The sequence below is a fragment of the Salvelinus alpinus genome, chromosome 31 (genome assembly GCF_045679555.1).
Source record: "Salvelinus alpinus chromosome 31, SLU_Salpinus.1, whole genome shotgun sequence".
NCBI lineage: Eukaryota > Metazoa > Chordata > Actinopteri > Salmoniformes > Salmonidae > Salvelinus > Salvelinus alpinus.
Genome location: NC_092116.1, coordinates 40,920,740 through 40,981,320, shown reverse-complemented (window position 1 = coordinate 40,981,320; position 60,581 = coordinate 40,920,740). Strand labels below are relative to the sequence as shown.

At 45.9% G+C, this 60,581-nt stretch overlaps 2 protein-coding genes across 2 annotated transcripts; both read left to right on the top strand.

Moving 5' to 3' along the window:
* Positions 1–6,811: 6,811 nt before the first annotated feature.
* LOC139561050 (TSC22 domain family protein 4-like) lies at positions 6,812–34,642 on the top strand. The gene is made up of 6 exons (XM_071377849.1): positions 6,812–7,243; positions 7,387–7,498; positions 20,691–21,389; positions 21,549–21,697; positions 30,188–30,239; positions 34,426–34,642. The coding sequence occupies exons 3-6, from the start codon at positions 20,691–20,693 to the stop codon at positions 34,558–34,560; spliced, it is 1,035 nt and encodes a 344-aa protein (XP_071233950.1). The 5' UTR covers positions 6,812–7,243; positions 7,387–7,498; the 3' UTR covers positions 34,561–34,642.
* A 9,476-nt stretch (positions 34,643–44,118) lies between these two features.
* On the top strand, positions 44,119–58,133 carry LOC139561324 (eukaryotic translation initiation factor 4E type 2-like). Its single transcript, XM_071378342.1, has 8 exons — positions 44,119–44,473; positions 47,342–47,426; positions 49,452–49,586; positions 50,204–50,308; positions 53,460–53,508; positions 54,185–54,288; positions 56,902–57,038; positions 57,187–58,133. Exons 1-8 carry the CDS (start codon positions 44,457–44,459, stop codon positions 57,224–57,226), a joined length of 672 nt encoding a protein of 223 aa, XP_071234443.1. The 5' UTR covers positions 44,119–44,456; the 3' UTR covers positions 57,227–58,133.
* Positions 58,134–60,581: the final 2,448 nt, after the last annotated feature.

Genomic DNA, 60,581 nt, shown 5'->3' with positions numbered 1-60,581 from the left:
AATTTAGACTTTTTCCACATGAACCTAGTTGAAGCAACGCTCTCAGGTTTAATTCCCAGAATTATACAGGTTTGATTTATCATTAAAATAGATCAATGAGTAAAGCACATTAAAAGTAAACCCCAGTACTGACTGAAGTCCCCCCTCCAGCGGGAATCCCATGTGGCTTTGGCCTTCGGGAGAAGTGAACCTAGTGGTGAATGTACCCTAACATTTAAACTACTGGTTACTTTTGTGATAATCCAGACATAACCAAGATATCATCGTCTCATTCAATTTAATAAATTAAATTGTCAAATATACCTTTCTAGGTTCTTCCAATTAAAACTTTGCCATAGTAACTGAGATGAACCAACGCTCTCAGATTAATTTAAAGTTTAATTCCCAGAAAGCCTATCCAGATAGGATTAATCATTATCATTGATTGATTAATTCAATTTGCTTTTGCAAATTCATTCACGTCCAACTCCCACAGTACTGGTACAGTACTGATGGCTCATTAACGTCTATAAATACTGCCCCTGCAGCCATAAGAAGTTAATCACGTAATAATAATTACAGAGATTTTTTTTTATAAATAAGTCTTCAGTTTTAATGATGCCAAAAGACACGACACTCAATAACATCTGCGAAACACGTGTTTGTGACCGATAAAATGTTATTTTATTTGGTAATACTTTCATTTCATTACGCCGATTGATGATTCCTCGGGATATGAAGTTCAATTTTAGGAGACTCCAGACTGGAGGCTTGATCCTGTGATCAAGGTTATTTATGTTGCTGTTCCTTATCTGTGATTGGCTATCCATAGTGTCACGCCCTGACCATAGATTGCTTTGTATGTTTCTATGTTTTGTTTGGTCAGGGTGTGATGTGGATGGGCATTCTATGTTGTATGTCTAGGTTGTCTATTTCTGTATTTGGCCTGGTGTGGTTCCCAATCAGAGGCAGCGGTCTATCGTTGTCTCTGATTGGCAGCTATATTTAGGTAGCCTGTTTTCCGTTGTGGGTTGTGGGTGATTGTTTTCTGTTTAGTGTCTGTTCACCTGGCAGAACTGTTTCATTTTCGTTTTTTCCTCGTTGTTGTTTTGTGTAGTGTTCAGTTTTAATTAAATATGACGAACACTAACCACGCTGCATTTTGGTCCTCTTCTCCTTCCACCAACGAGAATCGTTACACAGAGACAACCATTCCATTCAGGATATATTGTTCTTATCTGTTATTGGCTGTCCAGAGACAACCATTCCATTCAGGATATATTGTTCTAATCTGTGATTGGCTGTCCAGAGACAACCATTCCATTCAGGATATATTGTTCTAATCTGTGATTGGCTGTCCAGAGACAACCCTTCCATTCAGGATATATTGTTCTAATCTGTGATTGGCTGTCCAGAGACAACCATTCCATTCAGGATATATTGTTCTAATCTGTGATTGGCTGTCCAGAGACAACCATTCCATTCAGGATATATTGTTCTAATCTGTGATTGGCTGTCCAGAGACAACCATCCCATTCAGGATATATTGTTCTTATCTGTGATTGGCTGTCCAGAGACAACCATTCCATTCAGGATATGACATAATGGGTAGATGCCAGTCAAATAATCAGAGAAAATAAAGTAGGCTAAATTCTCTCTTCACCTCATCACATCCACTGTCAGGGATGTGGCCTCAGCTGCAAGAGGCACCAGCTCAGACCCCTTTTCACCACCTTTCCCTGGTCAATAGACCAGCTTGCTTCCATGGAGTTGATTTGTCTAGGGAATGCAATAAAATGAGAGAATTACATTCTGAATTGGATTGACAAGCAATAAGAGCCTCTGATATCATGAATAACACACAGCTACGGGCTATTACCATGAATAACACAGCTACGGGCTATTATCATGAATAACACACAGCTACGGGCTATTATCATGAATAACACACAGCTACGGGCTATTATCATGAATAACACCCAGCTACGGGCTATTATCATGAATAACACACAGCTACGGGCTATTATCATGAATAACACACAGCTACGGGCTATTATCATGAATAACACACGGCTACGGGCTATTATCATGAATAACACACGGCTACGGGCTATTATCATGAATAACACACAGCTACGGGCTATTATCATGAATAACACCCGGCTACAGGCTATTATCATGAATAACACACAGCTACGGGCTATTATCATGAATAACACATAGCTACGGGCTATTATCATGAATAACACCCGGCTATACGGGCTATTATCATGAATAACACCCAGCTACGGGCTATTATCATGAATAACACCCGGCTATACGGGCTATTATCATGAATAACACCCGGCTATACGGGCTATTATCATGAATAACACCCAGCTACGGGCTATTATCATGAATAACACCCGGCTATACGGGCTATTATCATGAATAACACCCAGCTACGGGCTATTATCATGAATAACACCCGGCTATACGGGCTATTACCATGAATAACACCCGGCTACGGGCTATTATCATGAATAACACCCAGCTACGGGCTATTATCATGAATAACACCCAGCTACGGGCTATTATCATGAATAACACCCAGCTACGGGCTATTATCATGAATAACACACGGCTATACGGGCTATTATCATGAATAACACCCGGCTATACGGGCTATTATCATGAATAACACCCAGCTACGGGCTATTATCATGAATAACACCCGGCTATACGGGCTATTATCATGAATAACACCCAGCTACGGGCTATTATCATGAATAACACCCGGCTATACGGGCTATTATCATGAATAACACACGGCTATACGGGCTATTATCATGAATAACACACAGCTACGGGCTATTACCATGAATAACACCCAGCTACGGGCTATTATCATGAATAACACACAGCTACGGGCTATTATCATGAACAACACCCGGCTATACGGGCTATTATCATGAATAACACACAGCTACGGGATATTATTATCATGAATAACACCCAGCTACGGGCTATTATCACGAATAACACACAGCTACGGGCTATTACCACGAATAACACACAGCTACGGGCTATTACCATGAATAACACACAGCTACGGGCTATTATCATGAATAACACACAGCTACGGGCTATTATCATGAATAACACACAGCTACGGGCTATTATCATGAATAACACCCAGCTACGGGCTATTATCATGAATAACACACAGCTACGGGCTATTACCATGAATAACACACAGCTACGGGCTATTATCATGAATAACACACAGCTACGGGCTATTATCATGAATAACACACAGCTACGGGCTATTATCATGAATAACACCCAGCTACGGGCTATTACCATGAATAACACCCGGCTATACGGGCTATTACCATGAATAACACACAGCTACGGGCTATTACCATGAATAACACACAGCTACGGGCTATTATTATCATGAATAACACCCAGCTACGGGCTATTATCATGAATAACACACAGCTACGGGCTATTATCATGAATAACACACAGCTACGGGCTATTATCATGAATAACACACAGCTACGGGCTATTATCATGAATAACACACAGCTACGGGCTATTATCATGAATAACACCCAGCTACGGGCTATTATCATGAATAACACCCGGCTATACGGGCTATTATCATGAATAACACCCGGCTATACGGGCTATTATCATGAATAACACACAGCTACGGGATATTATTATCATGAATAACACCCAGCTACGGGCTATTATCATGAATAACACACAGCTACGGGCTATTATCATGAATAACACACAGCTACGGGCTATTATCATGAATAACACCCGGCTATACGGGCTATTATCATGAATAACACCCAGCTACGGGCTATTATCATGAATAACACCCAGCTATACGGGCTATTATCATGAATAACACACAGCTACGGGCTATTATCATGAATAACAGCCGGCTATACGGGCTATTATCATGAATAACACCCAGCTACGGGCTATTATCATGAATAACACCCAGCTACGGGTTATTATCATGAATAACACACAGCTACGGGCTATTACCATGAATAACACCCGGCTACGGGCTATTATCATGAATAACACCCAGCTACGGGCTATTATCATGAATAACACCCAGCTACGGGCTATTATCATGAATAACACACGGCTATACGGGCTATTATCATGAATAACACCCGGCTATACGGGCTATTATCATGAATAACACCCAGCTACGGGCTATTATCATGAATAACACCCGGCTATACGGGCTATTATCATGAATAACACCCAGCTACGGGCTATTATCATGAATAACACCCGGCTATACGGGCTATTATCATGAATAACACACGGCTATACGGGCTATTATCATGAATAACACACAGCTACGGGCTATTACCATGAATAACACCCAGCTACGGGCTATTATCATGAATAACACACAGCTACGGGCTATTATCATGAACAACACCCGGCTATACGGGCTATTATCATGAATAACACACAGCTACGGGATATTATTATCATGAATAACACCCAGCTACGGGCTATTATCACGAATAACACACAGCTACGGGCTATTACCACGAATAACACACAGCTACGGGCTATTACCATGAATAACACACAGCTACGGGCTATTATCATGAATAACACACAGCTACGGGCTATTATCATGAATAACACACAGCTACGGGCTATTATCATGAATAACACCCAGCTACGGGCTATTATCATGAATAACACACAGCTACGGGCTATTACCATGAATAACACACAGCTACGGGCTATTATCATGAATAACACACAGCTACGGGCTATTATCATGAATAACACACAGCTACGGGCTATTATCATGAATAACACCCAGCTACGGGCTATTACCATGAATAACACCCGGCTATACGGGCTATTACCATGAATAACACACAGCTACGGGCTATTACCATGAATAACACACAGCTACGGGCTATTATTATCATGAATAACACCCAGCTACGGGCTATTATCACGAATAACACACAGCTACGGGCTATTACCACGAATAACACACAGCTACGGGCTATTACCATGAATAACACACAGCTACGGGCTATTATCATGAATAACACACAGCTACGGGCTATTATCATGAATAACACACAGCTACGGGCTATTATCATGAATAACACCCAGCTACGGGCTATTATCATGAATAACACACAGCTACGGGCTATTACCATGAATAACACACAGCTACGGGCTATTATCATGAATAACACACAGCTACGGGCTATTATCATGAATAACACACAGCTACGGGCTATTATCATGAATAACACCCAGCTACGGGCTATTACCATGAATAACACCCGGCTATACGGGCTATTACCATGAATAACACACAGCTACGGGCTATTACCATGAATAACACACAGCTACGGGCTATTATTATCATGAATAACACCCAGCTACGGGCTATTATCATGAATAACACACAGCTACGGGCTATTATCATGAATAACACACAGCTACGGGCTATTATCATGAATAACACACAGCTACGGGCTATTATCATGAATAACACACAGCTACGGGCTATTATCATGAATAACACCCAGCTACGGGCTATTATCATGAATAACACCCGGCTATACGGGCTATTATCATGAATAACACCCGGCTATACGGGCTATTATCATGAATAACACACAGCTACGGGATATTATTATCATGAATAACACCCAGCTACGGGCTATTATCATGAATAACACACAGCTACGGGCTATTATCATGAATAACACACAGCTACGGGCTATTATCATGAATAACACCCGGCTATACGGGCTATTATCATGAATAACACCCAGCTACGGGCTATTATCATGAATAACACCCAGCTATACGGGCTATTATCATGAATAACACACAGCTACGGGCTATTATCATGAATAACAGCCGGCTATACGGGCTATTATCATGAATAACACCCAGCTACGGGCTATTATCATGAATAACACCCAGCTACGGGTTATTATCATGAATAACACACAGCTACGGGCTATTATCATGAATAACACCCAGCTACGGGCTATTATCATGAATAACACCCAGCTACGGGCTATTATCATGAATAACACCCGGCTATACGGGCTATTATCATGAATAACACCCAGCTACGGGCTATTATCATGAATAACACCCAGCTATACGGGCTATTATCATGAATAACACACAGCTACGGGCTATTATCATGAATAACACCCAGCTACGGGCTATTATCATGAATAACACCCAGCTACGGGCTATTATCATGAATAACACCCGGCTATACGGGCTATTATCATGAATAACACCCAGCTACGGGCTATTATCATGAATAACACCCAGCTATACGGGCTATTATCATGAATAACACCCAGCTACGGGTTATTATCATGAATAACACCCGGCTATCTGGGCTACGTTGGGGGCGGCAGGTAGCCTAGTGGTTAGAGCGTTGGGGCAGTAACTGAAAGGTTGCTGGATCAAATCCCTGAGCTGACAAGGTCAAAATCTGTCATTCTGCCCCTGAACAAGGCACTGTTCCGTGGTAGGCCGTCATTGTAAATAAGAATATTGTTCTTAACTGACTTGCCAAGTTAAATAAAGGTTAAATAAAATAAAAAAAATCATTGCTCCTCCTGTCTCTACACCAAGTTCCCCACGTGTACACGCCTCTTCGATGGCCTCAGGCCCCATCCCACTTCGAAAAAACGCCATCCGCTGGAGGGAGACAGTAGTACTTTGATCTGGCCAGCAGGGGTCACCAGGGCCCCATAAACACGGGGCGGAACTTCCGGGTTAATGCAAGTTGTCAACAGTTTGCCAAAGATAAATAAACATGTAGCTAGATAGTGTGAGAGCAGAACGCTACCCTTCTTTTTCCTGGAGAGAGAGAGAAGACCGGAAGACTGACAGACGCGGCGGAAAAGCAGAAGTAGCTCGTTAACTAACTAGGTAGCTAACTAGAATGTTTAGCTACTGTAGCTAGCTAACTCAGTTGTGAGAAGTGTCAGTCCCAGACCAGCTAACAACGGGCTGATGTGTGTGATAACTCCAGCCTGCTCTCCCTCTTCGCGGCTACACTACCTCTACTGATGCCTGTCTCTGCCGGGGCTCCATGGCAGAGCTGCTAGTACAGGGCGGAACAGGAACGTGACTGCAGCAGACTCTCCTCACCCCTGCCCTCTGCCCGGAGCTAAGTACGGTCCCTGCTCATCTCTCCGGTCCAACGGGATATTATAACCGTGGGGTGAGCTTGGAAACGGGAGCTACGGCCGACAGAGCAAGCGGCGATTGGGCGACGAGTACTTTTCCAACTCTTTCTACAACTTTTTTATAAAAGTCTGATTCATAAAGTTGACATTTTTTTATCCCAACATCCAACTGGTGAAGGTTATGCAGTGTGTCTGTTCGGCTGTGATGAGATGTCGTCATGTAAGGCATAGAGGCGACCGTCTCCAGATGAACCCGAGATACAGAACCCTGCTATAGGTCCCAGAACAAGGTACGTCATCTTTCGCCTGAAACAAACTTCACCAAGAAGTTAAAAAAATACCTTAAAAAAAGTTATGCATCTGAAGAGCTCTGTGAAAAGGGGGGAGGGGAGAAGGGATTGCATTGAATTGGACGGAACTTGTTGATGGGTCAGGCTCTGCTGCATAGAGGCTTCGTTGTACGTTGTGACTGATGACGTCACTGAGCGGGTTTATTTTCAAGCACGTAGCTGAGTGATTGTTGAACGGATAACAGTAATAGCGCCAGGGTTATAGCTGTCCTCTATGAAGACCGTAACAACTGGTTTACTGTAGGTATGATACATAGACTGTAGAGTTAACAACTGGTCTAGTTATAATATAGACTGTAGAGTTACCAACTGGTCTAGTTATGATATAGACTGTAGAGTTACCAACTGGTCTAGTTATGATATAGACTGTAGAGTTACCAACTGGTCTAGTTATGATACAGACTGTAGAGTTAACTGGTCTAGTTATGATATAGACTGTAGAGTTACCAACTGGTCTAGTTATGATATAGACTGTAGAGTTAACTGGTCTAGTTATGATATAGACTGTAGAGTTAACTGGTCTAGTTATGATATAGACTGTAGAGTTACCAACTTGACTAGTTATAATATAGACTGTAGAGTTAACTGGTCTAGTTATGATACAGACTGTAGAGTTAACTGGTCTAGTTATGATACAGACTGTAGAGTTAACTGGTCTAGTTATGATATAGACTGTAGAGTTACCAACTGGTCTAGTTATGATATAGACTGTAGAGTTAACTGGTCTAGTTATGATACAGACTGTAGAGTTACCAACTGGTCTAGTTATGATACAGACTGTAGAGTTAACTGGTCTAGTTATGATATAGACTGTAGAGTTAACTGGTCTAGTTATGATACAGACTGTAGAGTTACCAACTGGTCTAGTTATGATACAGACTGTAGAGTTACCAACTGGTCTAGTTATGATACAGACTGTAGAGTTACCAACTGGTCTAGTTATGATATAGACTGTAGAGTTAACTAGTCTAGTTATGATATAGACTGTAGAGTTACCAACTGGTCTAGTTATGATATAGACTGTAGAGTTACCAACTGGTCTAGTTATGATATAGACTGTCGAGTTACCAACTGGTCTAGTTATGATACAGACTGTAGAGTTAACTGGTCTAGTTATGATATAGACTGTAGAGTTACCAACTGGTCTAGTTATGATATAGACTGTAGAGTTAACTGGTCTAGTTATGATATAGACTGTAGAGTTAACTGGTCTAGTTATGATATAGACTGTAGAGTTACCAACTGGTCTAGTTATGATATAGACTGTAGAGTTAACTGGTCTAGTTATGATATAGACTGTAGAGTTAACTGGTCTAGTTATGATATAGACTGTAGAGTTAACTGGTCTAGTTATGATATAGACTGTAGAGTTAACTGGTCTAGTTATGATATAGACTGTAGAGTTAATTGGTCTAGTTATGATATAGACTGTAGAGTTACCAACTGGTCTAGTTATGATATAGACTGTAGAGTTACCAACTGGTCTAGTTATGATATAGACTGTAGAGTTAACTGGTCTAGTTATGATATAGACTGTAGAGTTAACTGGTCTAGTTATGATATAGACTGTAGAGTTAACTGGTCTAGTTATGATATAGACTGTAGAGTTAACTGGTCTAGTTATGATATAGACTGTAGAGTTACCAACTGGTCTAGTTATGATACAGACTGTAGAGTTAACTGGTCTAGTTATGATACAGACTGTAGAGTTAACTGGTCTAGTTATGATATAGACTGTAGAGTTAACTGGTCTAGTTATGATACAGACTGTAGAGTTAACTGGTCTAGTTATGATACAGACTGTAGAGTTAACTGGTCTAGTTATGATACAGACTGTAGAGTTAACTGGTCTAGTTATGATACAGACTGTAGAGTTAACTGGTCTAGTTATGATATAGACTGTAGAGTTACCAACTGGTCTAGTTATGATATAGACTGTAGAGTTAACTGGTCTAGTTATAATATAGACTGTAGAGTTACCAACTGGTCTAGTTATGATACAGACTGTAGAGTTAACTGGTCTAGTTATGATACAGACTGTAGAGTTACCAACTGGTCTAGTTATGATATAGACTGTAGAGTTAACTGGTCTAGTTATGATACAGACTGTAGAGTTAACTGGTCTAGTTATGATACAGACTGTAGAGTTAACTGGTCTAGTTATGATACAGACTGTAGAGTTAACTGGTCTAGTTATGATATAGACTGTAGAGTTAACTGGTCTAGTTATGATACAGACTGTAGAGTTAACTGGTCTAGTTATGATACAGACTGTAGAGTTACCAACTGGTCTAGTTATAATATAGACTGTAGAGTTAACTGGTCTAGTTATGATATAGACTGTAGAGTCAACTGGTCTAGTTATGATACAGACTGTAGAGTTAACTGGTCTAGTTATGATACAGACTGTAGAGTTAACTGGTCTAGTTATGATACAGACTGTAGAGTTACCAACTGGTCTAGTTATAATATAGACTGTAGAGTTAACTGGTCTAGTTATGATATAGACTGTAGAGTTAACTGGTCTAGTTATGATACAGACTGTAGAGTTAACTGGTCTAGTTATGATACAGACTGTAGAGTTAACTGGTCTAGTTATGATATAGACTGTAGAGTTACCAACTGGTCTAGTTATGATACAGACTGTAGAGTTACCAACTGGTCTAGTTATGATATAGACTGTAGAGTTAACTGGTCTAGTTATGATACAGACTGTAGAGTTAACTGGTCTAGTTATGATACAGACTGTAGAGTTACCAACTGGTCTAGTTATGATATAGACTGTAGAGTTAACTGGTCTAGTTATGATATAGACTGTAGAGTTAACTGGTCTAGTTATGATATAGACTGTAGAGTTACCTGGTCTAGTTATGATATAGACTGTAGAGTTAACTGGTCTAGTTATGATATAGACTGTAGAGTTACCAACTGGTCTAGTTATGATATAGACTGTAGAGTTAACTGGTCTAGTTATGATACAGACTGTAGAGTTACCAACTGGTCTAGTTATGATATAGACTGTAGAGTTAACTGGTCTAGTTATGATATAGACTGTAGAGTTACCAACTGGTCTAGTTATGATGCAGACTTAACTGGTCTGTAGAGACTGTAGAGTTAACTGGTCTAGTTATGATATAGACTGTAGAGTTAACTGGTCTAGTTATGATGCAGACTTAACTGGTCTGTAGAGACTGTAGAGTTAACTGGTCTAGTTATGATATAGACTGTAGAGTTAACTGGTCTAGTTATGATATAGACTGTAGAGTTACCAACTGGTCTAGTTATAATATAGACTGTAGAGTTACCTGGTCTAGTTATAATATAGACTGTAGAGTTAACTGGTCTAGTTATGATATAGACTGTAGAGTTAACTGGTCTAGTTATGATACAGACTGTAGAGTTAACTGGTCTAGTTATGATACAGACTGTAGAGTTAACTAGTCTAGTTATGATATAGACTGTAGAGTTACCAACTGGTCTAGTTATGATACAGACTGTAGAGTTAACTGGTCTAGTTATGATATAGACTGTAGAGTTACCTGTTCTGGGTGAGTAATGGAGTGAGGTGCGCAAATATTATCACCCTTTTTTTGCTTAAAAGGCTATAAAAATTACCACTGGCCTAATATTTAAAAATTACCACTGGCCTTATATTAAAATATTAACACTGGCCTAATATTTAAATATTAACACTGGCCTAATATTTAAATATTAACACTGGCCTAATATTTAAATATTAACACTGGCCTAATATTTAAATATTAACACTGGCCTAATATTTAAATATTAACACTGGCCTAATATTTAAATATTAACACTGGCCTAATATTTAAATATTAACACTGGCCTAATATTTAAATATTAACACTGGCCTAATATTTAAATATTAACACTAGCCTAATATTTAAATATTAACACTGGCCTAATATTTAAATATTAACACTGGCCTAATATTTAAATATTAACACTGGCCTAATATTTAAATATTAATATTAGTAATGGCCTAATATTAAAATATTGAAAACTGTCTTAATATTTAAATATTAATATTATCACTGGCCTATCAGAGAAGTAAAAGATCGGGCCCATGTAGCTAGTAGCTGTTTCTCAACGTGAAGCGACAACCAACACCAGTCACAGTCAACACCAGGCACAGTCAACACCAGGCACAGTCAGCACCAGGCACAGTCAGCACCAGGCACAGTCAACACCAGGCACAGTCAACACCAGGCACAGTCAACACCAGGTACAGTCAACACCAGGTACAGTCAACACCAAACACAGTCAACACCAGGCACAGTCAATACCAGCCACAGTCAGCACCAGGCACAGTCAGCACCAGGCACAGTCAGCACCAGGCACAGTCAGCACCAGGCACAGTCAGCACCAGGCACAGTCAACACCAGGCACAGTCAACACCAGGCACAGTCAACACCAAACACAGTCAACACCAGGCACAGTCAACACCAGGCACAGTCAACACCAGGCACAGTCAACACCAGGCACAGTCAGCACCAGGCACAGTCAGCACCAGGCACAGTCAGCACCAGGCACAGTCAGCACCAGGCACAGTCAGCACCAGGCACAGTCAGCACCAGGCACAGTCAGCACCAGGCACAGTCAGCACCAGGCACAGTCAGCACCAGATACAGTCAGCACCAGATACAGTCAGCACCCGACACAGTCAGCACCCGACACAGTCAGCACCAGGCACAGTCAACACCAGGCACAGTCAACACCAGGCACAGTCAACACCAGGCACAGTCAACACCAGGCACAACCAGCACCAGGCACAACCAGCACCAGGCACAACCAGCACCAGGCACAGTCAACACCAGGCACAGTCAACACCAGGCACAGTCAACACCATGCACAGTCAGCACCAGGCACAGTCAACACCAAACACAGTCAACACCAGGCACAGTCAACACCAGGCACAGTCAATACCAGGTACAGTCAACACCAGGCACAGTCAACACCAGGCACAGTCAACACCAGGCACAGTCAACACCAGGCACAGTCAACACCAAACACAGTCAACACCAAACACAGTCAACACCAGGCACAGTCAACACCAGGCACAGTCAACACCATGTACAGTCAACACCAGGTACAGTCAACACCAGTCACAGTCAACACCAGGCACAGTCAACACCAAACACAGTCAACACCAAACACAGTCAACACCAGGCACAGTCAACACCAGGCACAGTCAACACCAAACACAGTCAACACCAGGCACAGTCAACACCAGGCACAGTCAACACCAGGCACAGTCAACACCAGGCACAGTCAACACCAGGCACAGTCAACACCAGGCACAGTCAACACCAGGCACAGTCAATACCAGGCACAGTCAACACCAGGCACAGTCAACACCAGGCACAGTCAGCACCAGGCACAGTCAACACCAGGCACAGTCAGCACCAAACACAGTCAACACCAAACACAGTCAACACCAAACACAGTCAACACCAGGCACAAGGCTGATATATCTACAATGTTCCAGCAGTGGTGGCTATCATGAAAGCAGTCACAGAAGTGCTAAATAAGTACATCCAATGAACCTTTTGCAGAACTTGAAATTGATGTGAAAGCCCAGGGAGTAAGACTCAGGAGTCCCTCACCAGCTGACATGGGCACTGGAGAAGACTCAGGAGTCCCTCACCAGCTGACATGGGCACTGGAGAAGACTCAGGAGTCCCTCACCAACTGACATGGGCACTGGAGAAGACTCAGGAGTCCCTCACCAGCTGACATGGGCACTGGAGAAGACTCAGGAATCCCTCACCAACTGACATGGGCACTGGAGAAGACTCAGGAGTCCCTCACCAGCTGACATGGGCACTGGAGAAGACTCAGGAATCCCTCACCAACTGACATGGGCACTGGAGAAGACTCAGGAGTCCCTCACCAGCTGACATGGGCACTGGAGAAGACTCAGGAGTCCCTCACCAGCTGACATGGGCACTGGAGAAGACTCAGGAGTCCCTCACCAGCTGACATGGGCACTGGAGAAGACTCAGGAATCCCTCACCAACTGACATGGGCACTGGAGAAGACTCAGGAATCCCTCACCAACTGACATGGGCACTGGAGAAGACTCAGGAATCCCTCACCAACTGACATGGGCGATTGGGTTACTGGGCTAGAGAAGACTCAGGAGTCCCTCACCAGCTGACATGGGCACTGGAGAAGACTCAGGAATCCCTCACCAACTGACATGGGCACTGGAGAAGACTCAGGAATCCCTCACCAACTGACATGGGCAATTGGGTTACTGGGCTGGAGAAGACTCAGGAGTCCCTCACCAGCTGACATGGGCACTGGAGAAGACTCAGGAATCCCTCACCAACTGACATGGGCACTGGAGAAGACTCAGGAATCCCTCACCAACTGACATGGGCGATTGGGTTACTGGGCTGGAGAAGACTCAGGAGTCCCTCACCAACTGACATGGGCACTGGAGAAGACTCAGGAATCCCTCACCAACTGACATGGGCGATTGGGTTACTGGGCTGGAGAAGACTCAGGAGTCCCTCACCAACTGACATGGGCACTGGAGATTTTCACCACTTATATTTTTACATTTATTTTAGCATCATTTAACTGGGCAAGTCAGATAAGAACAAATTCTTATTTTCAATGACAGCCTAGGAACAGTGGGTTAAATGCCTTGTTCAGGGGCAGAACGACAGATTTGTACCTTGTCAGCTCAGGGATTCGATCTTGCAACCTTTCAGTTACTAGTCCGGTGCTCTAACCACTAGGCTACCTGCTGGTTACTAGTCCAACGCTCTAACCACTAGGCTACCCTGCCACCCCAATTATAATAAATACCTGAAGAACAAGGTGATGTCTCTCGAGAATCAATCAAGATACCAAACCATCAAAATCACAGGCCTGCCCGACAGAGTGGAACTACCGCAGGCTACAACCTTCAATGCTAACCTGCTGATGGAGATCCTGGGGGAGGAGCCACAGTCACCTGAGGTTGCTGGTGAGGTTCCATCAATACTCAGTGAAGGATAAGGGTCCTCAAAAAAACACTTGGGAGTTCCAAGGGTATCAACTCCGGCTGATCCCTAGCTACGACAGCGAGGTGACCAAGGACCGGCCAGCTACGACAGTGAGGTGACCAAAGACCGGGCTGCTACGACAGCGAGGTGACCAAGGACCGGCCAGCTACGACAGTGAGGTGACCAAAGACCGGGCTGCTACGACAGCGAGGTGACCAAGGACCGGCCAGCTACGACAGCGAGGTGACCAAGGACCGGCCAGCTACGACAGTGAGGTGACCAAAGACCGGGCTGCTACGACAGCGAGGTGACCAAGGACCGGCCAGCTACGACAGCGAGGTGACCAAGGACCGGCCAGCTACGACAGCGAGGTGACCAAGGACCGGCCAGCTACGACAGCGAGGTGACCAAGGACCGGCCAGCTACGACAGCGAGGTGACCAAGGACCGGCCAGCTACGACAGCGAGGTGACCAAGGACCGGCCAGCTACGACAGCGAGGTGACCAAGGACCGGCCAGCTACGACAGCGAGGTGACCAAGGACCGGCCAGCTACGACAGCGAGGTGACCAAGGACCGGCCAGCTACGACAGCGAGGTGACCAAAGACCGGGCTGCTACGACAGCGAGGTGACCAAGGACCGGCCAGCTACGACAGCGAGGTGACCAAAGACCGGGCTGCTACGACAGCGAGGTGACCAAGGACCGGCCAGCTACGACAGCGAGGTGACCAAGGACCGGCCAGCTACGACAGCGAGGTGACCAAGGACCGGCCAGCTACGACAGCGAGGTGACCAAGGACCGGCCAGCTACGACAGCGAGGTGACCAAGGACCGGCCAGCTACGACAGCGAGGTGACCAAAGACCGGGCTGCTACGACAGCGAGGTGACCAAGGACCGGCCAGCTACGACAGCGAGGTGACCAAAGACCGGGCTGCTACGACAGCGAGGTGACCAAGGACCGGCCAGCTACGACAGCGAGGTGACCAAGGACCGGCCAGCTACGACAGCGAGGTGACCAAAGACCGGGCTGCTACGACAGCGAGGTGACCAAGGACCGGCCAGCTACGACAGCGAGGTGACCAAGGACCGGCCAGCTACGACAGCGAGGTGACCAAGGACCGGCCAGCTACGACAGCGAGGTGACCAAGGACCGGCCAGCTACGACAGCGAGGTGACCAAGGACCGGCCAGCTACGACAGCGAGGTGAGCAAGTACCGGCCAGCTACGACAGCGAGGTGACCAAGGACCGGCCAGCTACGACAGCGAGGTGACCAAGGACCGGCCAGCTACGACAGCGAGGTGACCAAGGACCGGCCAGCTACGACAGCGAGGTGACCAAGGACCGGCCAGCTACGACAGCGAGGTGACCAAAGACCGGCCAGCTACGACAGCGAGGTGACCAAGGACCGGCCAGCTACGACAGCGAGGTGACCAAGGACCGGCCAGCTACGACAGCGAGGTGACCAAGGACCGGCCAGCTACTACAGCGAGGTGACCAAGGACCGGCCAGCTACTACAGCGAGGTGACCAAGGACCGGCCAGCTACGACAGCGAGGTGACCAAGGACCGGCCAGCTACGACAGCGAGGTGACCAAGGACCGGCCAGCTACGACAGCGAGGTGACCAAGGACCGGCCAGCTACGACAGCGAGGTGACCAAGGACCGGCCAGCTACTACAGCGAGGTGACCAAGGACCGGCCAGCTACGACAGCGAGGTGACCAAGGACCGGCCTGCTACGACAGCGAGGTGACCAAGGACCGGGCTGCTACGACAGCAAGGTGACCAAAGACCGGCCAGCTACTACAGCGAGGTGACCAAGGACCGGGCTGCTACGACAGCGAGGTGACCAAGGACCGGCCAGCTACTACAGCGAGGTGACCAAGGACCGGCCAGCTTCGACAGCGTAGCTGTGACCAAGGACCGGCATTCTATGGAGCTGTACAACAAGGCGGTGAGATTCGCGCTGCGTTTTCCACTAACGCTGAAAGTCTTCCGTAAACGGAGTGGAGTTCACATTCAACTAAGCAAAAGATGAGAAAAGATCTATCCTTCCCTCACTCAGCACAAGACGGTAGAGGAGTGATCTACCCTTCCCTCACTCAGCACAAGACGGTAGAGGAGTGATCTATCCGTCCCTCACTCAGCACAAGACGGTAGAGGAGTGATCTATCCGTCCCTCACTCAGCACAAGATGGTAGAGGAGTGATCTACCCTTCCCTCACTCAGCACAAGACGGTAGAGGAGTGATCTATCCGTCCCTCACTCAGCACAAGACAGTAGAGGAGTGATCTATCCGTCCCTCACTCAGCACAAGACAGTAGAGGAGTGATCTATCCGTCCCTCACTCAGCACAAGACAGTAGAGGAGTGATCTATCCGTCCCTCACTCAGCACAAGACGGTAGAGGAGTGATCTATCCGTCCCTCACTCAGCACAAGACGGTAGAGGAGTGATCTATCCGTCCCTCACTCAGCACAAGACGGTAGAGGAGTGATCTATCCGTCCCTCACTCAGCACAAGACGGTAGAGGAGTGATCTATCCGTCCCTCACTCAGCACAAGACAGTAGAGGAGTGATCTATCCGTCCCTCACTCAGCACAAGACGGTAGAGGAGTGATCTATCCGTCCCTCACTCAGCACAAGACGGTAGAGGAGTGATCTATCCGTCCCTCACTTGGCACAAGACGGTAGAGGAGTGATCTATCCGTCCCTCACTTGGCACAAGACGGTAGAGGAGTGATCTATCCGTCCCTCACTCAGCACAAGACGGTAGAGGAGTGATCTATCCGTCCCTCACTCAGCACAAGACGGTAGAGGAGTGATCTATCCGTCCCTCACTCAGCACAAGAAGGTATAGGAGTGATCTACCCTTCCCTCACTCAGCACAAGACGGTAGAGGAGTGATCTATCCGTCCCTCACTCAGCACAAGACGGTAGAGGAGTGATCTATCCGTCCCTCACTCAGCACAAGACGGTAGAGGAGTGATCTATCCTTCCCTCACTCAGCACAAGACGGTAGAGGAGTGATCTATCCGTCTCTCACTCAGCACAAGACGGTAGAGGAGTGATCTATCCTTCCCTCACTCAGCACAAGACGGTAGAGGAGTGATCTATCCTTCCCTCACTCGGCACAAGACGGTAGAGGAGTGATCTATCCGTCCCTCACTTGGCACAAGACGTAGAGGAGTGATCTATCCTTCCCTCACTCAGCACAAGACGGTAGAGGAGTGATCTATCCTTCCCTCACTCAGCACAAGACGGTAGAGGAGTGATCTATCCGTCCCTCACTCAGCACAAGACGGTAGAGGAGTGATCTACCCTTCCCTCACTCAGCACAAGACGGTAGAGGAGTGATCTATCCGTCCCTCACTCAGCACAAGACGGTAGAGGAGTGATCTATCCGTCCCTCACTCAGCACAAGACGGTAGAGGAGTGATCTATCCGTCCCTCACTCAGCACAAGACGGTAGAGGAGTGATCTATCCGTCCCTCACTCAGCACAAGACGGTAGAGGAGTGATCTATCCGTCCCTCACTCAGCACAAGATGGTAGAGGAGTGATCTATCCTTCCCTCACTCAGCACAAGATGGTAGAGGAGTGATCTATCCTTCCCTCACTCAGCACAAGATGGTAGAGGAGTGATCTATCCTTCCCTCACTCAGCACAAGATGGTAGAGGAGTGATCTATCCGTCCCTCACTCAGCACAAGACGGTAGAGGAGTGATCTATCCGTCCCTCACTCAGCACAAGACGGTAGAGGAGTGATCTATCCGTCCCTCACTTGGCACAAGACGTAGAGGAGTGATCTATCCGTCCCTCACTCAGCACAAGACGGTAGAGGAGTGATCTATCCGTCCCTCACTCAGCACAAGATGGTAGAGGAGTGATCTATCCGTCCCTCACTCAGCACAAGACGGTAGAGGAGTGATCTATCCGTCCCTCACTCAGCACAAGACAGTAGAGGAGTGATCTATCCTTCCCTCACTCAGCACAAGACGGTAGAGGAGTGATCTATCCTTCCCTCACTCAGCACAAGAAGGTATAGGAGTGATCTATCCTTCCCTCACTCAGCACAAGACGGTAGAGGAGTGATCTATCCTTCCCTCACTCAGCACAAGATGGTAGAGGAGTGATCTATCCTTCCCTCACTCAGCACAAGACGGTAGAGGAGTGATCTATCCTTCCCTCACTCAGCACAAGACAGTAGAGGAGTGATCTATCCGTCCCTCACTCAGCACAAGACAGTAGAGGAGTGATCTATCCGTCCCTCACTCAGCACAAGACGGTAGAGGAGTGATCTACCCTTCCCTCACTCAGCACAAGACGGTAGTGGAGTGTGAGTGTAGAACTGACAGTGAATTAGCCATATGAATGTAAAGTATGACTTTACTGGGGAAAATCTGGTAGGATTTCAGAGAAACTCAGATCCCTCATGTGAATGAAGGCTTCTTCTTTATTTTTACTAACGGTCAAAAATCATGTTTTTTGGGCCTGTTTTATTGTTAAACACCTATCCAGGTATCAGATTGTTATATCATATGATGTGGTTAGCTGACATGTTAACACCTATCCAGGTATCATATGATGTGGTTAGCTGACATGTTAACACCTATCCAGGTATCATATGATGTGGTTAGCTGACATGTTAACACCTATCCAGGTATCAGATGATGTGGTTAGCTGACATGTTAACACCTATCCAGGTATCATATGATGTGGTTAGCTGACATGTTAACACCTATCCAGGTATCATATGATGTGGTTAGCTGACATGTTAACACCTATCCAGGTATCATATGATGTGGTTAGCTGACATGTTAACACCTATCCAGGTATCATATGATGTGGTTAGCTGACATGTTAACACCTGTCCAGGTATCATATGATGTGGTTAGCTGACATGTTAACACCTATCCAGGTATCAGATGATGTGGTTAGCTGACATGTTAACACCTATCCAGGTATCATATGATGTGGTTAGCTGACATGTTAACACTTATCCAGGTATCATATGATGTGGTTAGCTGACATGTTAACACCTATCCAGGTATCATATGATGTGGTTAGCTGACATGTTAACACCTATCCAGGTATCATATGATGTGGTTAGCTGACATGTTAACACCTGCCCAGGTATCATATGATGTGGTTAGCTGACATGTTAACACCTATCCAGGTATCATATGATGTGGTTAGCTGACATGTTAACACCTATCCAGGTATCATATGATGTGGTTAGCTGACATGTTAACACCTATCCAGGTATCGTATGATGTGGTTAACACCTATCCAGGTATCATATGATGTGGTTAACACCTATCCAGGTATCATATGATGTGGTTAGCTGACATGTTAACACCTATCCAGGTATCATATGATGTGGTTAGCTGACATGTTAACACCTATCCAGGTATCAGATGATGTGGTTAGCTGACATGTTAACACTTATCCAGGTGTTCTGAGATCATGTGTTTGTAATGTCATTGAGCAGAAATACCACCTGGTTCTTCTAAGTCATAATTATTTAGTAATGTTGGTGCTAAACTGGTTTATATCTGTCAGTGCTAGGCAGCACAACCTGAATACACGCACACACACACACACACACACACACACACACACACACACACACACACACACACACACACACACACACACACACACACACACACACACACACACACACACACACACACACACACACACACACACAGCTATCCCAGTGTTGTGCAATAGCTGCTCCCTGCCACTCCCTCTGTGGTTGACTGCTGTACCCTAACACTGTCAGTTAACCTGAACCCCCCACTTATCTACACACAGCCGTCTGTCCTGTCAGTTAACCTGAACCACTTATCTACACACAGCCGTCTGTCCTGTTTGTGTCTGTCAGTTAACAGTAACCTGAACCCCCCACTTATCTACACACACACACACACACACACACAGCGGTCTGTCCTGTCTGTGTCTGTCTGTCCTGCTACCTCTAACACCTAGCCCTACTGACAAACAGCAGTCTGTCCTGTCTGTCCTGTCTGTCCTGTCTGTCCTGTCTGTGCTGCTACCTCTAACACCCTACTGACACACAGCTCTCACTATGTGTCTCTGTCTCTTTAGATGAGTGGGGGGAAGAAGAGGAGTGGCTTCCAGATTACCAGTGTGACGTCAGACTACACTCAGAGTTCTGGGGAAGCCCCACCCCCTGCCCAGGCCTCTAGCCAATCAAATCCCTCCCCTCCGTCCTCCAGCCAATCCACTGCTTCCTCCCAGCCTGGCCCCTCCCACCAGCAGGGAAGCACCTCCCAGCCAACGACTCCCCTCTCTCTGAGGAATTACAGCTCCCAAGATGCCGCGGGGCAGGGATCCAGGTTCCGAGTCGTCCGATTGGGCCAGGGCCACGGAGAACCCTATCACCGGGGGCGATGGACCTGCACTGACTTCCTGGAACGAGAGGAAGGGTTGGGGCTTAGACGGGTGATGGACAGCATGAGACACGCCCACTCTCTGGAGTCGCTTGAGGGGATTGGTCTAGAGAGGGGAGGGGCTACAAGCAGGCTGCTGGGGAACGTGCGCGCTCTCAGGACGGGACACCTTGTGCACTCTCAGGGTACCTCCCACTTGCTGGCCCAGCCAATAGGGTCAGATGGGGAGCGGTTTGGAGGGCTGAAGCCCCGCCTCCTCCACAGCGGCCCGTCCTCCCCCACACACCTGGACAGACTCCACTTACGATTGGTCGACTCCACGCCCCCTCCGCCCAGCCCCCGCCCACGGAACATCCCCCCTCCTCTACGCCTGGACGTGGACGCTACCGGGAGGGTGAGCACACACACACACACACACACACACACACACACACACACACACACACACACACACACACACACACACACACACACACACACACACACTTTCCTACATTGCCAATCAGAGGTGTTTTTAAGGCGTTCACTGTTTCTTCTCTCTCTCCCTGTCTAGTCCCTGTTGAGAGTGTCTCATTCCCAGCCCAGCTCCCCCCTACAGGATAGAGATGGTGTGTTCCCACCCAGTTTGACTCCCATCCAGACTCCTTCGGCCTGGTCCATGTTCGGCCCCGGGGGGGGCTTCCATCTGCCGGGGGATGACAGGTATGGTGGTGTGTGTTTGATCCCCCTCTGGGACAGTGAGTGTATTTGACCTCAGTCATGTTTCTGTTGGGTGGGAGAGCTTGTGTTTCTTTATTCTACGGAGATAATCAGCATAATCCGATGCGAGTGGGCAGCTGAGAATGCAACACGCGTTGTCATTGGCTGAGGCACTGAGTGGGCGGGGTTTGGAAGTGAGGTTGTGCCTGTGTGAGCCAATGAGAGTGCAGGACAATGTGGTGTGTGGGAGAGGCAGAATGGTCCCTCGTGAGAATCTAAATCCACAGACAAAGCCTGCTCTCATCTGTGTTCGACTGGCTGGCTGGGGCTGGATTAGAGTTGGGTCTCATCTGGCTCTGTGGGGTTAGGGTAGCTGGCTGGGGTAGAGTTGGGTCTCATCTGGCTCTGTGGGGTTAGGGTAGCTGGCTGGGGTAGAGTTGGGTCTCATCTGGCTCTGTGGGGTTAGGGTAGCTGGCTGGGTTAGAGTTGGGTCTCTGGCTCTGTGGGGTTAGGGTAGCTGGCTGGGTTAGAGTTGGGTCTCATCTGGCTCTGTGGGGTTAGGGTAGCTGGCTGGGGTAGAGTTGGGTCTCTGTCTCTGTGGGGTTAGGGTAGCTGGCTGGGGTAGAGTTGGGTCTCATCTGGCTCTGTGGGGTTAGGGTAGATGGCTGGGTTAGAGTTGGGTCTCTGGCTCTGTGGGGTTAGGGTAGCTGGCTGGGTTAGAGTTGGGTCTCATCTGGCTCTGTGGGGTTAGGGTAGCTGGCTGGGGTAGAGTTGGGTCTCATCTGGCTCTGTGGGGTTAGGGTAGCTGGCTGGGGTAGAGTTGGGTCTCATCTGGCTCTGTGGGGTTAGGGTAGCTGGCTGGGGTAGAGTTGGGTCTCATCTGGCTCTGTGGGGTTAGGGTAGCTGGCTGGGGTAGAGTTGGGTCTCATCTGGCTCTGTGGGGTTAGGGTAGCTGGCTGGGGTAGAGTTGGGTCTCATCTGGCTCTGTGGGGTTAGGGTAACTGGCTGGGGTAGAGTTGGGTCTCATCTGGCTCTGTGGGGTTAGGGTAGATGGCTGGGGTAGAGTTGGGTCTCTGGCTCTGTGGCGTTAGGGTAGCTGGCTGGGTTAGAGTTGGGTCTCTGGCTCTGTGGGGTTAGGGTAGCTGGCTGGGTTAGAGTTGGGTCTCATCTGGCTCTGTGGGGTTAGGGTAGCTGGCTGGGGTAGAGTTGGGTCTCTGGCTCTGTGGGGTTAGGGTAGCTGGCTGGGTTAGAGTTGGGTCTCATCTGGCTCTGTGGGGTTAGGGTAGCTGGCTGGGTTAGAGTTGGGTCTCATCTGGCTCTGTGGGGTTAGGGTAGCTGGCTGGGTTAGAGTTGGGTCTCATCTGGCTCTGTGGGGTTAGGGTAGCTGGCTGGATTAGAGTTGGGTCTCATCTGGCTCTGTGGGGTTAGGGTAGCTGGCTGGGTTAGAGTTGGGTCTCTGGCTCTGTGGGGTTAGGGTAGCTGGCTGGGGTAGAGTTGGGTCTCTGGCCCTGTGGGGTTAGGGTAGCTGGCTGGGGTAGAGTTGGGTCTCTGTCTCTGTGGGGTTAGGGTAGCTGGCTGGGGTAGAGTTGGGTCTCATCTGGCTCTGTGGGGTTAGGGTAGATGGCTGGGTTAGAGTTGGGTCTCTGGCTCTGTGGGGTTAGGGTAGCTGGCTGGGTTAGAGTTGGGTCTCTGGCTCTGTGGGGTTAGGGTAGCTGGCTGGGTTAGAGTTGGGTCTCTGGCTCTGTGGGGTTAGGGTAGCTGGCTGGGTTAGAGTTGGGTCTCTGGCTCTGTGGCGTTAGGGTAGCTGGCTGGGGTAGAGTTGGGTCTCTGGCTCTGTGGGGTTAGGGTAGCTGGCTGGATTAGAGTTGGGTCTCATCTGGCTCTGTGGGGTTAGGGTAGCTGGCTGGGGTAGAGTTGGGTCTCATCTGGCTCTGTGGCGTTAGGGTAGCTGGCTGGGGTAGAGTTGGGTCTCATCTGGCTCTGTGGGGTTAGGGTAGCTGGCTGGGTTAGAGTTGGGTCTCTGGCTCTGTGGGGTTAGGATAGCTGGCTGGGGTAGAGTTGGGTCTCATCTGGCTCTGTGGGGTTAGGGTAGCTGGCTGGGTTAGAGTTGGGTCTCATCTGGCTCTGTGGGGTTAGGGTAGCTGGCTGGGTTAGAGTTGGGTCTCATCTGGCTCTGTGGGGTTAGGGTAGCTGGCTGGGTTAGAGTTGGGTCTCTGGCTCTGTGGGGTTAGGGTAGCTGGCTGGGTTAGAGTTGGGTCTCATCTGGCTCTGTGGGGTTAGGGTAGCTGGCTGGGTTAGAGTTGGGTCTCATCTGTCTCTGTGGGGTTAGGGTAGCTGGCTGGGTTAGAGTTGGGTCTCATCTGGCTCTGTGGGGTTAGGGTAGCTGGCTGGGTTAGAGTTGGGTCTCATCTGTCTCTTTGGGTTAGGGTAGCTGGCTGGGTTAGAGTTGGGTCTCTGGCTCTGTGGGGTTAGGGTAGCTGGCTGGGTTAGAGTTGGGTCTCATCTGGCTCTGTGGGGTTAGGGTAGCTGGCTGGGTTAGAGTTGGGTCTCATCTGGCTCTGTGGGGTTAGGGTAGCTGGCTGGGTTAGAGTTGGGTCTCATCTGTCTCTGTGGGGTTAGGGTAGCTGGCTGGGTTAGAGTTGGGTCTCTGGCTCTGTGGGGTTAGGGTAGCTGGCTGGGTTAGAGTTGGGTCTCATCTGGCTCTGTGGGGTTAGGGTAGCTGGCTGGGTTAGAGTTGGGTCTCTGGCTCTGTGGGGTTAGAGTAGCTGGCTGGGTTAGAGTTGGGTCTCTGGCTCTGCGGGGTTAGGGTAGCTGGCTGGGGTAGAGTTGGGTCTCATCTGGCTCTGTGGGGTTAGGGTAGCTGGCTGGGTTAGAGTTGGGTCTCTGGCTCTGTGGCGTTAGGGTAGCTGGCTGGGGTAGAGTTGGGTCTCTGGCTCTGTGGGGTTAGGGTAGCTGGCTGGATTAGAGTTGGGTCTCATCTGGCTCTGTGGGGTTAGGGTAGCTGGCTGGGGTAGAGTTGGGTCTCATCTGGCTCTGTGGCGTTAGGGTAGCTGGCTGGGGTAGAGTTGGGTCTCATCTGGCTCTGTGGGGTTAGGGTAGCTGGCTGGGTTAGAGTTGGGTCTCTGGCTCTGTGGGGTTAGGGTAGCTGGCTGGGGTAGAGTTGGGTCTCATCTGGCTCTGTGGGTTTAGGGTAGCTGGCTGGGTTAGAGTTGGGTCTCATCTGGCTCTGTGGGGTTAGGGTAGCTGGCTGGGTTAGAGTTGGGTCTCATCTGGCTCTGTGGGGTTAGGGTAGCTGGCTGGGTTAGAGTTGGGTCTCTGGCTCTGTGGGGTTAGGGTAGCTGGCTGGGGTAGAGTTGGGTCTCATCTGGCTCTGTGGGGTTAGGGTAGCTGGCTGGGTTAGAGTTGGGTCTCATCTGGCTCTGTGGGGTTAGGGTAGCTGGCTGGGTTAGAGTTGGGTCTCATCTGGCTCTGTGGGGTTAGGGTAGCTGGCTGGGTTAGAGTTGGGTCTCTGGCTCTGTGGGGTTAGGGTAGCTGGCTGGGTTAGAGTTGGGTCTCATCTGGCTCTGTGGGGTTAGGGTAGCTGGCTGGGTTAGAGTTGGGTCTCATCTGTCTCTGTGGGGTTAGGGTAGCTGGCTGGGTTAGAGTTGGGTCTCATCTGGCTCTGTGGGGTTAGGGTAGCTGGCTGGGTTAGAGTTGGGTCTCATATGTCTCTTTGGGTTAGGGTAGCTGGCTGGGTTAGAGTTGGGTCTCTGGCTCTGTGGGGTTAGGGTAGCTGGCTGGGTTAGAGTTGGGTCTCATCTGGCTCTGTGGGGTTAGGGTAGCTGGCTGGGTTAGAGTTGGGTCTCATCTGGCTCTGTGGGGTTAGGGTAGCTGGCTGGGTTAGAGTTGGGTCTCATCTGTCTCTGTGGGGTTAGGGTAGCTGGCTGGGTTAGAGTTGGGTCTCTGGCTCTGTGGGGTTAGGGTAGCTGGCTGGGTTAGAGTTGGGTCTCATCTGGCTCTGTGGGGTTAGGGTAGCTGGCTGGGTTAGAGTTGGGTCTCTGGCTCTGTGGGGTTAGAGTAGCTGGCTGGGTTAGAGTTGGGTCTCTGGCTCTGCGGGGTTAGGGTAGCTGGCTGGGGTAGAGTTGGGTCTCATCTGGCTCTGTGGGGTTAGGGTAGCTGGCTGGGTTAGAGTTGGGTCTCTGGCTCTGTGGCGTTAGGGTAGCTGGCTGGGGTAGAGTTGGGTCTCTGGCTCTGTGGGGTTAGGGTAGCTGGCTGGATTAGAGTTGGGTCTCATCTGGCTCTGTGGGGTTAGGGTAGCTGGCTGGGGTAGAGTTGGGTCTCATCTGGCTCTGTGGCGTTAGGGTAGCTGGCTGGGGTAGAGTTGGGTCTCATCTGGCTCTGTGGGGTTAGGGTAGCTGGCTGGGTTAGAGTTGGGTCTCTGGCTCTGTGGGGTTAGGGTAGCTGGCTGGGGTAGAGTTGGGTCTCATCTGGCTCTGTGGGGTTAGGGTAGCTGGCTGGGTTAGAGTTGGGTCTCATCTGGCTCTGTGGGGTTAGGGTAGCTGGCTGGGTTAGAGTTGGGTCTCATCTGGCTCTGTGGGGTTAGGGTAGCTGGCTGGGTTAGAGTTGGGTCTCTGGCTCTGTGGGGTTAGGGTAGCTGGCTGGGTTAGAGTTGGGTCTCATCTGGCTCTGTGGGGTTAGGGTAGCTGGCTGGGTTAGAGTTGGGTCTCATCTGGCTCTGTGGGGTTAGGGTAGCTGGCTGGGTTAGAGTTGGGTCTCATCTGTCTCTTTGGGTTAGGGTAGCTGGCTGGGTTAGAGTTGGGTCTCTGGCTCTGTGGGGTTAGGGTAGCTGGCTGGGTTAGAGTTGGGTCTCATCTGGCTCTGTGGGGTTAGGGTAGCTGGCTGGGTTAGAGTTGGGTCTCATCTGGCTCTGTGGGGTTAGGGTAGCTGGCTGGGTTAGAGTTGGGTCTCATCTGTCTCTGTGGGGTTAGGGTAGCTGGCTGGGTTAGAGTTGGGTCTCTGGCTCTGTGGGGTTAGGGTAGCTGGCTGGGTTAGAGTTGGGTCTCATCTGGCTCTGTGGGGTTAGGGTAGCTGGCTGGGTTAGAGTTGGGTCTCTGGCTCTGTGGGGTTAGAGTAGCTGGCTGGGTTAGAGTTGGGTCTCTGGCTCTGCGCGGTTAGGGTAGCTGGCTGGGGTAGAGTTGGGTCTCATCTGGCTCTGTGGGGTTAGGGTAGCTGGCTGGGTTAGAGTTGGGTCTCTGGCTCTGTGGGGTTAGGGTAGCTGGCTGGGGTAGAGTTGGGTCTCATCTGTCTCTGTGGGGTTAGGGTAGCTGGGTTAGAGTTGGGTCTCTGGCTCTGTGGGGTTAGGGTAGCTGGCTGGGGTAGAGTTGGGTCTCTGGCTCTGTGGGGTTAGGGTAGCTGGCTGGGGTAGAGTTGGGTCATCTGGTTCTGTGGGGGTTAGGGTAGCTGGCTGGGTTAGAGTTGGGTCTCATCTGGCTCTGTGGGGTTAGGGTAGCTGGCTGGGGTAGAGTTGGGTCTCATCTGGCTCTGTGGGGTTAGGGTAGCTGGCTGGGTTAGAGTTGGGTCTCATCTGGCTCTGTGCGGTTAGGGTAGCTGTCTGGGTTAGAGTTGGGTCTCTGGCTCTGTGGGGTTAGGGTAGCTGGCTGGGGTAGAGTTGGGTCTCTGGCTCTGTGGGGTTAGGGTAGCTGGCTGGATTAGAGTTGGGTCTCATCTGGCTCTGTGGGGTTAGGGTAGCTGGCTGGGGTAGAGTTGGGTCTCATCTGGCTCTGTGGCGTTAGGGTAGCTGGCTGGGGTAGAGTTGGGTCTCATCTGGCTCTGTGGGGTTAGGGTAGCTGGCTGGGTTAGAGTTGGGTCTCTGGCTCTGTGGGGTTAGGGTAGCTGGCTGGGGTAGAGTTGGGTCTCATCTGGCTCTGTGGGGTTAGGGTAGCTGGCTGGGTTAGAGTTGGGTCTCATCTGGCTCTGTGGGGTTAGGGTAGCTGGCTGGGTTAGAGTTGGGTCTCATCTGGCTCTGTGGGGTTAGGGTAGCTGGCTGGGTTAGAGTTGGGTCTCTGGCTCTGTGGGGTTAGGGTAGCTGGCTGGGTTAGAGTTGGGTCTCATCTGGCTCTGTGGGGTTAGGGTAGCTGGCTGGGTTAGAGTTGGGTCTCATCTGTCTCTGTGGGGTTAGGGTAGCTGGCTGGGTTAGAGTTGGGTCTCATCTGGCTCTGTGGGGTTAGGGTAGCTGGCTGGGTTAGAGTTGGGTCTCATCTGTCTCTTTGGGTTAGGGTAGCTGGCTGGGTTAGAGTTGGGTCTCTGGCTCTGTGGGGTTAGGGTAGCTGGCTGGGTTAGAGTTGGGTCTCATCTGGCTCTGTGGGGTTAGGGTAGCTGGCTGGGTTAGAGTTGGGTCTCATCTGGCTCTGTGGGGTTAGGGTAGCTGGCTGGGTTAGAGTTGGGTCTCATCTGGCTCTGTGGGGTTAGGGTAGCTGGCTGGGTTAGAGTTGGGTCTCTGGCTCTGTGGGGTTAGGGTAGCTGGCTGGGTTAGAGTTGGGTCTCATCTGGCTCTGTGGGGTTAGGGTAGCTGGCTGGGTTAGAGTTGGGTCTCTGGTTCTGTGGGGTTAGAGTAGCTGGCTGGGTTAGAGTTGGGTCTCTGGCTCTGCGGGGTTAGGGTAGCTGGCTGGGGTAGAGTTGGGTCTCATCTGGCTCTGTGGGGTTAGGGTAGCTGGCTGGGTTAGAGTTGGGTCTCTGGCTCTGTGGGGTTAGGGTAGCTGGCTGGGGTAGAGTTGGGTCTCATCTGTCTCTGTGGGGTTAGGGTAGCTGGCTGGGTTAGAGTTGGGTCTCTGGCTCTGTGGGGTTAGGGTAGCTGGCTGGGGTAGAGTTGGGTCTCTGGCTCTGTGGGGTTAGGGTAGCTGGCTGGGGTAGAGTTGGGTCTCTGGCTCTGTGGGGTTAGGGTAGCTGGCTGGGTTAGAGTTGGGTCTCATCTGGCTCTGTGGGGTTAGGGTAGCTGGCTGGGTTAGAGTTGGGTCTCATCTGGCTCTGTGGGGTTAGGGTAGCTGGCTGGGTTAGAGTTGGGTCTCATCTGGCTCTGTGCGGTTAGGGTAGCTGTCTGGGTTAGAGTTGGGTCTCTGGCTCTGTGGGGTTAGGGTAGCTGGCTGGGGTAGAGTTGGGTCTCTGGCTCTGTGGGGTTAGGGTAGCTGGCTGGGTTAGAGTTGGGTCTCATCTGGCTCTGTGGGGTTAGGGTAGCTGGCTGGGTTAGAGTTGGGTCTCTGGCTCTGTGGGGTTAGGGTAGCTGGCTGGGTTAGAGTTGGGTCTCTGGCTCTGTGGGGTTAGGGTAGCTGGCTGGGTTAGAGTTGGGTCTCATCTGGCTCTGTGGGGTTAGGGTAGCTGGCTGGGTTAGAGTTGGGTCTCTGGCTCTGTGGGGTTAGGGTAGCTGGCTGGGTTAGAGTTGGGTCTCTGGCTCTGTGGGGTTAGGGTAGCTGGCTGGGTTAGAGTTGGGTCTCATCTGGCTCTGTGGGGTTAGGGTAGCTGGCTGGGTTAGAGTTGGGTCTCATCTGGCTCTGTGGGGTTAGGGTAGCTGGCTGGGTTAGAGTTGGGTCTCATCTGGCTCTGTGCGGTTAGGGTAGCTGTCTGGGTTAGAGTTGGGTCTCTGGCTCTGTGGGGTTAGGGTAGCTGGCTGGGGTAGAGTTGGGTCTCTGGCTCTGTGGGGTTAGGGTAGCTGGCTGGGTTAGAGTTGGGTCTCATCTGGCTCTGTGGGGTTAGGGTAGCTGGCTGGGTTAGAGTTGGGTCTCTGGCTCTGTGGGGTTAGGGTAGCTGGCTGGGTTAGAGTTGGGTCTCTGGCTCTGTGGGGTTAGGGTAGCTGGCTGGGTTAGAGTTGGGTCTCTGGCTCTGTGGGGTTAGGGTAGCTGGCTGGGTTAGAGTTGGGTCTCATCTGGCTCTGTGCGGTTAGGGTAGCTGTCTGGGTTAGAGTTGGGTCTCTGGCTCTGTGGGGTTAGGGTAGCTGGCTGGGTTAGAGTTGGGTCTCTGGCTCTGTGGGGTTAGGGTAGCTGGCTGGGTTAGAGTTGGGTCTCTGGCTCTGTGGGGTTAGGGTAGCTGGCTGGGTTAGAGTTGGGTCTCTGGCTCTGTGGGGTTAGGGTAGCTGGCTGGGTTAGAGTTGGGTCTCTGGCTCTGTGGGGTTAGGGTAGCTGGCTGGGGTAGAGTTGGGTCTCTGGCTCTGTGGGGTTAGGGTAGCTGGCTGGGGTAGAGTTGGGTCTCTGGCCCTGTGCCTCTATGCTGTGTAATCTAACACACCCAATCCCCTGGACTATGTAGTGAATAGGGTTAGAGTTGGGTCTCTGGCCCTGTGCCTCTATGCTGTGTAATCTAACACACCCTATTCCCTGGACTATGTAGGGAATAGGGTGCCATGTTAGATTGGTGTTTTTGCTGCAGTGGAATATTTAGATTGTTTGAGGTGTTCGATTTAGGACATTAATATGAACCTAGACACACAAATACATACCTCTTCTAAATGGTTTATTGTCTTTGCAGTGGGTCGAGCAGCAGCATGATCGCAATCGATAACAAGATTGAGCAAGCCATGGTAGGTCTCTGTTGTGTAATAACCCTATTCTGATATCATGTGTTGTGATATCCAGGTCTCTGTGTAATAACCCTATTCTGATATCATGTAGTGTGATATCCAGGTCTGTTGTGTAATAACCCTATTCTGATATCATGTAGTGTGATATCCAGGTCTCTGTTGTGTAATAACCCTATTCTGATATCATGTATTGTGATATCCAGGTCTGTTGTGTAATAACCCTATTCTGATATCATGTACTGTGATATCCAGGTCTCTGTTGTGTAATAACCCTATTCTGATATCATGTAGTGTGATATCCAGGTCTCTGTTGTGTAATAACCCTATTCTGATATCATGTATTGTGATATCCAGGTCTGTTGTGTAATAACCCTATTCTGATATCATGTAGTGTGATATCCAGGTCTGTTGTGTAATAACCCTATTCTGATATCATGTATTGTGATATCCAGGTCTGTTGTGTAATAACCCTATTCTGATATCATGTACTGTGATATCCAGGTCTCTGTTGTGTAATAACCCTATTCTGATATCATGTACTGTGATATCCAGGTCTGTTGTGTAATAACCTTATTCTGATATCATGTATTGTGATATCCAGGTCTGTTGTGTAATAACCCTATTCTGATATCATGTACTGTGATATCCAGGTATCTGTTGTTGTAATAACCCTATTCTGATATCATGTACTGTGATATCCAGGTCTCTGTTGTTGTAATAACCCTATTCTGATATCATGTACTGTGATATCCAGGTCTCTGTTGTGTAATAACCCTATTCTGATATCATGTACTGTGATATCCAGGTCTCTGTTGTGTAATAACCCTATTCTGATATCATGTACTGTGATATCCAGGTCTCTGTTGTGTAATAACCCTATTCTGATATCATGTACTGTGATACCCAGGTCTCTGTTGTTGTAATAACCCTATTCTGATATCATGTACTGTGATACCCAGGTCTCTGTTGTTGTAATAACCCTATTCTGATATCATGTACTGTGATATCCAGGTCTCTGTTGTGTAATAACCCTATTCTGATATCATGTACTGTGATATCCAGGTCTGTTGTGTAATAACCCTATTCTGATATCATGTACTGTGATATCCAGGTCTAGATGAAGGGGAGGAGACGGGTTAAAGAAGGATTTTGAGACAATTGAGACATGGATGGTGTATGTGTGCCGTTCAGAGGGTGAATGGGCAAGACTAAATATTTAAGTGCCTTTGAACGGTGTATGGTAGTACTTGTCAGGTGCACCAGTTTGTGTCAAGAACTACAATGCTTCTGGGTTTTTCACGCTCAATAGTTTCCCGTGTGTATCAAGAATGGTCCACCACCCAAAGGACATCCAGCCAACTTGACACAACAGTGGGAAGCATTGGAGTCAACATGGGCCAGAATTCCTGTGGAACGCTTTCGACAGCATATAGAATTCGGGTTGGAACATCCCTGACGCAAACGTGCTCTCCTGCCCGGGATGTACCATGCTCACCCCCTCCAGTGCTTTTGGAACGATCAACCTTATCAAGAATCAACACTTAGCTATCATGAAGAAGCTAGTTTACACCAGCGCTCACTTCGAACAAGCTAAAATCAAATTAAATGTATTTATAAAGCCCTTCTTACATCAGCTGATATCTCAAAGTGCTGTACAGAAACCCAGCCTAAAACCCCAAACAGCAAGCAATGCAGGTGTAGAAGCACGGTGGCTAGGAAAAACTCCATAGAAAGGCCAAAACCTAGGAAGAAACCTAGAGAGGAACCAGGCTATGAGGGGTGGCCAGTCCTCTTCTGGCTGTGCCGGGTGGAGATTATAACAGAACATGGCCAAGATGTTCAAATGTTCATAAATGACCAGCATGGTCAAATAATAATAATCACAGTAGTTGTCGAGGGTGCAGCAAGTCAGCACCTCAGGAGTAAATGTCAGTTGGCTTTTCATAGCCGATCATTCAGAGTATCTCTACCGCTCCTGCTGTCTCTAGAGAGTTGAAACCAGCAGGTCTGGGACAGGTAGCACGTCCGGTGAACAGGTCAGGGTTCCATAGCCGCAGGCAGAACAGTTGAAACTGGAGCAGCAGCAGGGCCAGGTGGACTGGGGACAGCAAGGAGTCATCAGGCCAGATACCGCCGCAGTTTTACCGCCTATTCCTCTGTGATGCAACTGATATCCCCCCCCCCCCCCCCGCAACTTCAAAACCCAGGTCTTCGTCCTGATTGGTCCACGCGGCATGTCCAGACATAGGCAACCTCCCCCAATGGCGTCTTCTATAAAACCCACAGGAACTGGTGGGACGGCTATACTGGTCAGAAAACAGTCACTTTTATGGCTGGTTGAAATACGATGAGACGTATCTGTGATCGAAACCCACTCAAGGTTCCCGTCAACGGGAGCTTCGTCGAGTTCACCACCACCCAGATTATAAACCGTTTATAGTGTGTGTTCTATATCTCTAGTTATATATTGTGATATATGTTATGTATTGTGATAAATAGGGATAGTTATATATTATGGTATACACTATATAGTGATAGTTATATATTGTGGTATACACTATATAGTGATAGTTATATATTGCTACAGTATATTGGGATATAGTGATAGTTATATATTGATACAGTATATTATATAGTGATAGTTATATTGATACAGTATATTGGGATATAGTGATAGTTATATATTGATACAGTATATTATATAGTGATAGTTATATTGATACAGTATATTATATAGTGATAGTTATATATTGATACAGTATATTGTTATATAGTGATAGTTATATATTGCTACAGTATATTGTTATATTGGGATATAGTGATAGTTATATATTGATACAGTATATTGGGATATAGTGATAGATATATATTGATACAATATATTGTTATATAGTGATAGTTATATATTGATACAGTATATTGGGATATAGTGATAGTTATATATTGATACAGTATATTATATAGTGATAGTTATATATTGATACAGTATATTGTTATATAGTGATAGTTGTATATTGGGATATAGTGATAGTTATATATTGATACAGTATATTGTTATATAGTGATAGTTGTATATTGGGATATAGTGATAGTTATATATTGATACAGTATATTATATAGTGATAGTTATATATTGATACAGTATATTGTTATATAGTGATAGTTGTATATTGGGATATAGTGATAGTTATATATTGATACAGTATATTATATAGTGATAGTTATAGTTATATATTGATACAGTATATTGTTATATAGTGATAGTTGTATATTGGGATATAGTGATAGTTATATATTGATACAGTATATTGGGATATAGTGATAGATATATATATATTGATACAGTATATTGGGATATAGTGATAGATTTATATATTGATACAGTATATTGGGATATAGTGATAGATTTATATATTGATACAGTATATTGGGATATAGTGATAGATTTATATATTGATACAGTATATTGGGATATAGTGATAGTTATATATTGATACAGTATATTGGGATATAGTGCTAGATTTATATATTGATACAGTATATTGGGATATAGTGATAGTTATATATTGATACAGTATATTGGGATATAGTGATAGATTTATATATTGATACAGTATATTGGGATATAGTGATAGTTATATATTGTGATATTTACTGAGTGCACAAAACATTAGGAACACCTTCCTAATATTGAGTTGTACCCCCTGTTTTCATCAGAACAGCCTCAATTCGTCGTGGCATAGACTCTACCAGGTGTCGAAATCGTTCCACAGGGATGCTGGCCCATGTTGACTCCAATGCTTCCCACAGTTGTGTTAAATTGTCTGGATATCCTTTTGGTGGTGGACCATTCTTGACACACGCGGGAAATTGTTGAGCGTGAATCTCAGCAGCGTTGCAGTCCTTGATACAAACCAGTGCGCCTGGCACCTACTACCATACCCCGTTCAAAGGCTCCTACCACCATACCCCGTTCAAAGGTACCTACTACCATACCCCGTTCAAAGGCACTTAGTCCTTCCTCTTGCTCAAACACAATCCATGTCTCAAGGCTTAACAATCCTTCTTTAATTAACCTGTCTCCTCCCCTTCACCGACACTGAAGTGGATTTAACAAGGGACATCAATAAGGGATCATAGTTTTCACCTGGTCAGTCACGGTGTTCTTAATGTTTTGTCCACTCAGGACCTTGTAAAGACCCACCTGATGCTGGCGGTCAGAGAGGAAGTGGAGTTGCTATGGGAACAGATTAGAGACCTATCAGAAAGGAACGCCCAGCTGGAGAGAGAGAACTATATCCTGAGAACTCTGAGAGACTGACACAGTTACAGTCCTGAATACATGTAACATTACTGATTCTCTCTAACTGCACAAAACATGAATAAATAACTTACTAAAGACCTGTCTGACTACTCACAGCTCTTTCTCTCACACACACACACACACACACACACACACACACACACACACACACACACACACACACACACACACACACACACACACACACACACACACACACAGCGTTGTCAGGGGTAACCAGCTGAGTCGGGTCAGAATGTGAATTGGAGCGCTAAGAGGATGGGACGGAAAGGATCAAACAGTCAGGGAACAGCACCTCTACCACTATATACACACCACCTATATACACCTCTATACACACCACCTCTATATGCACACCACCTCTATATACACCTCTATACACACCACCTATATACACCTCTATACACACCACCTCTATATGCACACCACCTCTATATACACCTCTATACACACCACCTATATACACCTCTATACACACCACCTCTACATACACCTCTATATGCACACCACCTCTATACACACCACCTATATACACCTCTATACACACCACCTCTATAAACACCTCTATATACACACCACCTATATACACCTCTATATACACCACCTCGATATACACCTCTATATACACCACCTCGATATACACCTCCTCTATATACACCACACCTCTATATACACCACCTCTATATACACCACCTCTATATACACCACCTCTATATACACCATCTCTATATACACCTCTATATACACCACCTCTATATACACCACCTCTATACACACCATCTCTATATACACCACCTCTATATACACCACCTCTATATACACCTCTGTATACACCACCTCTATATACACCTCTATATACACCATCTCTATATACACCATCTCTATATACACCACCTCTATATGCACCACCTCTATATACACCACTATATACACCTCTATATACACCACCTCTATACACAACTCTATATACATGTCCTCTATATACACCACCTCTATATACACCTCTATATACACCACCACTATATACACCTATATATACACCACCTCTATATACACCTCCTCTATATAAACCTCTATATACACCTCTATACACACCACCTCTATATACACCATCTCTATATACATCTCCTCTATATACACCTCCTCTATATACACCTCTATACACACCACCTCTATATACACCACCTCTATATACACCATCTCTATATACACCACCTCTATATACACCACCTCTATAGACACCTCTATATACACCACCTCTATACACACCTCTATATACACCACCTCTATATACACCTCTATATAAACCTATATATACACCACCTCTATATACACCATCTCTATATACACCTCTATATACACCACCACTATATACACCACACCTCTATATACACCCCATCTATACACACCTCTATATACACCTCCTCTATATACACCTCTATATACACCACCTCTATATACACCATCTCTATATACACCACCTCTATATACACCACCTCTATACACACCACCTCTATATACACCATCTCTATATACACCACCTCTATATACACCTCTGTATACACCATCTCTATATACACCTCTATATACACCTCTATATACACCACCTCTATATACACCACTATATACACCTCTATATACACCACTTCTATACACAGCTCTATATACACGTCCTCTATATACACCACCTCTATATACACCTCTATATACACCACCACTATATACACCTATATATACACCACCTCTATATACACCTCCTCTATATAAACCTCTATATACACCTCTATACACACCACCTCTATACACCACCTCTATATACATCTCCTCTATATACACCTCCTCTATATACACCTCTATACACACCACCTCTATATACACCACCTCTATATACACCTCTATATACACCACCTCTATATACACCACCTCTATACACACCACCTCTATACACACCTCTATATACACCACCTCTATAAACACCTCTATATAAACCTCTATATACACCACCTCTATATACACCATCTCTATATACACCTTTATATACACCACCACTATATACACCATCTCTATATTCCTTATATACACCACCACTATATACACCATCTCTATATACACCACCTCTATATACACCAGCTCTATATACACCTCTATATACACCACCTCTATACACACCACCTCTATATACACCACCTCTATACACACCACCTATATACACCACCTCTATATACACCTCTGTATACACCATCTCTATATACACCACCTCTATATACACCACCTCTATATACACCACCTCTATATACACCACTATATACACCTCTATATACACCACCTCTATATGCACCACCTCTATATACACCACCTCTATATACACCACCTCTATATACACCACTATATACAACTCTATATACACCACCTCTATATACACCTCCTCTATATACATCTCTATATACACCACCACTATATACACCTATATATACACCATCTCTATATACACCTCCTCTATATAAACCTCTATGTACACACCACCTCTATATACACCACCTCTATATACACCTCCTCTATATACACCTCTATACACACCTCCTCTATATACACCTCCTCTATATACACCTCTATATAAACCACCTCTATATACACCACCTCTATATACACCATCTCTATATACACCATCTCTATATACACCACCTCTATATACACCACCTCTATACACACCACCTCTATATACACCAGCTCTATATACACCACCTCTATATACACCATCTCTATATACACCTCTATATACACCTCTATATACACCATCTCTATATACACCATCTCTATATACACCACTATATACACCTCTATATACACCACCTCTATATACACCACTATATACACCTCTATATACACCACCTCTATACACACCTCTATATACACCTCCTCTATATACACCACCTCTATATACACTTCTATATACACCACCACTATATACACCTATATATACACCACCTCTATATACACCTCCTCTATATAAACCTCTATATACACCTCTATACACACCACCTCTATATACACAACCTCTATATACACCTCCTCTATATACACCTCCTCTATATACACCTCTATACACACCACCTCTATATACACCATCTTTATATACACACCTCTATATACACCACCTCTATATACACCACCTCTATATACACCTCCTCTATATACACCTCTATACACACCACCTCTATATACACCATCTTTATATACACACCTCTATATACACCACCTCTATATACACCTCTATATACACCACCTCTATATACACCTCTATATACACCTATATACACACCACACCTCTACACACCTGTATACACACCCCACCTCTATACAAATCAAATCAAAGTTTATTTGTCACGTGCGCCGAATACAACAGGTGTAGTAGACCTCACAGTGAAATGCTGAATACAACAGGTGTAGTAGATCTTACATTGAAATGCCGAATACAACAGGTGTAGTAGACCTCACAGTGAAATGCAGAATACAACAGGTGTAGTAGACCTCACAGTGAAATGCTGAATCCAACAGGTGTAGTAGACCTCACAGTGAAATGCTGAATACAACAGGTGTAGTAGACCTCACAGTGAAATGCTGAATACAACAGGTGTAGTCGACCTCACAGTGAAATGCTGAATACAACAGGTGTAGTGGACCTCACAGTGAAATGCTGAATACAACAGGTGTAGTAGACCTCACAGTGAAATGCTGAATACAACAGGTGTAGTAGACCTCACAGTGAAATGCTGAATACACCAGGTGTAGTAGACCTTACAGTGAAATGCTGAATACAACAGATGTAGTAGACCTTACAGTGAAATGCTGAATACAACAGGTGTAGTAGACCTTACAGTGAAATGCTGAATACAACAGGTGTAGTAGACCTCACAGTGAAATGCTGAATACAACAGGTGTAGTAGACCTCACAGTGAAATGCTGAATACAACAGGTGTAGTAGACCTCACAGTGAAATGCTGAATACAACAGGTGTAGACCTTACAGTGAAATGCTGAATACAACAGGTGTAGTAGTCCTCACAGTGAAATGCTGAATACAACAGGTGTAGTAGACCTCACAGTGAAATGCTGAATACAACAGGTGTAGTAGACCTCACAGTGAAATGCTGAATACAACAGGTGTAGTAGACCTCACAGTGAAATGCTGACTACAACAGGTGTAGTAGACCTCACAGTGAAATGCTGAATACAACAGGTGTAGTAGACCTCACAGTGAAATGCTGAATACAACAGGTGTAGTAGACCTTACAGTGAAATGCTGAATACAACAGGTGTAGTAGACCTTACAGTGAAATGCTGAATACAACAGGTGTAGTAGACCTCACAGTGAAATGCTGAATACAACAGGTGTAGTAGACCTCACAGTGAAATGCTGAATACAACAGGTGTAGTAGACCTCACAGTGAAATGCTGAATACAACAGGTGTAGTAGACCTCACAGTGAAATGCTGAATACAACAGGTGTAGATCTTACAGTGAAATGCTGACTTACAGGCTCTAACCAACAGTGCCAAAAAGGTGTTAGGTGAACAATAGGTAAGTAAAGAAATAAAACAACAGTAAAAAGACAGTGAAAAATAACAGTAGAGAGGCTATATACAGTAGCGAGGCTACATACAGTAGAGAGGCTATATACAGTAGAGAGGCTACATACAGTAGAGAGGCTACATACAGTAGAGAGGCTACATACAGTAGAGAGGCTATATACAGTAGAGAGGCTATATACAGTAGAGAGGTTATATACAGTAGAGAGGCTACATACAGTAGCGAGGCTATATACAGTAGAGAGGCTATATACAGTAGAGAGGCTATATACAGTAGCGAGGCTACATACAGTAGAGAGGCTATATACAGTAGAGAGGCTATATACAGTAGAGAGGCTACATACAGTAGAGAGGCTACATACAGTAGAGAGGCTATATACAGTAGAGAGGCTATATACAGTAGAGAGGTTATATACAGTAGAGAGGCTACATACAGTAGTGAGGCTACATACAGTAGCGAGGCTATATACAGTAGAGAGGCTATATACAGTAGAGAGGCTATATACAGTAGAGAGGCTATATACAGTAGAGAGGCTACATACAGTACAGAGGCTACATACAGTAGAGAGGCTACATACAGTACAGAGGCTACATACAGTAGAGAGGCTACATACAGTAGAGAGGCTATATACAGTAGAGAGGCTACATACAGTAGAGAGGCTATATACAGTAGAGAGGCTATATACAGTAGAGAGGCTACATACAGTAGAGAGGCTACATACAGTAGAGAGGCTATATACAGTAGAGAGGCTATATACAGTAGAGAGGCTACATACAGTAGAGAGGCTATATACAGTAGAGAGGCTATACACAGTAGAGAGGCTATATACAGTAGAGAGGCTATATACAGTAGCGAGGCTACAAACAGTACAGAGGCTACATACAGTAGAGAGGCTATATACAGTAGAGAGGCTACATACAGTAGAGAGGCTATATACAGTAGAGAGGCTACATACAGTAGAGAGGCTATATACAGTAAAGAGGCTACATACAGTAGAGAGGCTATATACAGTAGCGAGGCTATATACAGTAGAGAGGCTATATACAGTAGAGAGGCTATATACAGTAGAGAGGCTGTATACAGTAGAGAGGCTACATACAGTAGAGAGGCTACATACAGTAGAGAGGCTATATACAGTAGAGAGGCCATAAAAGTAGCGAGAGTACATACAGACACAGGTTAGTCAGACTGATTGAGGTATTATGTACATGTAGATGTGGTTAAAGTGACTATGCATATATGATGAACAGAGAGTAGCAGTAGCGTAAAAAGAGGTGTTGGCGGGTGGTGGGACACAATGCAGATAGCCCAGTTAGCCAATGTGCAGGAGCACTGGTTGGTCGGGCCAATTGAGGTAGTATGTACATAAATGTATAGTTAAAGTGACTATGCATATAAGATAAACAGAGAGTACGAGCAGCATAAAGAGGGGTTGGGGGGGGGGGGGGGGGACACACACAATGCAAATAGTCCAGGTAGCCATTTGGTTACCTGTTCAGGAGTCTTATGGCTTGGGGGTAAAAACTGTTGAGAAGCCTTTTTGTCCAAGACTTGGCACTCCGGTATCGCTTGCCATGCGGTAGTAGGGAGAACAGTCTGTGACTGGGGTGGCTGGGGTCTTTGACAATTCTTTGGGCCTTCCTCTGACACCGCCTGGTATAGAGGTCCTGGATGGCAGGAAGCTTAGCCCCAGTGATGTACTGGGCCGTACGCACTACCCTCTGTAGTGCCTTGCGGTCGGAGGACGAGCAGTTGTCATACCAGACAGTGATGCAACCAGTCAGGATGCTCTTGATGTTGCAGCTGTAGAACCTTCTGAGGATCTCAGGACCCATGCCAAATCTTTTCAGTCTCCTGAGGGGGAAAAGGTTTTGTCGTGCCATCTTCACACGACTGTCTTGGTGTGTTTGGACCATGATAGTTTGTTGGTGATGTGGACACCAACGACCTTAAAGCTGAGCAGTGTTATAATGTACCGTGATGTGGACACCAAGGAACTTGAAGCTCTCGACCTGCTCCACTAAAGCCCCGTTGATGAGAATGGGAGCGTGCTCGGTCCTCCTTTTCCTGTAGTCCACAATCATCTCCTTAGTCTTGGTTACGTTGAGGGAGAGATTGTTGTCTTGGCACCACCCGGCCAGGTCTCTGACCTCCTCCCTATAGGCTGTCTCGTCGTTGTCGGTGATCAGGCCTACCACTGTTGTGTCATCGGCAAACTTAATGATGGTGTTGGAGTCTTGAGGATCAGCGTGGCAGATGTGTTGTTGCCTACCCTCACCACCTGGGGGCGGCCCGTCAGGAAGTCCAGGATCCAGTTGCAGAGGGAGGTGTTTAGTCCCAGGATCCTTAGCTTAGTGATGAGCTTTGAGGGCACTATGGTGTTGAACCCTGAGCTGTAGTCAATGAACAGCATTCCCACAGGTGTTCCTTTTGTCCAGGTGGGAAAGGGCAGTGTGGAGGTTGATAGAGATTGCATCATTTGTGAATCTGTTTAGCCGGTATGCAAATTGGAGTGGGTCTAGGGTTTCTGGGATGATGGTGTTGATGTGAGCCATGACCAGCCTTTCAAAGCACTTCATGGCTACAGACGTGAGTACTACGGGTCTGTAGTCATTTAGGCAGGTTGCCTTTGTGTTCTTGGGCACAGGGACTATGGTGGTCTGCTTGAAGCATGTTGGTATTACAGACTCAATCAGGGACATGTTGAAAATGTCAGTGAAGACACCTGCCAGTTGGTCAGCACATGCCCGGAGTACACGTCCTGGTAATCCATCTGGCCCCGCAGCCTTGTGAATGTTGACCTGTTTAAAGGTCTTACTCACGTCGGCTACGGAGAGAGTGATCACACAGTCGTGGGGAACAGCTGATGCTCTCATGCATGCCTCAGTGTTGCTTGCCTCGAAGCGAGCATAGAAGTGTTTTAGCTCGTCTGGTAGGCTCGTGTCACTGGGCAGCTCATGGCTGTGCTTCCCTTTGTAGTCTGTAATAGTTTGCAAGCCCTGCCACATCCGATGAGCGTTGGAGCTGGTGTAGTATGATTCAATCTTAGTCCTGTATTGACGCTTTGCCTGTTTGATGGTTTGTCGGAGGGCATAGCGGGATTTCTTATAAGCGTCCGGGTTAGAGTCCCGCACCTTGAAAGCGGCAGCTCTACACTTTAGCTCAGTGCGGATGTTGCCTGTAATCCATGGCTTCTGGTTGGGGTATGTACGTACAGTCACTGTGGGGACGACGTCATCAATGCACTTATTGATAAAGCCAGTGACTGATGTGGTGTACTCCTCAATGCCCTCGGAAGAATCCCGGAACATATTCCAGTCTGTGATAGCAAAGCAGTCCTGTAGTTTAGCATCTGCTTCATCTGACCACTTTTTTATAGACGGAGTCACTGGTGTTTCCTGCTTTAATTTTTGCTCGTAAGCAGGAATCAGGAGGATAGAGTTGTTGTCAGATTTACCAAATGGAGGGCGAGGGACGTGTCTGTGTGAGGAGTAAAGGTGGTCTAGAATTTTCTTCCCTCTGGTTGCACATTTAACATGTTGATAGAGATTAGGTAGAACTGATTTAAGTTTCCCTGCATTAAAGTCTCCGGCCACTAGGAGCGCCGCCTCTGGGTGAGCGGTTTCCTGTTTGCTTATTTCCTTATACAGCTGAATGAGTGCAGTCTTAGTGCCAGCATCTGTCTGTGGTGGTAAATAAATAGCCACAAAAAGTATAGCTGAAAAGTCTCTAGGCAAGTAGTGTGGCCTGCAGTTTATCACAATATACTCTACTTCAGGCGAGCAAAATCTAGAGACTTCCTTAGATTTCGTGCACCAGCTGTTGTTTGCAAATATCCCGCTAGCTGAAAATCCATGTCGTCATTCAGCCACAATTCCGTGAACATAGGATAATACAGTTTTTGATGTCCCGTTGGTAGGATATTCCTGATCGTACCTCGTCCAATGATTGCACTTTGGCGAGTAGTATTGACGGTAACGGCAGCTTTCCCAGTCGCCTTCTCCGGGTCCTGACCAGGCACACCACAATACACCTCTACACCCACCACACCTCTGTACGCTCCTCCCATCTTTGCCACATGGCCTGAAACTGCACCATTTTGTTTCTCTATATTTCAATAATAAATCCATTAGATTGTTCCATTGTGTTAATGATGGCTTTTGATTGATTTCCTAGTTCTCAATATATGTTTTCTCAAGATGAGAAGAGAACACCCACCACACAGCTCTATATACAGCTCTACACACACCTCCTCCCATCAATATATGTTTTCTGAAGATGAGTGATGAGAAGAGAATCATCCAGCCCATTGGGTATCTCATTACACCCCCATATGTCATGTCTTGAAATACGCAGACAGATTAATTAAAAGTATGTTTACATTGTAATACTTCTGACAGCCAACTTTCTAGCTCCGCCCACAACTTCCAGACTTTATTCCCAGAAACCTTGGATTACTGAGTCATTCTTAGTTTTACACTTAAGATATGACTCTGCCGTCGTAGAATGTAAGTTTTGTCTGTTGTATAATACATTATATACATTAGATTATATGGGATTAAGCATACATTTTCATTAACTGTAATTTTGTTGTTTATGTTCCTGAACTTTGACTCCATAGTTAATTTTATTTTAGGATATTGTCAGTTGGATATGTGCTGCACGGTTTTGTATATATTATCTTCCCTATCATATGAACCTCCTTTTCTGACTCAAGGTTGCTCTGGTGTCCAAAATAAATTAAATACTTTATATGTGCTTGTTTGTGCTTGCCTGGCTTAATAAACCAATAGAAAAGTCCTAAAATTGCAAACCATCACCACTGTCATTGCCAGGCTTGTATTACATCTACTGACGACAGAACAGACGAGAACTACTGAGGTAAAGGCGCCCTCCTGTGGTGGACCATGGTATTACTGCTACAGTTCTTCAGATACTGCCTGAGCATACCGGCCCGCAACATGTATTACATTATGTTTATTATTAATTATCTAAAATAGGAAAGTAGGCCATAGATCCGTCCATCCATCCAACATCAATACATTCGAGAAATGAACGGAGCTGGGGGCATTCCGCTTTCAACTTCGTTCCGTTTGTCCCATCCACCGACCCGTCTGCTTCCATTCACAAGTGGAACTGTGTCCGTATGGAACTTAGGTTGCACCGCGGTGGCCAGCTATCTTGCTTGTTGTTTGAAGCGAGTTGAACGTAACCAGCTGGCTAATAAACGATTAAGGTTTAAACCCATCAACTATCCCTGTTGTCGTGAGGTTCGCTTCTCTGTGAAGAAGACTGCTCGAAGCTGAGATGAACCAATTTGAACAGTAAGTTATCTCTCTGCGCTAGCCATGATGCTAACCACGATGTTAGTTGATTTAGCAGCTACCCACAGTCGCCACTTAGCAAACAGTTACCCATGCTCGGTTGTACATTTATCAAAGTGGAACCTATTTAAGTCAGGCCTGGCTCCACTGAAAATTAGTATATTGAATCCGCCATGGATGCCAGTTTTAATAACATTATCGAATGTCCCAGCTGCTTGCCATAGTTTAAGTAATCGCGAAAAAGCCTTTATTTTAGTACATTTTTCACGTTGCCAGCTCCTATTAGTTATACTGAGCTCCGTGCTCATCTCATTGTCCTGCTTCATATTGGCAGCTGCGCGGAACGAGATTTCCCCGGTGAGCGATATCACTGTTTGACTGGGAGCACGTTGTGGTGACCCACGGTGCCGTAAACGGGACTGGGAGCAAGTTGTGGTGACCCACGGTGCCGTAAACGGCTGGTGCCTACCCATCAGAAGTTAAACATTTTCCGGTCATGGTTAACCGTATTTTATTCAGAAAAATGTGTAAAACCTAAACAAAACGTTTCCCTCTTTCAAGATGTGGACAATTTTAAACCCACAGAATATAATTTTGTATTAATACATTTGAGTAATTTAGCAACGTTCTGGATAAGATTTACAGTAGTGAGTGCATATATTCTGGTACTGGTCCCCCGTGGGAATCGAGCCAACAACCCTGGCGTTGCAAGCGCCATGTTCTACCCACTGAGCCACATGGGACCACACATGAAGATTATAGATGAAATAAATTGTAGCTTCTAAATAGCTGCTGGGTAATTTGATATGAATTGTGTGTGCTGCTGCACAGGTTCACTGAGTTGCAAACCAACTGGATGGGTCTCATTGATTTGTGGATCTGACCGGTTGTTACCTCAGATTATGAAACCAACAAGTGTTGCGAATGAGGTATGTAGTACTCGCAGATGGCCACGGGGAGGAACCAGAGAGCTATAAACATGACTGTTTTTTTGGATCTAGCTAACGTGTGGTAGTTAGTCAACATGCATAGCTTCTGACACATCCCATGATCCTCCTTGCTTTACGTCTGACAGATATAGCTACCATAGGCTAGATAATGGGTTCTGATAATTGCACTTTAGTTCATTATTTAGCTAGCTATGTGTAAAACTGACAGTCTGGTTGTAAAACACAACTACTTAGCTTGTTAACCAACAAGCTAACTAGCTTGACACTCAGAAACATTAGCTTACCATGTTTTCAGGACAACTCGACATTCCTCTTGCCTTTCCCGGTCGACTCCTTGCTTATGTAACTGGTGTGAAATGGCTAGCTAGTTAGCGGTGGTGCGCGCTAATAGCGTTTCAATCGGTGACGTCACTCGCTTTGAGACCTTGAAGGAGTGGTTCCCCTTGCTCTGCAAGGGCCGCGGCTTTTGTGGAGCGATGGGTAACGATGCTTCGTGGGTGACTGTTGTTGATGTGTGCAGAGGGTCCCTGGTTCGCGCCCAGGTCGGGGCGAGGGGACGGACTAAAGTTATACTGTTACACTTACTCCCGTCTCTCGGTCTTCTTCCATGGTTCAAAACTGTATGGCTGTAGACAGTCCAGTGCCTTGTTGTCAAAAAGCCACACACTCGTTACACAGCCAGCTGGTGCAGTCAATTCTGTGTCCCAAAGCTGTTTACCCACACAGCAGCATTGCTTCTATCTAAAATGTCCAGATATATAACAGTGACAAATCAAATTGATACATTTGTAAATTATTGTTTTGGGGGGGGTGCTAATATGGAACATGGCATTTAATGAAAATATAAATGTAGAAGGAACTCTCTGTCTTTAGTGTTTCCCTGGCGGTACAATAACTACTGAGCAAGGAAGTCATCTCCCCAGTTTAAACACTGCCTAATCCTGATTCGTCCAAATGATCAGTGTAGAAACCCCAAAACGAGTAACTACTGCTACCCGTAGTCACATTCTTGACAGATTCTCGTCGTTTACATGTGAGTCTGTTCACCAGAGATTATAATCCATGTCTCGAGATTGATAAATCCTTCTTTAACCCGTCTCTCCTCCCCTTTTTATCTACACTGATTTAAATGTAATAAGTGACATCAATGGATCATCACCCAGATTCACCTGGTCAGTCTGCCATGGAAAGAGCATAGCTTTCACTCAGATTCACCTGGTCAGTCTGCCATGGAAAGAGCATAGCTTTCACTCAGATTCACCTGGTCAGTCTGCCATGGAAAGAGCATAGCTTTCAACCAGATTCACCTGGTCAGTCTGCCATGGAAAGAGCATAGCTTTCAACCAGATTCACCTGGTCAGTCTGCCATGGAAAGAGCATAGCTTTCACCCAGATTCACCTGGTCAGTCTGCCATGGAAAGAGCATAGCTTTCACTCAGATTCACCTGGTCAGTCTGCCATGGAAAGAGCATAGCTTTCACTCAGATTCACCTGGTCAGTCTGCCATGGAAAGAGCATAGCTTTCACTCAGATTCACCTGGTCAGTCTGCCATGGAAAGAGCATAGCTTTCACTCAGATTCACCTGGTCAGTCTGCCATGGAAAGAGCATAGCTTTCAACCAGATTCACCTGGTCAGTCTGCCATGGAAAGAGCATAGCTTTCACCCAGATTCACCTGGTCAGTCTGCCATGGAAAGAGCATAGCTTTCACTCAGATTCACCTGGTCAGTCTGCCATGGAAAGAGCATAGCTTTCACTCAGATTCACCTGGTCAGTCTGCCATGGAAAGAGCATAGCTTTCACCCAGATTCACCTGGTCAGTCTGCCATGGAAAGAGCATAGCTTTCACCCAGATTCACCTGGTCAGTGTGCCATGGAAAGAGCATCATGTTCTGTACACTCCGTTCTCTCCCCCCAGTCTGAAAGATGACGACCTAGAGGATCAGGATGAGACGGTCTGTAACCGGGAGGAAGACTGCTCCATCAACAACAATCGACGCAAGGTACGCAACACACACTAAACACACCATCACGCATACAGTACCAGTCAATAGTTTGGACACCTACTCATTAACGGGTTTTGCTTTATTTTTGCTATTTTCTACATCGTAGAATAATAGTGAAGACATCAAAACTATGAAATGACAAGTGGAATCATGTAGTAACCAAAAAAGTGTTAAACAACTCAAAATATATTTGAGATTCTTCAAAGTAGCCACCTTTGCCTTGACAGCTTTGCACACTCTTGGCATTCTCTCAACCAGCTTCACGAGGTAGTCACCTGGAATGCATTTCAACTAACAGGTGTGCCTTGTTAAACGTTAATTTGTGGAATTTCTTTCCTCCTTAATGCATTTGAGCCAATCAGTTGTGTCGTGTCAAGGTAGGGGTGGTATACTGAAGATAGCCCGATTTGGTAAAAGACCAAGTCCATATTATGGCAAGAACAGTAGAAATTGTCAAAAAGAAACGACAGTCCGTTACTTTAAAACATGAAGGTCAGTCAATCCGGAAAATTTCAAGAACTTTTAAAGTTTCTTCAAGTGAAGTCGCGAAAACCATCAAGCACTATGATGAAACTGGCTCTCATGAGGACCGCCACAGGAAAGGAAGACCCAGAGTTACCTCTGCTGCAGAGGACAAGTTCATTAGAGTTACCAGCATCAGAAATTGCAGCCCCAATAAATGCTTCACAGAATTCAAGTAACAGACACATCTCAACATCAACTGTTCAGAGGAGACTGTGAATCAGGTCTTCATGGTCGATTTGCTGCAAAGAAACCACTACTAAAGGACACCAATAAGAAGAGGAGACTTGCTTGGGCCAAGAAACACGAGCAATGGACATTAGACCGGTGGAAATCTATCCTTTGGTCTGATGAGTCCAAATTTGAGATTCTTGATTCTAACCGCAGTGTCTTTGTGAGACGCAAAGTAGGTGAACGGATGATCTCCGCATGTGTAGTTCCCACCGTGAAGCATGGAGGAGGAGGTGTGATGGTGTTGGGGTGCTTTGCTGGTGACACGCTGTGATTTATTTAGAAGTCAAGGCACACGATACGCCATCCCATCTGGTTTGCGCTTAGTCCCACTATCATTTGTTTTTCAACAGGACAATGACCCAACACACCTCCAGGCTGTGTAAGAGCTATTTGACCAAGAAGGAGAGTGCTGCATCAGATGACCTGGCCTCCACAATCACCTGACCTTAACCCAATTGAAATAGTTTGAGTTGGACCGCAGAGTGAAGGAAAAGCAGCCAACAAGTGCTCAACATATGTGGGAACTCCTTCAAGACTGTTGGAAAAGCATTCCAGGTGAAGCTGGTTGAGAGAATGTCAAGTGTGTGCAAAGCTATTATCAAGGCAAAGGGTGGCTACTGTGAAGAAATGTATAATATAAAATATATTTAGATTTGTTTAACACTTTTTTTGGTTACTACATAATTCCGTATGTGTTATTTCTTAGTTTTGATGTCTTCACTATTATTCTACAATGTAGAAAATAGTAAAAATAAAGAAAAACCCTTGAATGAGTAGGTGTGTTTAAACTTTTGACTGGTAACTGTAGATGTTTCATTTCATTGTATATATTTTAACTAATCCAACCTGCAAAATGTTCTAACTGCCAACAACAGTCTATTTGAAAGAAAGATATAATATTATACCACATCCATTCCTTAAATATGATATTATTTAAGCATTACTTTACATTCTACAACTGGCGTCACTGACAGACTTGACCAGATGGGAACAAATGGGATTCATCCTCCATCTGTGCTCATCATTCCTATTTTCCCTCAAATCTGATTCAATATTTGGGTTCAAGTAATTCTCCTTGCAGATTAAGCCTGTGTAACCTGTTTCATAGCTAATGCCTCATACTGACTGTGTGTGTATTTATGTATGTGTATATATATATATACTGACTGTTGTATCTAATGCCTCATACTGACTGTGTGTGTATTTATGTATGTGTATATATATATACCGACTGTTGTATCTAATGCCTCATACTGTGTGTGTCAGACGGTGAGTCCTGCAGCAGGGGAACATCCTCTACAGTATAACTACACCTTGTGGTATTCTCGGAGGACTCCGTCCCGGCCCGCCAACACACAGAGTTATGAACAGAACATCAGACAGATCGGCACGGTCGCATCGGTCAGTACACACACCACTACACGCATCACACACACACACACACACCACTAACACACACCACTACACACATCACACACACACACACCACTAACACACATCATATACACATACACACACCATACACACACACACACATCATATACACATACACACACATCATATACACATACACACACATTATATACACATACACACACACACACCATACACACACACATCATACACACATACACACCACTAACACGCATCATATACACACATACACACACCACTAACACGCATCATATATACACACACACACACACCACTAACACGCATCATATATACACACACACACACACCACTAACACGCATCATATACACACTGTGTTAAACTTGTGGTTGATAGGGTTAGGATGTGACCAGCTGATTGGTTGATGTTATCTTGTGCTGTGATTGGTTGATATTGTAATCCTGTGATTGGTTGCCAGGTGGAGCAGTTCTGGAAGTTTTACAGTCACCTGGTGCGACCGGGAGATCTGACTGGCCACTCTGACTTCCACCTGTTTAAAGAGGGAATAGGGTTAGGATGTGACCAGCTGATTGGTTGATATTGTAATCCTGTGATTGGTTGCTAGGTGGAGCAGTTCTGGAAGTTTTACAGTCACCTGGTGCGACCGGGAGATCTGACTGGTCACTCTGACTTCCACCTGTTTAAAGAGGGAATCAAACCCATGTGGGAGGTAACATTATATTATTATTATATAGGTATATACATTATTATAATTATATAAATATATATATACACATTATATTATTATATATAGGTATATACATTATTATATATATATACATTATATTATTATATATAGGTGTATACATTATAAATATATATACACATTATATTATTATATATAGGTATATACATTATTATATATATATATATATATATATACATTATAATATTATATATAGGTATATACATTATTATAATTATATAAATATATATATACACATTATATTATTATATATAGGTATATACATTATTATATATATATATATAATTACATTATATTATTATATATAGGTATAATGTGGGAGGTAACATTATATTATTATTATATAGGTATATACATTATTATAATTATATAGATATATATATATATACATTATATATTATTATATATAGGTATATACATTATTATATATAGGTATATACATTATGTTATTATATATAGGTATATACATTATTATAATTATATATATTTACATTATATTATTATATATTGGTAGTGAGAGGTAACATGTACATATATTATTATTATATATAGGTATATACATTATTATAATTATATATATATATATATATACATTATATTATTATATATAGGTATATACATTATTATAATTATATATATTTACATTATATTATTATATATTGGTATAATGTAAGAGGTAACATGTACATATATTATTATTATTATTATATATAGGTATATACATTATTATAATTATATATATATATATATATATACATTATATTATTATTATATATTGGTATAATGTGAGAGGTAACATGTACATACATTATATTATTATATATAGGTATATACATCATTATAATTATATATATATACATTATATTATAGGTGTATACATTATATTATTATTATATATAGGTATAATGTGGGAGGTAACATGTAGGTGTATACATTATATTATTATTATATATAGGTATAATGTGGGCGGTAACATGTAGGTATATACATTATATTATTATTATTATATATAGGTTATAATGTGGGAGGTAACATGTAGGTATATACATTATATTATATATAGGTGTATACATTATATTATATATAGGTGTATACATTATATTATTATATAGGTATAATGTGGGAGGTAACATGTAGGTATATACATTATATTATATATAGGTGTATACATTATATTATATATAGGTGTATACATTATATTATATATAGGTGTATACATTATATTATTATATAGGTATAATGTGGGAGGTAACATGTAGGTATATACAGTGGGGAGAACAAGTATTTGATACACTCCCGATTTTGCAGGTTTTCCTACTTACAAAGCATGTAGAGGTCTGTAATTTTTATCATAGGTACACTTCAACTGTGAGAGACGGAATCTAAAATAAAAATCCAGAAAATCACATTGTATGATTTTTAAGTAATTAATTTGCATTTTATTGCATGACATAAGTATTTGATCACCTACCAACCAGTAAGAATTCCGGCTCTCACAGACCTGTTAGTTTTTCTTTAAGAAGCCCTCCTGTTCTCCACTCATTACCTGTATTAACTGCACCTGTTTGAACTCGTTACCTGTATAAAAGACACCTGTCCACACACTCAATCAAACAGACTCCAACCTCTCCACAATGGCCAAGACCAGAGAGCTGTGTAAGGACATCAGGGATAAAATTGTAGACCTGCATAAGGCTGGGATGGGCTACAGGACAATAGGCAAGCAGCTTGGTGAGAAGGCAACAACTGTTGCCGCAATTATTAGAAAATGGAAGAAGTTCAAGATGACGGTCAATCACCCTCGGTCTGGTGCTCCATGCAAGATCTCACCTCGTGGGGCATCAATGATCATGAGGAAGGTGAGGGATCAGCCCAGAACTACACGGCAGGACCTGGTCAATGACCTGAAGAGAGCTGGGACCACAGTCTCAAAGAAAACCATTAGTAAGACACTACGCCGTCATGGATTAAAATCCTGCAGCGCACGCAATGTCCCCCTGCTCAAGCCAGCGCATGTCCAGGCCCCTCTTAAGTTTGCCAATGACCATCTGGATGATCCAGAGGAGGAATGGGAGAAGGTCATGTGGTCTGATGAGACAAAAATAGATATTTTTGGTCTAAACTCCACTCGCCGTGTTTGGAGGAAGAAGAAGGATGAATACAACCCCAAGAACACCATCCCAACCGTGAAGCATGGAGGTGGAAACATCATTCTTTGGGGATGCTTTTCTGCAAAGGGGACAGGACGACTGCACCGTATTGAGGGGAGGATGGATGGGGCCATGTATCGCGAGATCTTGGCCAACAACCTCCTTCCCTCAGTAAGAGCATTGAAGATGGGTCGTGGCTGGGTCTTCCAGCATGACAACGACCCGAAACACACAGCCAGGGCAACTAAGGAGTGGCTCCGTAAGAAGCGTCTCAAGATCCTGGAGTGGCCTAGCCAGTCTCCAGACCTGAACCCAATAGAAAATCTTTGGAGGGAGCCGAAAGTCCGTATTGCCCAGCGACAGCCCCGAAACCTGAAGGATCTGGAGAAGGTCTGTATGGAGGAGTGGGCCAAAATCCCTGCTGCAGTGTGTGCAAACCTGGTCAAGAACTACAGGAAACGTATGATCTCTGTAATTGCAAACAAAGGTTTATGTACCAAATCTTAAGTTCTGCTTTTGTGATGTATCAAATACTTATGTCATGCAATAAAATGCAAATTAATTACTTAAAAATCATACAATGTGATTTTCGGGATTTTTGTTTTAGATTCCGTCTCTCACAGTTGAAGTGTACCTATGATTAAAAATTACAGACCTCTACATGCTTTGTAAGTAGGAAAACCTGCAAAATCAGCAGTGTATCAAATACTTGTTCTCCCCACTGTACATTATATTATATATAGGTGTATACATTATATTATATATAGGTGTATACATTATATTATTATATAGGTATAATGTGGGAGGTAACATGTAGGTATATATTTATTATTATTATTATATAGGTATAATGTGGGAGGTGTGTGTCTCTAAGATGGTGAGTCCATCAGTATGATAGGAGCCCATCCAGTATAATACCTTTCTGGTATTCACTGGGTTGGGGGTGTGTGTCTGTTCCCCTCCAGGATGAAGCTAATAAGAACGGGGGGAAGTGGATCATCAGGCTGCGGAAAGGTCTGTAGTTATAAGACGAGGCTGACAACCTGTTACTAGGTAACGAACTAGCTACAACACATACTGGAGGAGGTACTGGGTAACTACAGTAGCTAGCCTAGCTAACGAACTAGCTACAACACATACTGGAGGAGGTACTGGATAGCTACAGTAGCTAGCCTAGCTAACGAACTAGCTACAACACATACTGGAGAAGGTACTGGGTAACTACAGTAGCTAGCCTAGCTAACGAACTAGTCTGTAGTTATAAGATGAGGCTGACAACCTGTTCGCTTTGCCCCTCATGTTGCCTTTTACCATTCTCTAAACCTCCCTTCAAGGGTAGACATCACATCAGTGGCTAGCCTAGCTAGCAACACATACTGGAGGAGGTACTGGATAGCTACAGTAGCTAGCTTAGCTAACGAACTAGCTACATTACAACACAAAGTGGAGGAGGTACTGGATAGCTACAGTAGCTAGCTTATCTAACGAACTAGCTACGTCCCATCAACACATACTGGATAGCTACAGTAGCTAGCTTAGCCAACTGTCTAGCTACGTCTGCTTAGGGGACGTGCGTGGGTCTGGTTCTGGTTTCCGACCGCCTTAGAAATCGATCTGTGGACACTGATTTTCACCGGAGTATGTCTACTGTGTGAAACACGAGGTGAAATTTGACACCACTTGTTGACAGGTCTGGCCAGCAGGTTCTGGGAGAACATTATTCTGGCCATGTTGGGAGAACAGTTCATGGTGGGAGAGGAGATCTGTGGGGTGGTGGTCTCTATACGCTTCCAGGTACGTATGTTCACACATGCCACACACACACACACACACACACGCCACACACACGTGTGCTTTGGCGCATGGCCGCTAGGGGCAATACAGCTCAATCTACCACATTCCTGACTATTGGTTGTCACTAGTTACTACGGCCACAAAGTCATAAAACCCACCTATTTTTTTACTATTTCTCTTAAAATATGGTTTTAAACCTAACATTAACATCGACGGGGCTGTAGTGGAGCGGGTCGAGAGTTTTTCAAGTTCCTTGGTGTCCACATCACCAACAAACTATCATGGTCCAAACATACCAAGAAATTGGTGAAGAGGGCACAACAAAACCTTTTCCCCCTCAGGAGACTAAAAAGATGTAGCATGGGTCCCCAGATCCTCAAAAAATGTATACAGCTGCATCATATACTGGTCCAGGACCTCTATACTAGCTGGTGTCAGAGGAAAGCCCATAAAATTCTCAGAGAGTCCAGTCACCCAGGTTATAGACCGTTTTCTCTGCTACCGCACGGCAAGCAGTACCGGAGGGCCAAGTCTAGGACCAAAAGGCTCCTTAACAGCTTCTACCCCCCCAAGCCATAAGACTGCTGAACAATTAATCAAATGGCCACCAGACAATTTACATTGACCCCCCGCCCCCTCCCTTTTGTACACTGCTGCTACTCGCTGTTTGTTACCTATACAGAGTCACTTCACCCTCACCTACATGTACAGATTACCTCAACTAGCCTGTACCCCTGCACACTGACTGTACCAGTACCCCCTGTATGTGGAGGCTATATACAGGGTATTACGGTACAGAGTCAATGTGGAGGCTATATACAGGGGGTACCGGTACAGAGTCAATGTGGAGGCTATATACAGGGGGTACCGGTACAGAGTCAATGTGGAGGCTATATACAGGGGGTACCGGTACAGAGTCAATGTGGAGGCTATATACAGGGTATTACGGTACAGAGTCAATGTGGAGGCTATATACAGGGTGTTACGGTACAGAGTCAATGTGGAGGCTATATACAGGGGGTACCGGTACAGAGTCAATGTGGAGGCTATATACAGGGTATTACGGTACAGAGTCAATGTGGAGGCTATATACAGGGGGTACCGGTACAGAGTCAATGTGGAGGCTATATACAGGGGGTACCGGTACAGAGTCAATGTGGAGGCTATATACAGGGGGTACCGGTACAGAGTCAATGTGGAGGCTATATACAGGGGGTACCGGTACAGAGTCAATGTGGAGGCTATATACAGGGGGTACCGGTACAGAGTCAATGTGGAGGCTATATACAGGAGGTACCGGTACAGAGTCAATGTGGAGGCTATATACAGGGGGTACCGGTACAGAGTCAATGTGGAGGCTATATACAGGGGGTACCGGTACAGAGTCAATGTGGAGGCTATATACAGGGGGTACCGGTACAGAGTCAATGTGGAGGCTATATACAGGGTGTACCGGTACAGAGTCAATGTGGAGGCTATATACAGGGGGTACCGGTACAGAGACAATGTGGAGGCTATATACAGGGGGTACCGGTACAGAGTCAATGTGGAGGTTATATACAGGGTGTACCCGTACAGAGTCAATGTGGAGGTTATATGCAGGGGGTACCGGTACAGAGTCAATGACATCTTGTTGTTTACAGGAAGACATCCTGTCTATATGACAGCCAGCGATCAGGGTTAGTGTGTAATGTTCTGGTTGTTTACAGGAAGACATCCTGTCTATATGACAGCCAGCGATCAGGGTTAGTGTGTAATGTTCTGGTTGTTTACAGGAAGACATCCTGTCTATATGACGGCCAGCGATCAGGGTTAGTGTGTAATGTTCTGGTTGTTTACAGGAAGACCTCCTGTCTAAATGACGGCCAGCGATCAGGGTTAGTGTGTAATGTTCTGGTTGTTTACAGGAAGACCTCCTGTCTATATGACGGCCAGCGATCAGGGTTAGTGTGTAATGTTCTGGTTGTTTACAGGAAGACATCCTGTCTATATGACAGCCAGCGATCAGGGTTAGTGTGTAATGTGTGTTTACAGGAAGACATCCTGTCTATATGACAGCCAGCGATCAGGGTTAGTGTGTAATGTGTGTTTACAGGAAGACATCCTGTCTATATGACGGCCAGCGATCAGGGTTAGTGTGTAATGTGTGTTTACAGGAAGACATCCTGTCTATATGACGGCCAGCGATCAGGGTTAGTGTGTAATGTTCTGGTTGTTTACAGGAAGACATCCTGTCTATATGACGGCCAGCGATCAGGGTTAGTGTGTAATGTGTGTTTACAGGAAGACATCCTGTCTATATGACGGCCAGCGATCAGGGTTAGTGTGTAATGTTCTGGTTGTTTACAGGAAGACATCCTGTCTATATGACGGCCAGCGATCAGGGTTAGTGTGTAATGTTCTGGTTGTTTACAGGAAGACATCCTGTCTATATGACAGCCAGCGATCAGGGTTAGTGTGTAATGTTCTGGTTGTTTACAGGAAGACATCCTGTCTATATGACAGCCAGCGATCCGGGTTAGTGTGTAATGTTCTGGTTGTTTACAGGAAGACATCCTGTCTATATGACAGCCAGCGATCCGGGTTAGTGTGTAATGTTCTGGTTGTTTACAGGAAGACATCCTGTCTATATGGAATAAGACGGCCAGCGATCAGGTGACGACATCTAGAATCCGAGACACTCTTCGACGCGTCCTGAACCTCCCTCCCAACACCATCATGGAGTACAAGACACACAACGACAGCCTCAAGTACGATTCACACACACACTCCCACCTAACACCATCGTGGACACACACACTCCCACCTAACACCATCGTGGACACACAACGACCACTCAGTGTTTTGTCTTGTCTCTATGGAGAATTCTGTTTATTGATCTGTGTGTTTTCTTCCTAGGGATAATTCCAGCTTCCGCAACACAAAGATCACCTTGTGAAGAGATGGAGGACAGAAGGATAGAGAGGGAGGGAGACGGAAGAGTGGAGAGAGACTGGACTAGAGTGGAGGGAGGGAGGGAGAGACTGGAGTGGAGGGAGGGAGGGAGGGAGAGACTGGAGTGGAGGGAGGGAGGGAGGGAGAGACTGGAGTGGAGGGAGGGAGGGAGAGACTGGAGTGGAGGGAGGGAGGGAGAGACTGGAGTGGAGGGAGGGAGGGAGAGACTGGAGTGGAGGGAGGGAGGGAGGGAGAGACTGGAGTGGAGGGAGGGAGGGAGAGACTGGAGTGGAGGGAGGGAGTAGAGGGAGGGAGACTGGAGTGGAGAGAGGGAGAGACTGGAGTGGAGAGAGGGAGAGACTGGAGTGGAGAGAGGGAGAGACTGGAGTGGAGAGAGGGAGAGACTGGAGTGGAGAGAGGGAGAGACTGGAGTGGAGAGAGGGAGAGACTGGAGTGGAGAGAGGGAGGGAGAGGCTGGAGAGAGAGGGAGGGAGAGACTGGAGAGAGAGGGAGGGAGAGACTGGAGAGAGAGGGAGGGAGAGACTGGAGAGAGAGGGAGGGAGAGACTGGAGGGAGAGACTGGAGGGAGAGACTGGAGAGAGAGGGAGAGACTGGAGGGAGAGACTGGAGAGACTGGAGGGAGAGACTGGAGAGAGAGAGGGAGGGAGAGAGTGGAGAGAGAGGGAGGGAGTGGAGAGAGGGAGAGATGGGAGTAGAGGGAGAGAGAATGTTTTCTCCCTCCCTCCACTCCCATCTCTGCCTCTCTCACTCAGATGTTTCACTGCGGTGATAGAGTAGTGTGTTTTTGCAGCTTGTCCCTGAGTTACAACAGGCCAGTGTGGGACCAACTGTGTGTGTGTTCTTACATGACAATACAGAAATAAAAGTGTCTTTGGTATCCTGTCTGACTACTTCCTGTCTGACTACTTCCTGTCTGACTACTTCATTATTACATTAACCCTTATCTTGACCAGTTTTCTTTTTAACCCTCCTAAATGTGACCTGTGGAATGCTCATGTCATGTTGACTTGGGGGCCCGATATGGTTCCATGTGATTGTTTCCAGTCCAGCGCTCTCAGGCCGTTTACATTTGTATAATTTGAGGGGCGGAACAAAAATGTGAGTGCGAGAGGGAGGTGACCAGGGGTGCTCTGAGGTACCGGGATTCTTTTAAATAAAGAATAGTGTAGAGGCACTGACAGACGTTTTTTTAGAGATGCAGTGCCTTAGACCGCTGAGAGGCAGTGCCTTAGACCGCTGAGAGGCAGTGCCTTAGACCGCTGAGAGGCGGTGCCTTAGACCGCTGAGAGGCGGTGCCTTAGACCGCTGAGGTGCAGTGCCTTAGACCGCTGAGAGGCAGTGCCTTAGACCGCTGAGAGGCAGTGCCTTAGACCGCTGAGAGGCAGTGCCTTAGACCGCTGAGGTGCAGTGCCTTAGACCGCTGAGGTGCAGTGCCTTAGACCGCTGAGGTGCGGTGCCTTAGACCGCTGAGATGCGGTGCCTTAGACCGCTGAGAGGCAGTGCCTTAGACCGCTGAGAGGCAGTGCCTTAGACCGCTGAGAGGCAGTGCCTTAGACCGCTGAGATGCAGTGCCTTAGACCGCTGAGAGGCAGTGCCTTAGACCGCTGAGATGCAGTGCCTTAGACCGCTGAGATGCAGTGCCTTAGACCGCTGAGAGGCAGTGCCTTAGACCGCTGAGAGGCAGTGCCTTAGACCGCTGAGAGGCAGTGCCTTGGACCGCTGAGAGGCAGTGCCTTGGACCGCTGAGAGGCAGTGCCTTGGACCGCTGAGAGGCAGTGCCTCTGTGAAACTAAAGTCTCACGCAATTGGGTGAATATGTGTTAAGAGAAGATAAGGGATAAAGATGCTAGAACGAATAGTGGAACCGGAATGAGGAGCTCCACCCTGCTAGGACGAATAGTGGAACCCAGAATAAGGAGCTCCACCCTGCTAGGACGAATAGTGGAACCGGAATGAGGAGCTCCACCCTGCTAGGACGAATAGCGGAACCGGAATGAGGAGCTCCACCCTGCTAGGACGAATAGTGGAACCCAGAATGAGGAGCTCCACCCTGCTAGGACGAATAGTGGAACCCAGAATGAGGAGCTCCACCCTGCTAGGACGAATAGTGGAACCGGAATGAGGAGCTCCACCCTGCTAGGACGAATAGTGGAACCGGAATGAGGAGCTCCACCCTGCTAGGACGAATAGTGGAACCGGAATGAGGAGCTCCACCCTGCTAGGACGAATAGTGGAACCGGAATGAGGAGCTCCACCCTGCTAGTACGAATAGCGGAACCGGAATAAGGAGCTCCACCCTGCTAGGATGAATAGTGGAACCGGAATGAGGAGCTCCACCCTGCTAGGATGAATAGTGGAACCGGAATGAGGAGCTCCACCCTGCTAGGATGAATAGTGGAACCGGAATGAGGAGCTCCACATAACCAGTGACGAAAGAACAAACACAAACTACCGCTGTTCGTTATCCCACATTCCTTCCAGACTGATTCTACGCTACCAGTTGTGTTTACGTAGATCTGTCCATGAGAGATACAGTAACCTTCTTGCCTCTGGCCTCTAACCTCTGGCCTCTAACCTCTGGCTTCTAACCCCTGACCTCTGGCTTCTAACCCCTGACCTCTAATCTCTGGCTTCTGACCCCTGACCTCTGACTTCTAACCCCTGACTTCTAACCCCTGACCTCTAACCTCTGGCTTCTAACCCCTGGCCTCTAACCTCTGCCCTATAACCCCTGACCTCTAATCTATGCTTTGGGTATAGTAGACTAACGTTTTTATTTATTTATTTCCCCTTTATTTAACCAGGTATCCCATTGTGCGCCATCGTGCATACATTTATTTTGTCCCCCCATACCAAACGCGACCACGACACACAGGTTAAAATATCAAAACAAACTCTGAACCAATTATATTAATTTGGGGACATGTCGAAAAGCATTAAACATTTATGGCACTTTAGCTAGTTAGCTTGCACTTTGCTTTATTTAGCTAGCTTGCTATTGCTAGCTAATTTGTCCTATTTAGCTAGCTTGCTGTTGCTAGCTAATTTGTCCTATTTAGCTAGCTTGCTGTTGCTAGCTAATTTGTCCTGGGATATAAACATTGAGTTATTTTACCTGAAATGCACAAGGTCCTCTACTCCGCCAATTAATCCACACACAAAACAGTCAACCGAATCGTTTCTAGTCATCTCTCTTCCTTCCAGGCTTTTTCTTCTCTTGACTTTATATTGCGATTGGCAACTTTCATAAATTAGGTGCATTTTATGACAGACCAGCTAGAACTACTGTCTCTACTATATTAAGACAGACCAGCTACATCTACTGTATTATATTATGA

What these genes read in the sequence shown, in the direction of transcription:
- LOC139561050 (XM_071377849.1), top strand. Translation starts at nt 20,691, where the DNA reads ATGAGTGGGGGGAAGAAGAGGAGTGGCTTCCAGATTACCAGTGTGACG. An exon ending in CATCTGCCGGGGGATGACAG is followed by an intron (nt 21,698 to 30,187) that starts GTATGGTGGTGT and finishes TTGTCTTTGCAG; the next exon opens with TGGGTCGAGCAGCAGCATGA. An exon ending in ACAAGATTGAGCAAGCCATG is followed by an intron (nt 30,240 to 34,425) that starts GTAGGTCTCTGT and finishes TTGTCCACTCAG; the next exon opens with GACCTTGTAAAGACCCACCT.
- LOC139561324 (XM_071378342.1), top strand. An exon ending in AGATCGGCACGGTCGCATCG is followed by an intron (nt 49,587 to 50,203) that starts GTCAGTACACAC and finishes ATTGGTTGCTAG; the next exon opens with GTGGAGCAGTTCTGGAAGTT. An exon ending in TGGTCTCTATACGCTTCCAG is followed by an intron (nt 54,289 to 56,901) that starts GTACGTATGTTC and finishes GGTTGTTTACAG; the next exon opens with GAAGACATCCTGTCTATATG.